The sequence below is a fragment of the Lissotriton helveticus genome, chromosome 6, assembly GCF_964261635.1.
Source record: "Lissotriton helveticus chromosome 6, aLisHel1.1, whole genome shotgun sequence".
Taxonomy (NCBI): Eukaryota; Metazoa; Chordata; class Amphibia; order Caudata; family Salamandridae; genus Lissotriton; species Lissotriton helveticus.
In genome coordinates, this window is record NC_136067.1 from 964,819,286 (window position 1) to 964,891,374 (window position 72,089).

Sequence of the window (72,089 nt, forward strand, 5' to 3'; positions counted from 1 at the left end):
GAGGGGCCTACTGCCTCTCGGTTTCCCTAATGGAGCCCCTCGTGTGACCTTCTGTTTTCGCCGGGCCCGCAGTTTGGGAACCACTGGTTTAAAGCCGCGAGAGCCTCTCTTTCACAGCCTGTGATGTCAGCAGGATATCCCCATGGAAATATCTCACTGCAGCTCATGCATTATTCTCTCTGTTCCTTGCCCGCCGCTGCTAGCACAAACCCCCACCACTGTAAATTATTGCAGAGCAAGCAAGGGAGAGAGCTTCCTTTCGAAGCTTTGTTATTATAAACACCGAGGCATAATTCATCGGGATCGTTTTTTGGTTTCACTCATTTTTCAATTATTTTTAATCTCACCCCCCTTGCTCTTTCCCTTTTTTTTTCCTGATGAGCTCGGTTGCTCTGCGCCTGAGAAAATGGCAAACTGCAAGCAGTAAGCTTGCCTTGCATCCTGTCAACCCCAGGCTCAGATTTTTATCAGAGCACGACAGAACTGAACCGTGCACTCAGCACAAAGCTCTGCAGACGAGCCGCTTCCGACGCGCTGCAACAAGAACAGCCCGAAAAAAACACTCTTGTTTCTTTATTTTTTAAGACTGCGTTTAAATGTTCCTTTACTGGCAGAGCACGCGTCGGCGCTGATTTAATTAACGGATGTCTTTACGGTTTTGTGATTCATTTAATGTGGGTGAAGGATGAGGGACTGAACAGGCTGGATTCTGAATTTCAAACATGCCACCAGAGGTCAGGCAAAAATAGGCGAGCGCAGTGTTCCAGTATATGTGCAGCCAAGAAACCTCAGCATACTGGAGACTTGGCCACGAAAAGAAGAAGGCCGAAGAGCTGCGCAGGCAGGAAACAAAATGTTACTAAAACTGTATAATCCTTCCATTCCCTTCCTTATTCTGTGACGTAATGCACAGTGATCGGGCTCCTGCGCAGAATGTGGAGAGGGGCCTGAGTCTCCCATGTCTCACCAACATTCATAGACAACGGGCTGAATGGGGGCCCTCTGGGTGGCGGGGTGAGGGTTGTGCACTGAAGGGGGCCTATGTTTTGCCCCCTCCCGTTACCAGCTCGCGTGTGCATAGCATACATTACCATATCCATTACAAATCCCATCAGGCCTACCTTGTTTATTTTAATTTTATTTTATAGTGGCTAGGAGCCCTAAGGCGGCCTAGTGCTACTAGTGTCCACTTGTGGGACACCCCCGCGCCGCACGGCCACCAGCTGCTGCGTGTGCCCCTCTGCTGTGCCCTGCCTCGCTGCCTGCCTCGCTGCCGGCTGACCCTGCTGTTTTGCCATTCATTGGTGCTTGTTTTCTGTTTTCTCAATCTTTGCCCGTGTTAGCATTTTCTGACGGTAATTTGTGCTTGTTTTCTGGTTTCTTAGTCTCTCCCCGTGTTTAGCATTTTTTTGCCTGTAATTTGTGCTTGTTTTCTGTTTCCTTAGCCTTTTCCCGTGTTTAGCGTCTTTGCCTGTAACTTGTGCTTGTTCTTAAGTCTCCGGCCGTCCTCCGGCCTGTTTCCCGCCTCCCTCGCCGCCCCCGCTTCCCGCCACCACCGCCGACCCCGCCCCTTCTTTCCTTCTGTTCCCTCCCCGCTCCCGCCTCCCAGCTGCCCCGCCCACCCGCGCACTTGGCCTTAAATGGCGACCGTGCGACACAGGTAAGTGTGACCCACTTGTGGGACACCCCCGCGCCGCACGGCCACCAGCTGCTGCGTGTGCCCCTCTGCTGTGCCCTGCCTCGCTGCCTGCCTCGCTGCCGGCTGACCCTGCTGTTTTGCCATTCATTGGTGCTTGTTTTCTGTTTTCTCAATCTTTGCCCGTGTTAGCATTTTCTGACGGTAATTTGTGCTTGTTTTCTGGTTTCTTAGTCTCTCCCCGTGTTTAGCATTTTTTTGCCTGTAATTTGTGCTTGTTTTCTGTTTCCTTAGCCTTTTCCCGTGTTTAGCGTCTTTGCCTGTAACTTGTGCTTGTTCTTAAGTCTCCGGCCGTCCTCCGGCCTGTTTCCCGCCTCCCTCGCCGCCCCCGCTTCCCGCCACCACCGCCGACCCCGCCCCTTCTTTCCTTCTGTTCCCTCCCCGCTCCCGCCTCCCAGCTGCCCCGCCCACCCGCGCACTTGGCCTTAAATGGCGACCGTGCGACACAGGTAAGTGTGACCCACTTGTGGGACACCCCCGCGCCGCACGGCCACCAGCTGCTGCGTGTGCCCCTCTGCTGTGCCCTGCCTCGCTGCCTGCCTCGCTGCCGGCTGACCCTGCTGTTTTGCCATTCATTGGTGCTTGTTTTCTGTTTTCTCAATCTTTGCCCGTGTTAGCATTTTCTGACGGTAATTTGTGCTTGTTTTCTGGTTTCTTAGTCTCTCCCCGTGTTTAGCATTTTTTTGCCTGTAATTTGTGCTTGTTTTCTGTTTCCTTAGCCTTTTCCCGTGTTTAGCGTCTTTGCCTGTAACTTGTGCTTGTTCTTAAGTCTCCGGCCGTCCTCCGGCCTGTTTCCCGCCTCCCTCGCCGCCCCCGCTTCCCGCCACCACCGCCGACCCCGCCCCTTCTTTCCTTCTGTTCCCTCCCCGCTCCCGCCTCCCAGCTGCCCCGCCCACCCGCGCACTTCGCCTTAAATGGCGACCGTGCGAACGCGCAGCGTTGACGCGCAGCGGGCGCGCCGATTGTGCGCCGAAGGCGCGCCAAAGGTAAGCCCGTCTGCGCCCGTCCGCGACCGGACCGCGACCAGCGCCAGGACCCCTGGCCCCCACCGACGGAAGCCGACCCGACGAACCTACAGCGCCGCCGATCTCATCGCACTCAACACCGGCCGCATCCCAGGATGTCACCGAGCCGCCCCGAAGCACACCCACGGACCCTTCAGCTGCCACGCCTGCAAGTTCACCTGCATCCGGACCTTCCCTGCACCCGCCAAGCCGAACACCAGCAGCAACCACCTCAAGTGCATCCTACTCAACACCCGCTCCGTCCACAGACACGCCGTCGAACTCTGGAACCTCCTCGACACCACCGCCCCCGACGTTGCCTTCCTCACCGAGACCTGGATGAACGCCTCCTCAGCCCCAGACATCGCCATCGCCATCCCAGAGGGCTACAAGATCACCCGGAGGGACCGCACCGCCAACCAGACGGGAGGAGGCATCGCCATCATCCACAAAGACACCATCCGCATCACGACCAACACCGACGACACCCTAACCACCGCTGAACACCTGCACTTCCAGATCCACACCAACCCGAACACCACCCTCAGAGGCACCCTGATCTACCGACCCCCGGGACCACGCACACGATTCAGCGAGGACATCGCCGACTTCGTCAGCCCGCACGCTCTCCCCTCCGCCGACTACATCCTCCTGGGGGACCTCAACTTCCACCTGGAGAGCAACAGCGACCGCAACACCATCAGCCTGCTCGACAACCTCGCCAACCTCGGACTCAAGCAGCTGGTGTCCACCCCCACCCACCTCGCCGGACACACACTCGACGCCGTCTTCTCATCCAGCAAAGACGTCACCTTCAGCCACGCCACTGGACTCCACTGGACGGACCACAGCTGCGTCCACTTCACCTTCAGAAGAACGACGATCCACCACCACCAGCAACAGGTTGCCCGAAGAAGCTGGAACAAGATCACAGCCGACCAGCTCACCGCTTCCCTGAGCCAGCACCCTCCCGCCAGCTCAGCGAACCCCAGCCAAGCCGCCGACAACCTCACGAAGTGGATCAACAACTGCGCGGACGAACTCGCCCCTCTGAGAACCCCACCCAGCAGACCCTGCAGCAGAAAAACACCATGGTTCACCGACGAACTCAAGAGCTCCAAGAAGAACTGTCGAGCCCTCGAGAAAGTCTGGAGAAGGGAACCAACTACGGACAACATGACCACCCTCAAGCTCGCCACCCGGAAACACCACCAACTGATCCGCGCCACCAAGAAAAATACATACAAGGATCGACTGGACAACAACGCACACAACTGCAAGGAACTCTTCAACATCGTGAAAGAGCTCTCCAACCCCAACGCCGGAAACAATGACATCACCCCGTCGCAAGACCTCTGCAACTCCCTCGCGTCCTACTTCCACAACAAGATCACGGACATACACAACAGCTTCAACAACCATCCTACGCAAGCCACAACCGCAACAACGCCACCCACCACCACCCTCCGCACCTGGACCCCGATCACCACCGAAGACACCATCCGCACCATGAACTCCATCCACTCCGGATCTCCGACTGACCCCTGCCCTCACCACGTCTTCAACAAGGCCGACGCTGTCATCGCACCCCACCTGCGGGACATCATCAACACCTCCTTCGACACCGACACCTTCCCTGAGAGCTGGAAGCACGCCGAACTCAGCGCTCTTCTCAAGAAACCCACAGCAGACCCCACCGACCTCAAGAACTACCGTCCCATCTCGCTCCTCCCGTTCCCGGCCAAAGTCATCGAGAAGACCGTCAACAAACAGCTGGCCGCCTTCCTCGAGACGAATGGATCCCTCGACCCCTCACAGTCGGGCTTCCGAGCGAACCACAGCACCGAGACCGCCCTCATCGCTGCCACCGATGACCTTCGAACTCTGATGGACAACGGAGAAACAGCGGCCCTCATCCTCCTGGACCTCTCCGCGGCTTTCGACACTGTCTGCCACCGCACCCTAATACAGCGCCTCGGCAACATCGGAATCCAGGACAAGGCACTGGAATGGATCACCTCCTTCCTCGACGGAAGAACACAGAGAGTCCGACTACCACCGTACAAGTCAGAGGCCACCAAAGTCATCTGCGGCGTCCCTCAAGGATCCTCACTGAGCCCCACCCTCTTCAACGTCTACATGAGCCCCCTCGCGGCCATCGCACGCCAACACAACCTCAACATAATCTCCTACGCCGACGACACCCAGCTGATCCTCTCCCTGACCAACGACCCCGCCACCGCCAGAGCCAACCTGCACGAAGGGATGAGAGATGTAGCCGAATGGATGACGACCAGCCGCCTGAAACTGAACTCGGACAAGACGGAGGTCCTCATCCTGGGCTCCTCGCCATCCGCCTGGGACGACTCCTGGTGGCCCCCCGCCCTGGGCACCGCACCCAAACCGACGGACCACGCACGCAACCTGGGCTTCATCCTGGACTCATCCCTCTCCATGACCAGACCAGTAAACGCCGTCTCCTCGTCTTGCTTCAACATCCTGCGCATGCTACGTAAGATCTTCCGGTGGATCCCCACCGAGACGCGGCAGACGGTCACCCAGGCCCTCGTCACCAGCCGACTGGACTACGGCAACGCCCTCTACGCCGGAACCACCGCCAAGCTCCAGAAGAGACTCCAGCGGATCCAGAACGCCTCGGCCAGACTCATCCTCGACATCCCCCGACGCAGCCACATCTCCGGACACCTGAGAAATCTGCACTGGCTCCCGGTCAACAAGAGAATCACCTTCCGTCTCCTCACCCACGCACACAAAGCCCTACACGACCAAGGCCCGAGCTACCTCAACAACCGGATCAACTTCTACACTCCCAAGCGCCTCCTCAGATCAACCAACCACGCCCTCGCCGCCGTCCCCCGCATCCGAAGAGCGACAACAGGAGGAAGGACCTTCTCCTACCTGGCCGCCAAGACCTGGAACTCACTCCCGTCCGACCTGCGCCTGACCCAAGACCACCTCTCCTTCAGGAAGAAGCTCAAGACCTGGCTGTTCGAGCAGTAACGGCACCCCCCCCACCCAGCGCCTTGAGACCCTACGGGTGAGTAGTGCGCTCTATAAATGACCTGATTGATTGATTGATTTAGTGGCGCTGTGGAAGAAGAAAGGAATCAGCACACATCAAGTTATAATATATCTATTGGTATATCAAATTGTCCATAGAACTTGAAGAGAAATGGCAGGTCCAGATTGTTCTTTGTAAATACAGTTGAATTCTTTATTATAAAAGATGCAATTAAAACCCAATGCTCACAAGATTGCTCATGTCATTTAGCCAACGCGTTTCGTCTCCAAAGAGACTTCTTCAGGGCTAAAAAAAACCATAGATGGATTTAATTTTAGAACATACATCGAAATCGCAGAAGCATAAACATTATGTAAGTAACACAGTGATGTTATAAGAGTATTGCAGAGCTGACCTCAGAGGTAGAACAAGGACTCTTGTTTAAAAGATAGGAGAGTGTGATATTGCTCTGCATTTTCCCCCAGAGGTGCACGGCATGTTTTTGGTGATGTGGAGGGGAACTTGGCTCCCCAGAACTATGGGCACCTACGTCATGAGTAGATCGCCATACGCAGGTAACCTTACATCTCTCCAGTTACATTACCTCTCTAAAGCAGAATGCAGTTTGTTAGCACCTTTCTCTCCTGTTACAGTCCTACCATGAAGACAGCATCAATGAGCAATGTGCATGGCATAGTTACCACAAGAAAAATGTGGGCCATTGTTTTGTGCATAACTGGACAACCCTTTCCCTGCCACCCAGAAGTATATGTCATTAAATTCACACAAGAATATTACACTGACATGAGCGGTTTCATAATGTTTCCATTATATTAACTGAATTTAGACATGTTCAGACAGACACATGTTAAATTAATAATTACATTTAATAAGTGTTAGATCTGGGGGTCTCTAGTTGGCAGAGGTAGGTACCACTGTCCAAATAGGGACCCTTGCTTCTAGTCAGGGCAAGGAGATAACCCTCTGAGATAACCCCTGCTCACCCTCTAGGTAGCTTGGCACGAGCAGTCTAGGCTAACCAGAGGCAATGCGTAAAGTATTTGTACCAACACTCACAGTAACACAGTGAAAACACCACAAACTGACTCCACAACAGTTTAGAAAAATAAAGGTATTTTTTAATCTAAACTACACAAGACCAAAACGACAAAAATCCAACATACACAGTTCAAGAATATGGTTTCAAAAAGAGTTCTTAAGGTTGCGTTAGAATTCTCTACGTTGCGATAGAATTCTCTACTGATGCGTAAAAAGTTCACAGTTGCGTCACGATTACTCACAGTACCTTTTAGTTGCAACAAAGTTCCAAAAGCAGAAGCTGGTGCGGTGGAAAACAAGCGATGCGTTGCTCCTGAGACCCTGGGGAGGCGATGCGACAGCCCCGCTGCAGCAGCGGGCGTGTTGCGACGAATCCGGTCTGTATGGGGAGGAAGGCCACTTGTATGGATTCCGGTGCGTAGGTTCCGTAGGAAGTCTGTTCTCGCAAAGGCACGATGCGACGATCTCGTAGGGGCTGCGACGATCTCCGGGGCGACGATGCGCGGTCCAGCGGGGATCCTCTCTCTCGCAGCTCCTCGGTGCGTTGATTCTGCGACGACACTCGCAGCGACGTGATGCGACCCGCAAGCAAGCGGTGCGGCGATCTCACCCAGCGACGACAGGCCCTGCGACGATACTCGCAGCGATGTTCAATTCTCCCGCACTGGTCTGGTGCGTCCCGCAAACGAAGGATGCGACGGCTCTGGCAGCGGCGTCAGGCGCTGCGACGATCTCGACCTCCGTAGCGGCGGGAAACTTCTCGCACTGTCGGGGATGCGCTCCGCAAGCTAGCGATGCGACACTTTTCAAGTTCAAAAGTCACTCAAGCTCAGTTTCAAGCTTCCCAGCTCAGGTACAACTTCCAGAGGCCCCACAACTGGATCAAGCACTCTAGGAAGGACAGAACTCTCTCAGCAGAGTTCAGGGAAGCTGGGGGTGAAGTCCTTTTGTTCCTGGGACTTCAAAACAGGGAGCCAGCTCTTCTCAGGCCCTTGGAGATTCCTTCAAGACAGGGGACACGGCACACAGCAAAGTCCTTCCCCTCTCCTTGGCAGCAAAGCAACAGGTCAGTCCAGCAGAGCAACAGTAGGACAATCTTCCTTTTTCAGTTTCAGCTTTCTCCTTGGCAGAGGTTCCTTCTTGATTTCCAGGATGATCTCATTTTCTGTTGTCAGGGGTCCTGTACTTATACCCCTAAAGTCTTTGTTCTCTTGGTGCATGTGGGCCCTGAGCCCGGTCTGAACCAGTTCTGGGTGGATCCTGAGCACTTTGTTTTGCTGGCTGCATCTTTCCTTTCAGAGTGAGGGGCAGGGTCCTCAGCTGCCCAGCAGGGGGGTGGAGCCAGCATTGTGGAAGGCAGGCACAGCCCTATTCAGCCCAGGTGCTAACTCCTCCCACCACTCCAGTTGCAACTGCAGTCATTCAGCCTAGTGCTGACTCATCCATCCTGCTGGGGAATTCCCCAGCCCCTGTCACTCACAAACCAGACAGTCAATACACAAACAGGCCCAGGCACACAGAAGGGTTAGACAAGAGAACAGCAACTTTCTAAAAGTGCTGTTCTCAAACCCAGGGTTTAAAAACAACCTTTCCTAAAAGGTGTGTTATTAAATTCTGAGTTCAGGGATACTAGATACTTATGCCCTATCTTGTTCCTATGGGAAGAAATGCTGTTAACCACTGTAGCCAGCATCCCCCATGTTAATCTATGGAGCAAGATAGCCTTACAATAGTGAAAAACGAAAATGGCTGTAATTCACTACCAGAACATGTTACCTGCACCAGTACATGCTCTACCTTTCACATACACTGCACCCTGCCCAGGGGGGTACCTTGGGCCTTCCATAGGGGTGGCTGATGTGCACAAAAAGGGAAGGGTTAGGCCTGGTCAGTGGGGACACTGACCAGGAGGACATGGCAGTTCTAAACTGCCCATAGGCACTGCAGTGGCAGGCCTGAGACACCATTTTAGAGCTACTCCTGTGGGTGGCACAATCCGTGCTGCAGGCCCACTAGTAGCATTTGTCATCACCAGCCCTGGCACACCCAGTGCACTTTACTAGGGACTTCACGGTGATACAAACATGCCAAACATGTATATCCAATCAGAATAACAATTTACACAGGGAGCACTTACATTCTGGCACTGATCAGCAGTGGCAGAGTGTCCAAAGCATCTAAACCAGCAAAAACGAAATCCAGCACAGCATCAAAAATACAGGAGGTAGAGGCAAAAAGATAGGGGAAACTTACGCCAAAGATGCCAGGTCTAACACGTGTCCCCTCCAGCTGAAAGTGGGGAGAACTGCCCACCCTCTTGGGAGTTCTCTTCACTAAGGCGGAAAAACCTGGACAGACCATCAGCATTGGCGTGTTCTGTGCCAGGGCGGTGTTCCACCGTGAAGTCCATTCCCTGTAGGGAGATGGACCACCTCAACAGTTTTGGGTTCTCACCCCTCATTTGCATTAACCATCTGAGGGGCCTGTGGTCGGTCTGAACACGGAAGTGAGTCCCAAACAGGTAGGGCCTCAACTTTTTCAGAGCCCAGACCACAGCAAATGCTTCTCTCTCAATCGCACTCCACCTCTGTTCCCTGGGGAGTAGTCTCCTGATAATGAAGGCTACCGGCTGGTCTCCTCCCTCCTCAGTGATTTGTGAGAGTACTGCTCCCACACCATGCTCTGAAGCGTCTGTCTGAACTATGAACTCACTGGAAAAGTCAGGTGCCTTGAGCACCGGCGCTGTGCACATAGCAGTTTTCAGGGTTTCAAAAGCAGTTTGGCAGGCGTCAGTCCAGTCAACTCTTTTGGGTAACTTCTTGGAAGTGAGTTCTGTCAAGGGGGCGACAATGGTGCCATATCCCTTGACAAACCGTCGGTAATACCCGGTGAGTCCTAAAAAGGCCCTCACCTCTGTCTGGGTCTTGGGAGGCTCCCAAGCCAGAATGGTATCAATCTTGGCCTGTAGGGGCGCCACCTGGCCGCTCCCCACCTGGTGTCGCAAATACACCACAGATCCCTGCCCTATCTGGCACTTGCTGGCCTTGATAGTGAGGCCTGCCCTTTGCAGAGCCTTCAACACTTCGCAGAGGTGTTGCAGGTGGTCCTCCCACGTGGAGCTGAACACAGCAATGTCATCCAGGTATGCGGCGCTGAATTCCTCCAGCCCGGTCAGTACCTGGTTAACCAGTCTCTGGAATGTGGCAGGGGCATTCTTCAACCCAAAGGGCATGACACGGAACTGGAAGTGCCCCTCTGGCGTTGAAAATGCAGACCTCTCTTTGGCCCCATCAGTTAAGGCAATCTGCCAGTACCCCGAAGTCAAATCAAATGTACTGAGGTACTGGGCAGCTCCCAACCGATCCACGAGCTCATCAGCTCTGGGGATGGGGTGTGCGTCAGTCTTCGTGACTGCATTGAGCCCACGGTAGTCCACGCGAAACCGGAGTTCTGGAGGGCCACCGGGGGTAGCAGCTTTCTTGGGTACCAAGACCACTGGGCTAGCCCAGGGGCTGCTGGAGGGCTCAATCACCCCTAGCGTCAACATCTTGGAAACCTCTTCCTTGATGCTGGCCCTGACCTTGTCAGCTACCCTGTAAAATTTCTGTTTCACAGGCAGGCTGTCTCCAGTGTCCACATCATGGACGCACCAGTTGGTGACTCCTGGGGTCAGGGAGAACAGGGAGGAGAACTGACCCAACACTTGGCGACAGTCACTCTGCTGTTCTGGGGTCAGGGTGGGCGAGAGGACCACACCATCCACTGACCCATCTTGCTCCTTAACTGCCAGGAGGTCAGGGAGAGGATCACTATCCTCTTCTATTCCTGCATCTGTAGCCAGGAGCATGGTTACTTCAGACCTCTTAAAGTGTGGTTTGAGGCGGTTCACATGCAAGACTCTCAGGGGCTGCCTGGGAGTCTTCAGGTTAACCAGGTAGGTTACCTCACTCTTCCTTTCCACCACCTCATATGGCCCAGTCCACTTGTCTTGGAGCGCACAAGGCTCCACTGGCGCCATCACCCACACTTCCTGCCCAGGTTGAAATTCGACCAGAGTGGTATTCTGGTCGTACCATCTTCCTGGCTTGCTTCCAGGTTCGCCTGAGCGAGCTTCCTGAAGCGTTGTGCCTGGTTGCGGATGGCCAGCACATAGCTGAACACATCCTGGGGGGTTTTCCCACGGGACTTTTCCCAACCCTCCTTCACCAGTGAGAGAGGTCCTCTAACAGGGTGGCCATACAGGAGTTCAAAGGGACTGAACCCTAAGGACTTCTGAGGCACCTCCCTGTAGGCAAACAACAGGCATGGTAACAAGACGTCCCACTTGCGTCTCATGGGCTCCGCTAGGCCCATAATCATACCTTTCAGGGTCCGGTTGAACCTTTCAACCAACCCATTTCCTTGAGGGTGGTAAGGAGTGGTGAACTTATAAGTTACCCCACACTCCTCCCACAGAGACTTCATGTACTTAGAGATGAAGTTGGTACCTCGGTCGGAGACCACCTCTCTGGGGAACCCCACACGGAAAAAGATCCCCATCAATGCACGGCCCACCACGGGTGCTGTGATTGTCCTGAGAGGGACTGCTTCCGGGTACCGGGTGGCATGGTCAACCAAGACCAGGATGAACCTGTTGCCTAAGGCTGTCTTGGGGTCCAGGGGCCCTACAATGTCTATGCCCACCCGCTCGAAAGGGGTGCTCACTACTGGGAAGGGTTGAAGGGGTGCCTTCAACTTTGTTCCAGTCTTGCCACTGGCTTGACAGGTGTGGCAAGATCTGCAAAAGGAACCAACGTGCTTTCTCATCTGGGGCCAGTGGAAGTGGGTGACAAGCCGGTTTAGGGTCTTGTCTTGCCCCAGATGTCCTGCAAGAGGCACGTCATGAGCCAGACCCATTAGGAAGTTTCTGAAGCGCTCGGGTACCACCAGCACACGGGCTGCACCGGGCTCAGCAAACTTAGGCTCGCTATATAACAAGTCATCTTCCCAGTAGATGAAGTGATCTCTGGCTGCTCCACCTGCTGCCTGATCTACAGCCTGTTGCCGCAGACCAATGAGGGAAGGGCACTCCTTCTGCGCCTTGCAGAATTCCTCCCTGGAGGGACCACCTTCCTGCTGCCAATGGGTCAGCTCAGGCAAGTCTCCCAGTTCGGCTACCTGTTCCCCTGTAGGTTCCAGGGCATCCCCCTCAGGTTCTGCTTCCTCCTAGACCGTGGGAACGGCTGGGGCTGGTTTCCCGCGCCCCCTGCCTCTTCCTCTCCTGGCAGGTCTCTGGGCCACTGTTTCAGGCTCCAGTTCTGCTGACTCCCCCCTACTGGCTGTCATAGCACATGTGGACACACAGATCCACGCAGGCAAACCCAACATCTCCAAGTGAGTTCTGTGTTCTACATCCTTCCATGGAGAACTCTCCAGGTCGTTACCTAACAGACAGTCTACAGGCAAGGCATCACTGACAACTACCTCCAAAAGACCAGAGACTCCCCCCATTCAAAGGGAACACGCGCCAGCTTGCTGAAGCGCACTGAACTGTCAGCTGCCACTACAGGGCGGAGTACACCAGGGATGATTTGCTCTTCAGACACCCACTGACACCTCACGGATGTCACGCTGGCTCCTGTGTCTCTCAGAGCCTCAATCTCCCTCCCATTGATGGTCAACTTCTGCCCATATTTCTTAGTGTTAGAGGGCAGTAAGGTTTCCTGGACCACCTCTTGGTCTCCTAGAGAGACAAGGGTCATAACTGCTAGCTCCCCCCAATCACTGGAAACCAAATCCCCTCCCAAAGCTACACTAGCTAACGCTGGGGCGGGGGCACCAGTGGGTGCTTGCTTCTTCTTGGGACATTTTGGAGCTATGTGGCCCACCTCATTGCAGTGATAGCAGGTAGGTGGGCCCCTGTTGTCTTTATTGTCCCGCCTGCCCTTAGAGGGCCATGGCTGTTTAGGTTTGGGGGGTTGGGATTCCTTTCCCTGGGAATTATTTTGGGGCCCTTCTGAGAACTCCTTTTGGTTATCCTTGTCCCCCCCACTCTTCTGCTGGGGACCCTGCCCACCTTTGGCTGTGGTACCCACAATTCCTCTGTGGACCCTGGCACTGGTCCAGCGGTCCGCCTCCTTAGCAAGCTCAATGGGGTCTGTCAGCTTGCTGTCTAACAGATGCTGGCGCAGCTCTGGAACACAAAGACTACTCAAGTGCTCCCAACTGATTAAATGCAACAACCCCTTAAAATCAGTTACTTTACTGCCCTTCATCCAACCTTCCAGCGCACGCGAGTACAAATTCACACACTCCATCCAAGTCTCAGACTCTCTCTTCTTGGAGTTTCTAAACTGCAGTCTGTACTGCTCTGGGGTAAGGCCATACCTGAGACATAAGGCCTCCTTCATATTGGGGTAGGTCATGGCACCTGCTAATTCTAAGGGCTCTAGAGCACTCCTCCCAGAAGCCTCAAAATGTTTCCACAGGCCCGCCCCCCAATGCTGATCAGGCACACCATTCATCTTCAATGCAATTTCATACGAAGTGAACCAGGCATAAATATCCTCACCCCTATGGTAATTCTGTACCAGGTCCTTGGGAATATATACTTTACCCCCATGCACTGGCTGCGCGCTGCCACCATTAGAACTGGCATCCACCTCCTTGGCTTTAAGATCCAGTTCTTTCATGCTCAACTCATGAGCCAAAAGCAATTTCTTTTCCTCTAGGGCACGAGCCTCTCTCTTGTCTTCCGCTGCCCTTTCTTTCTCCAATTCCAATTGCCTCAGTTTCATTTTCATGACTTCCAAGTCATATTCTCTCCTTCTCTGATTTTCTTGTAACTATTCTGGTGTGAGGCCCCTACCGGAGTGGTTGCTGCCAGCTCCTGAGCCTACTCTGCCCACTGGCAGATCTGTGCTTTGAAAAACATTTTCTACCTCCACATCATCTCCCTCTTGTGCCTCCCAATGGGCTTTCAAGATTCTCTGCAGCTCCTCCTTTCTGTAGGCGCTTTTTATGGGGCACTCAAACTCAAGGCAGAATTTCCTCAGTTGCTCAACTTTGTATGAACACAAATCCTCAATGCAAAACTCTAATTCTGCTTCTGCCCCCTCACTGAGTGCCTTTCCTTTCGCAGACATGATGCTTTGAAGAGTTACTCAAAAATAGAATCACAAATCAAAAACCAGTAGTATGCGGTGGCGTAGTGGTCTGCACTCACTAGTGATGTACACCAATTACTGTGGGTCAAGTACAAATACAAGTTCAAATCCCACCGCCTGACCACCAATGTTAGATCTGGGGGTCTCTAGTTGTCAGAGGTAGGTACCAGTGTCCAAATAGGGACCCTTGCTTCTAGTCAGGGCAAGGAGATAACCCTCTGAGATAACCCCTGCTCACCCTCTAGGTAGCTTGGCACGAGCAGTCTAGGCTAAGCAGAGGCAATGCGTAAAGTATTTGTACCAACACTCACAGTAACACAGTGAAAACACCACAAACTGACTCCACAACAGTTTAGAAAAATAAAGGTATTTTTAATCTAAACTACACAAGACCAAAACGACAAAAATCCAACATACACAGTTCAAGAATATGGTTTCAAAAAGAGTTCTTAAGGTTGCGTTAGAATTCTCTACGTTGCGATAGAATTCTCTACTGATGCGTAAAAAGTTCACAGTTGCGTCACGTTTACTCACAGTACCTTTTAGTTGCAACAAAGTTCAAAAAGCAGAAGCTGGTGCGGTGGAAAACAAGCGATGCGTTGCTCCTGAGACCCTGGGGAGGCGATGCGACAGCCCCGCTGCAGCAGCGGGCGTGTTGCGACGAATCCGGTCTGTATGGGGAGGAAGGCCACTTGTATGGATTCCGGTGCGTAGGTTCCGTAGGAAGTCTGTTCTCGCAAAGGCACGATGCGACGATCTCGTAAGGGCTGCGACGATCTCTGGGGGCGACGATGCGCGGTCCAGCGGGGATCCTCTCTCTCGCAGCTCCTCGGTGCGTTGATTCTGCGACGACACTCGCAGCGACGTGATGCGACCCGCAAGCAAGCGGTGCGGCGATCTCACCCAGCGACGACAGGCCCTGCGACGATACTCGCAGCGATGTTCAATTCTCCCGCACTGGTCTGGTGCGTACCACAAACGAAGGATGCGACGGCTCTGGCAGCGGCGTCAGGCGCTGCGACGATCTCGACCTCCGTAGCGGCGGGAAACTTCTCGCACTGTCGGGGATGCGCTCCGCAAGCTAGCGATGCAACACTTTTCAAGTTCAAAAGTCACTCAAGCTCAGTTTCAAGCTTCCCAGCTCAGGTACAACTTCCAGAGGCCCCACAACTGGATCAAGCACTCTAGGAAGGACAGAACTCTCTCAGCAGAGTTCAGGGAAGCTGGGGGTGAAGTCCTTTTGTTCCTGGGACTTCAAAACAGGGAGCCAGCTCTTCTGAGGCCCTTGGAGATTCCTTCAAGACAGGGGACACGGCACAGAGCAAAGTCCTTCCCCTCTCCTTGGCAGCAAAGCAACAGGTCAGTCCAGCAGAGCAACAACAGGACAATATTCCTTTTTCAGTTTCAGCTTTCTCCTTGGCAGAGGTTCCTTCTTGATTTCCAGGATGATCTCATTTTCTGTTGTCAGGGGTCCTGTACTTATACCCCTAAAGTCTTTGTTCTGTTGGTGCATGTGGGCCCTGAGCCCGGTCTGAACCAGTTCTGGGTGGATCCTGAGCACTTTGTTTTGCTGGCTGCATCTTTCCTTTCAGAGTGAGGGGCAGGGTCCTCAGCCGCCCAGCAGGGGGGTGGAGCCAGCATTGTGGAAGGCAGGCACAGCCCTATTCAGCCCAGGTGCCAACTCCTCCCACCACTCCAGTTGCAACTGCAGTCATTCAGCCTAGTGCTGACTCATCCATCCTGCTGGGGAATTCCCCAGCCCCTGTCACTCACAAACCAGACAGTCAATACACAAACAGGCCCAGGCACACAGAAGGGTTAGACAAGAGAACAGCAACTTTCTAAAAGTGCTGTTCTCAAACCCAGGGTTTAAAAACAACCTTTCCTAAAAGGTGTGTTATTAAATTCTGAGTTCAGGGATACTAGATACTTATGCCCTATCTTGTTCCTATGGGAAGAAATGCTGTTAACCACTGTAGCCAGCATCCCCCATGTTAATCTATGGAGCAAGATAGCCTTACAATAGTGAAAAACGAAAATGGCTGTAATTCACTACCAGAACATGTTACCTGCACCAGTACATGCTCTACCTTTCACATACATTGCACCCTGCCCAGGGGGGTACCTTGGGCCTTCCATAGGGGTGGCTGATGTGCACAAAAAGGGAAGGGTTAGGCCTGGTCAGTGGGGACACTGACCAGGAGGACATTGCAGTTCTAAACTGCCCATAGGCACTGCAGTGGCAGGCCTGAGACACCATTTTAGAGCTACTCCTGTGGGTGGCACAATCCGTGCTGCAGGCCCACTAGTAGCATTTGTCCTCACCAGCCCTGGCACACCCAGTGCACTTTACTAGGGACTTCACGGTGATACAAACATGCCAAACATGTATATCCAATCAGAATAACAATTTACACAGGGAGCACTTACACTCTGGCACTGATCAGCAGTGGCAGAGTGTCCAAAGCATCTAAACCAGCAAAAACGAAATCCAGCACAGCATCAAAAATACAGGAGGTAGAGGCAAAAAGATAGGGGAAACTTACGCCAAAGATGCCAGGTCTAACAATAAGTGATACAGGACATAGTTAAACATTGCACCACTGATTGTAAAGAATATATATGTTTGTACCTACTGGCAGTTGCCAGTAGGTAGTTATAGTTAGAACCATGTTTCAATAGGAAACACATTTTTTCGCTAGCCTAGATCTTTGGCCCTGTTTGACGAATCTTCACAAATTTTTCCCCAAACAGTGTGCTGATCATTCTAGTTGAGGATGGAAAGTTTCAGAGCGAACTGCAAACGGGGCCTGAGAAAAATGAGGGGGGCGGGGTTAAAAAAAAGTGTGGTTCACATGTTATTTCTCTTGGGAATTTTGAACTTGTCTACAGCCCAAACAGCTGGATGGAATGACACCAAATTAGGCAAAAAGTTAGATTTTGTTCTGCAGATCACACTTTTGTTTTTTTGGTGTAAATCTGTGCGGTGGTTTTATGATTGGTAACAAAAAAACAAATTTGGATTTCTAGAGGCACGACTCCTTTACAATTTTTTCACGAATGTTTCGCAAATTTCTGTGGCAATATGACATCTGTGATTGCCTATGCGCAACATGAGTAGAAAGTTGTGGCCGTCATTTTACACACTGGTGACCGATCCTTGGCAGCAAAATATAACATACATGTAATCTGGTGGAGGGAGCAGCGTAGAGGTACCCTGACCCCCTGAGAGGGTTATAGGGGTGTGTGAGAGACGTTTCCTGGGAAGAAAATATGAGAAATGTTTTTTTTATTCCACATGTGTATATTCGCGCCCACTCAGACTCACTTATCCACTCAGAGACTCATGCACCCACTTTCAGTCCCACTCAGATAGTTACGCTCTCACCCACAGATCCACTCAAACACTGATGCACCCACTCACATACCCACTCAGAGATGCATGCACCCACTCAGAGACTTATGCACCCACTCACTTATCCACTCAGAGACTTAGGCACCCACTCACAGTCTCTCTCAGACACTTATGCACCCATACAAACAATCACTCAGACACTGATGCATCCACTCATAGACCCACTTAGAGAGTCATGCACTCACAAAATGTCTTTGGCCCACACACACCCTCTCACAGACCCACTAAGATATTCATGTACCCACTCACAAAACCACAGAGCCACTCCCACTCAAAGATCCACTCAGACAGTCACTTACCCACTCACAGACCCACTCAGATAGTCATGCACCCACTCAGATCTTCATACACCCACTCACACACCCACTCAGATCATCACGTACCCACTCAGACCTAGTCAGAGACTTACGCACCCACTGATAGACCCACTCAGCCACTGACACGTGTACTCACACATCTGCTAAGAGACTGGTGCACTCACGCACAGATCCACTCACACACTCATGCACCAATTCACACACCCAGTCAGATCCTCACAAATTCACTCACAGACCCACTTAGATATTCATGAACCCACTCACAAAACCACTGAGGCACTCCCACTCACAGATCCACTCAGTCACTTACCCACTCACAGATCCACTCAGATATGCATGCACCCACACACACCCACTCAGATCTTCATACACCCACTCACACACCCACTAAGATCTTCACATACCCACTTAGACCTAGTCAGAGACTTACGCACCCATTGATACACCCACTGACACGTGCACTCACACATCTGCTCAGAGACTGCTGCACCCACTCAAAGACCCACTCACACACTCATGCACCCATTCACATACCCAGTCAGATCCTCAAACATTCACTCACAAACCCACTGAGACACTCATGCACCCACTCACAAACCCACTCAGAGAGTCATATACCCACTTACAGACCCACTCTGGCCTCCACATACCCACTCACAGACCCCACGGAGACAGTCACACACCCACTCACGGACCCATTCAGATATTCACGTACCCACACACAGGCCAACTCAGTCACACACCCACTGACAGACCCACACATACACTCATTCATCCAGCCACAGATCCACTGAGGCTACTAAATCTGTTGGATCATATTCGATTTATATTTTATGGATTTGAGGTTTATTTGCAAATCAAAAATGTGGTGCTGTGTATTGAATGTGTCCTTTGGCTTTAAGGACTCAAGATGCATTTGCGAGTTACGGCTGCCATTTCCCACATCTGGGAACGATGCCGGGTGCAAAAAGAAAAATTATACATTAGAGGAAGGTGGCAGGGTAGAGGTACCCTGACTCCCTGAGAGGTATAAAGGTATCTGTGAGAGACCTCTGGTGAGACGAACATGCATAGAAACAAGTTTTTTATTTCACTGGCGAATATTCATGAATCCATCGTGGCACTCAGCGCAGCCTCCTGTTTAAGTTTGAGACGGATTCGCAAATTCTATCAATAAATAAATATAACTTGGACACTTACTTAGATACAATTAGATCCACCCACAGACCCTCTCTGAGACTCTTGCACCCACTCACTCAGAGACTTACACACCCTCTGACTCAGCCACTCTGAGACTGTTGCACCCACCCACGGAACCAATCAGAAAGTCATGCGGCCACCCACAGATCCATTCAGAGACTTTTGCACCCACTCACTCATCCACTCAGAGACTCATGCATCCACTCACAGACCCACTCAGACACTCATGCAACCATCACAGACCCACTCATATTCTCATGCACCCAGTCACAGATGTACTCAGACACTCACACGCCCACTCATACACCTACTCAGAGACTCATACACCCACTCATAGACCCACTCAGACATTCACCAACCAACTCACAGGCCCATTCAGGCAGTCATGCACCCACACACAGACCCACTCAGACACTCATGCACCCACTCACAGATCTACTAAGACACTAATGAACCCACTATCTCACCCACTCAGAAACTCAAACATCCACTCAGATACATATGCACCATCTCATTGACCCACTCATAGACTCATTCACCCACTCACAGACCCACTCAGACATTCACACACCCACTCACAGACCCACTCAGGGACTCAAGCACCCACTCACAGACCCACTCAGACATTCATGCACCCACTCACAGACCCACTCAGACTCTCATGCACCTACTCACAGACCCACTCAGACATTCATTTACCCACTCAGAGACCCACTCAGACATTCATGTACCCACTCCGAGACCTCGGATTTTACTCATACCAACCTGGAGATTGATACCCGGTTGTATCTTGACATCACCCCAGCAAGTCTCCCTTTCTCCATTTCTCTATTTGACGTAGGACAACACAGCAATGTCCTATAAGCCCAAACTAAAGGTTTCTTAAATACTTACAGGTTGAGCAGTAACAGTGGAACCATTGAAGGTCCAACTCAGACGGTCACTTGACGGCCACTAATGAAGTAGATACGTTTCATGTGGCTACCCTTCTATAAAATTAATGTTCACCCTTATCGATTAGACATATACATTGAATACATTTTATTGTTTTTAGGTGCTCTCATACTTCAAATGTCCTGATGAAGACCCCAGAATGAGGTGTAGAACAACCCTTGTATCTTGCGGGGTCGAAACGTAGACTACACAACCCTCTCACAACATAGGAGCAAATCAAATTGAGTAATTCTAGCCTATGTTGGAAGAGATCTAGGGAACTATGGATCTCACTAGAATTTAAAGGTCTTTACGAATTGCGTCGTGATTGTGTTATTGTCACACCACCTTTACCCAGTCCCCCACTTACCTCATCACCCCCATCCTACCCTAATACCCTTTTCTCTTTCACTGAGAGCACGCTCAATTTTAATGTATTACAGATGACTTTGATTGATAAAAGTTATTGATGTAATTTGGTGTTTCTGAACTAAATGTTTTGAACCATACACTTGGGAACTACAAGATTTGTACTGAGTTTCCCTGAACGTTATGATGATTAAATATGAACGGTGAAATATATTGATGATGAACACTTGAGATTTTTTTTTTTTAACCTAGCATTTGCAGTTTGAAATGAGTAAACACTGACCCATACTTCACGTACCTTATTATTGACCCAGGTCAGATAGTTTTCAGGGTATACCCCGTTGAAACTCAACACACTCCGAGACCCAGTCAGACACTCACTCATCCACTCACAGACCTACTCAGAGACTCCTTGACCCACTCACAGATTCATTCAGACACTCACACACCCACTCACAGCTCTTCTCAGAGACTCATGCATCCACTCACAGACCCACTCAGACATTCAAGCACCCACTCAGAGATCCACTCAGACAGTCTATCATCCACCTGCAGATCCACTTAGACACTCATGCATCCATTCACAGATCCACTGAGAGACAAAAAAATCTGTTGGTTTGTGTTAAATGTATATTTTTACTTTATGGACTTGAAACAAATTCACGAATCAAAAATGTGGTGCTGAATATTGCATGTGTGTTTTTGTTTTGTGGACTTGAGAAACTTTTGCGAAGCTAAATAAAGATTTTTGAAATAAGGGACTTGAACTGAAAATGAACCTGTGTTTTTCAAAAAGGTGGCTCTGAGAAGATCCTTTCGTGTTTATGGTGTGTAGGTGGTAACTATGCATAAAACAGAATGCAGTCTTTGAAGTTGTTAAGGATTATCCTATTGCCTTTCTCTGAGAAATGTACTCGATCACTTCTGTATATATGCTCCATGTCAAAGCACAAGTTGTTACTGTAGATGGAGCCCATGTTATGGTCTCTCACGAGTGCAGAAAAAGTTGTATTAACATGTTTCCTGGCTTTGTCTATTTGTGTACAGAATTTGTCTGACCATTTCCATTTCTACCTTTGGCAAATTTTGGAGTACACCAAGGCAGTGCGATGTAAAAGTGCCATTAATTGGCTCCTTCATTGCTATTCCCAAACCCACCTCACAAAGAGTGCCTCGGTCATTGCCACCACAGTGCACAATTAAGAGGTCTGGTTGTTGGCAATCTGCAGTGCTCTCAACCAAAGGCAGCAATCAGTGCCACTTTAACCCTCTCTGGCCAATCCAAGTAATGTCCACATTAGGTAAACCCATGCCCCTGTCAATTCCACTCTTTCTAGCCCACTCTCTTGCCCAAAAAACATAGGGCCTCATTTATGAGACCGCTTGCCCCATCGGATCATCACTTTTTGTGATGTTCCGTGGCACAGAAGCCTGCGTGATATTTATCAGGCAGCACTAAGCCACTTTTTTTGGCTTAATGCTGCCTGATAAATATCAGTCCCTTTAATGCAGTGTTCTATGTTCAAGGGATCGTGCAATGGGTGTTGCTGGGGGCGTTCCCAGCAACATCCATGGCCTTTTAATACTACACCAGATTTATGAGAAGTAGTAAATCTGTGGCAGTGCCAAAAGCTTACGCCTCCCCAGGGGAGCCGTAAGGGAGGCGCAACGGGGAGAAATATCTTTATTTCTCCTCATTTTTACTTTTTCTATGTGTACTGCATTCTGCAGCACACATAAAAAGAGGAAAAGCCTCTTGTGATTATTGTTGTGCAGAAAGGTTTCCCTTCCTGTACAAAAATAATCATCCCCGCAACGCAGGCACCCTTGCACCATTGTGCAAAGGTGCCTGCGTTGGCGCAGGCAGCCCATTGTGCACCGGCGCAGGGGAAAAGGACAGGAATGCGCCGTATCTTATAGATACAGCGCATTCCTGCCCTTTTCTTTTGCCATAGGGAAGCGCAGCAGGAAGGCTTGCTGCGCTTCCCTACGGCAAAACCTCATAAATGAGGCCCATAGTTGTGGCCCACAATCCACACTCTAACCATTTTGGAGGAAAGCGCAGTAGTACATAGGAGAAGGCTGCAGCTGAATGTGACAGTAGGTAGAATGAAAGGGAATTAACGTGTAGGAGTGGACCTGGTTTAAGAAAAGGACATATTTGATTGGGTGGTGTAAATAATTTAGTAGCTAAAAATAGGTAGTGATTTAATCGGTAAAGTAAGTAGATATATGATTGCCTCTGGTAAATCTTAAGAAAAGTTATGCTATTGTGGATATGCTTACGTTTTCAAGGAGTCAACTGCGCCCACTACATTTGAACTTGAAGCTGGTATACTCCAGTTACAAAGTGCTGTGAACTTTTGACTTACTGGTACAGTCGGGTGTTTCATTGGAGGCTGATATGCAATTGAGATAAAGCAGTGTTGGGGAAGGGTTTGGAAATACACTGTACTTTGCAGATAGCATGTTTTGTGAAATACCAATTTCCTAACTGAGTAGTATCATAGGGACTCAAATGTACATGAAAAATGAGAGGAAATGTATTGTAAATGGTAATTCAAACTCCAGTGTGGATTCCCAACTCTGTTGCAAAGTTACACAGGGGCTGAGCTGGGCAATGAGATGGAATCGCAAATCCACTCACAGAGATTACCAGATTGGGTTTCTTATGAGGGACTAAAAAAGAGTTAGAAAACTGGCAAATGAAAACTGGACTAACAGAGAGGAAAATTAATGGAACGTTTTGAGTTGCTACCTACATCACTATCACTGGAAAAATAGAGGAAAAATTGCCATTACTGATTTCTTTACAGAAAGTGGTACTTATCATTTTCCGGCAAAAGAAATTTGAAGTGAAAGTGTCTTCAAATTTGATGATCAACAAATCAAATTGAGCGGTATGTTAATTATGGGGAGATTGTTAATGTATAAATAGACACGTATAGTGAGTTATACGTGTCTAGTAAATGTACTACATTTTGATTACTAGTTACATGTCCCATAACATACTTAAAGACTGGTGAAACGTTTGCAAATTCATGAAGTGAAGTGCGTATAGAAGTAGTCAATCATTTGATTAGTAACTGATAAATACATAAAAACAGACTGACATATAGGCTGTATAGATAATAAACCAGTCACTAAGAAATATAGTTATGTACTGAGTCATGTAGTTGGAATTACGTGAATAAAACACTTGGATAGAGGTCAACTGATGACGTTCTGTCCTACATACAATTTGTTAGGTTACCCTGAATCACTATATTCCGTTTATTTGTCAAGCTGTAGTTCAATGCTATAGGTGTTCTGGGATTTGATAATAATATACTAGTAGACATATTGTATGTCTGATTGTGTAATACAGCCAGTAATAAATTCATGCAGCTACTAAGATGCACATTTAGAGGCCCATACAGTTTGTAAGGGAGTTAGTGATATGGTGATATAGATACTTACATATCCAGTGGCACAAGCACAAAGGAAATGGTAAATACACTCAGAAATGTACTCCGAATGACTCTTTCAGACAAGTTCCCCTTCAAGTTTGTCCCAGGTGTGCCACTGTAGAGACTGTGTCTAGGTTTATTGTTAGGTTAATTTGCCATTTAAAACTCCTACTAACCTTTAAACTTTCCCTACAGCTACTTTTTACCCACTTGTAACGTAGACTGTAGTTAGGCCATAGGAGAGGGTGGTATGTGCTTTGAAGGTAAGACATGTGCTTAGAAGTTTTAGAGAGCTTCATCTGCACTAACAAACCTGTATGCCCACTTATACATACAGTCTCCAACCCACAGTGCAAGTCATAAACTTATTTGCAAAACCATAAGGCACTCACACTCCAAGCCAGAGAAACACAGAGGCACTGACACATCCAGTCACTCACCTTTATAGCAGTACAGATTGCAGCACTAAGAGAGCCACTGCTACACACAGTTACACACCTCAAGAGACAGCAATACAGCTAGTATTGAAAACATGCAGCTACTAACATGCACATTAAGAGATCTATACAGGTTGTAAGACAATAATCATATGACGACATATTTACAAATCCAGTGGAATATGGACAGAGGAAATGGTACACTCACTCAGATATGTTCTCCAATACAGACACAACCGTAAGAGCCTTTCAGACAAGTTACCCTTTAAACTTGTCAGAGGCCTGCTGTTGCAGAGCCTTTGTGCCCAGTTCTACTGCTAGGTAGAATTGTCATTTAAAACTCCTTGCCAAGCTTTAAACTTTCCTTACAACTACGTACAATACACCTGTAACGCTGGCTTTAGGTAGGCCATAGGATAGGGTGCTATGTGCTTTCAAAAGAAAGACATGTGCTTGGAAGTTTGAGAGTGCTTTTTTGCGCACTGACAAACCTGTATGCCCACTTATACAACTAGTTTCCAAACCCATAGTACAAGTCATAAACCTATTTACAACACTATAAAGGCAGGCACAATCCAAGCCAGTGAAAGACAGAGGCCCTTACACGTCTAGTCACTTACCTATACAGCAGTTATGTATGCAGCACTAAGAAAGCCACTTCTACACACAGTTACACACCTAAAAAGACAGTAATACAGCCACTATTGAATCAATGCAGCTACTAACATACACATTTAGAGATGCATACAGTTTATAAGACAGCTAGTCATTTGATGACATAGATATTTACATATCCAGTGGCACATGCACAGAGGAAATGGTACACCCGCTCAGATATGTACTCCCAGACTGACACAACCGTAGGAGCCTTTCAGGTGAGTTGTCCTCCAAACTTCTCACAGGCCTGCTACTGTAGATCCTTTGTGTCTATTTCTACTGCTAGGTCGAATTGTCATTTAAAACTCCTGCCAAGCTGTGAACTTTCCCTATAACTACAATCAAGACAAGTGTAAGGTAGGCTGTAGGTACGCCATAGAACAGGGTGCTATGTGTTTAGAAGGTAAGACATGTGGTTGAAAGTTTTAGTGAGCTTCAGGCACACTTATACATGCACTCTTTAACTCACACTCCATGTCATAAAGCTATTAACAAAACTGTAAAGGCTCTCAGGCACGCTGAAATAGAAACCGTTACACATAGACTCACTCACCAATACAGCAGTTATGTATGCAGCAAATTCTACACCAGATGTCCCTATGGTAAACAAAATGTGTATTCCTACATTATTATAAGCAGATGATGCAGTGCTGCTAGCAAGGACTGGGGTAGCATTGCAAAAACGTATTGAGGAGTATGTCCTTTTTATGGCTTCATTAGATCTCCTGATCAATGAATCGAAAACGTATATTCTGATTACAGCGAAACGGTCCAAAAAATTACCATCTTTTCATATTGCTGGACGTAGAGTAGAAATTACCTAAACTTTTTCAAACCTGGGTGTCTTATTAAATAGTATGACCTCATGGACAAATATAGTAGTTAATAGATGTAATATTTTAGAAAAAAGTATTCTGGCTATATTTTCTTTTATGAAAAAACTAGGTTCTAAGCCTTTGGAGGCCATTCAAGAAATGTATTCAGCAAAAGTAGTCTCTATAGGCACATATCGGGTGGGGATATGGGGTTTTGAAAATGTTGATGCCTTACAAAGCATGGAATTTTTTTTTTTTTTTAATCTTTTAGTTCTTTCTAATAGTTGTTCTAAGTTTAATTTACACAAAGAGCTGAATTCACCTTTTATGTCAGACTTTGTTAGTCTTGCCCCAATTTTATTATGGCACTCATTATGGAGAGGGGAAACCATGGCCCTGACACAAAACTTTATAAGGGACTATTTAACCCTTCAACAGGTACAGAAGGTTCCCTGGATTCAATATGTTAAAAACTCATTAACTGCAATCTTTGTTTATGAATCCAGTTAACTGTCAAATTACTTCTAAAGAACAAATCAAAAAACTATTTTTTAGCAAAAAGATGGAATGATAGGCATGAAAGCATCCGTAATAAACTTATGGTGATATTATATTCGAAGATTCCTTTTATATCTTTTGATGCAAGTTCCTAATTAGCATTTGTCACTAACATGCGACATCGCTTTATATTAATAACATTTCGGTTAAACCTCATTCCTTGTATGTTGGTTCACCCTGCAGGAACTTATTCACCAAATGCATTGCCATTTTGTCCGTGTGACGGAACTTCTTCACAATCGAACTTACACTTAATTTCTTTCTGTACATTTTATTTGGTGCACTGTAAAAGGTATATTTTTCCTCTCATGCGGAAATATAAATTCATACAATGCCCCCCTGCCTTATACTTTTTTTACAAATGCTGTCTGGCCACTTTGTGTGCCATTGCCTAGCATCCTACCTCTGTTTGTCAACATCGACTGGGAGATCAAATGATTTCTAATAATATTAATAATTTCTTTTATTGATTAAATATTTTATTCTATTTAGGTCTATTTAATATAGAATTATGTAGATTGCAATATGAATTTGGGTGTGTTTTGGTGGCTGTTTATGGATGGTTTTTCTCTCCTAAATTAATAGTTATGATTCTTTTTATATTTGATATTTAAGAGACAAGTTTTTTATGTAAACTGTGATCATACATATTAAGTATGATTTAAGTACATGTACTGGCATTTTGTGAGCTATGATGTAAAGTACTTTTATGATCTTTATTTTTAAGATCAAATAAAGTTATTTGATTGATTGAATGTGGCACTAACAGAGCCTATTGCACACAAAGTAACATAATCTACATTTCAAGATTCACAGTCAATAACAGAGCCACTCATATCCCCACATTGTTAGCCGGATATCCAATGATAGACGTACACAGGGAATGAGAGCGTCATTCAGATATGTACTGTAGAACTGGCACTAGCAATTTATCCAACTAAACAAATACACCTTCAAACATGTTTAAGAGATAGAGTGTCTATGCTGTTCTTATATAACTCTTTATGTTTTTAGTTAAATAGTTTAAAATGTAATTTAATAGTAGAAAAGGATCATAAATGTGCTCATTTAATTCTTTGCCTCTTTGTAGACATTTACATCTACTTACAAAAAACATCAAAAACCGAAAGAAAAAAAGAAACAGAGAAAAGGACATTATCTCCTCAAAACAGAGAAACAAAAGGGACAGAATGTGGAGAATGTGGTTGAAGAAAAAAGTGCTGCTAGTAAGAAAACTAAGCTTCCTAAAATATTATGTGACGAATTCCAAACTGAGCAAAACCAAATTAATAAAGTGAGAAGTTTAAAATAAGCTAAAAAAGGAAAAAAATGAAATGACATTAAAAGTGAGAAATCGGATGGGAAGGAGATCGTTTAACAAAGAGACAGCAGTAGTTTAAATTAATTAGAGTCAGAATGTTCTGTAGTAAAATGACTCAGAATCTCAAGCATACTATGAAACAGTATAAAAGGAGAAGAGAAGAACTCAAGCAAAAGCAACATGTCGAGGTTGTAGTTGATAAAGCATTTGTCCTGAAGAGGAAGCTATTTATTTTGATGAGAATTACTTGGAGACTCCAACTGCTACAAATACTCTTTCAATGCTGTAAAAGACAGCATTCAGTGTTCAGTCTTTTCAAACAATTTGCAAATGTTGAAAGATGAGATTGAACTGGAAGAAACCATTGCTGCTGAAGTAGCAAACAAGAGTTCGCAAAGTAGTCAAAGTTCTGCACCATTGAGTCAGGAGCCACTTGGACAGCCAATTGTTCAAAATGAAGCAGTCATAGCTATATGTGAGATGGCAAATGTAATGCAATAAGCAAGAGATTTCAAGGCACTTGGTAGCACAACTAAAAGATGAACAAAAATAAATTTATATTGAAGTAAAACATAAAATAGAGCATGGATTTGTACACGTGCAGAAAGAATGTCAATGCTCTTCATTTAAGCCAATTCTACTGTACATCAGTGTTCAAGCTGCAACTGAGAAACATTTTTTAATTAAAGTACTCAAGGCTTATCTACAGAGGACTACAGAATCAAGTTTATCATGTGTAGTAAGTAGAATGAGAACACTAGCCAAAATAGTATTGTCTTTGAGAAGAAGAAGCCAAAAGAAAAAACTTGTGATTAGAAGTAAAAGCTTTCAGATCCATGTAAAGTAAGGACATATACAAATTTAAAGGGACATTCACTAGCACATCTATCAAAAAGGGGTGCCAAAGCACCTTTCATTCCTTTAGAATGTTAGCAGTTCACCCCTCTAAAATGAAAACTGTAGTAAGGAGGCTTACCATGTCACAACTCCTGCCCTCTGTTTAGGAGAAATGAATAGAGCTATTTTGCATGGTACAATAGCAGAGGTAGAAAAAGTTTGTGAAGATGTCCAATTTTGTTTCTTTGCTCCTGAACAGGAGTCTAGGGAAAATTATGAGGTAGCGTGTACAGGTGTAGAGGAACAGAGCACAGGTATTAGTATTGAACATTTCACAAATGAGATTAGGAAGTTTAACACAGATCCTTCTGAGAAACCAACCTTTGTTTGTATATTTTGTCGATCCACTCAATTTAAAGGCCAAACTTGTAATGTTGACGTCTACTCAAAAAGTGAACAAGAGAACAATAAGTGGCAAACATGTGCTGTATATTTATTTATAGAAGAATGCTTTGATTTGTCAATACAACAAATCATGTATAAGTACTGCTATGATAAGTTAGAATATAATAAAATTCCAACTAGAGGAGTACATAACAAGTTAGAATTAGTATCTATTCCACAAGAACTATGAGATTTAGATGTTTATGAGTCCATTCTCATACAGTGTGCACGTGCATTTCAGCCAATAGTTTGTGTGGAGCGTGAAACAGGGAAGCTGCCACCAACTGACCTTCAGATAGACCTTAAAGGAAGAGTAGTGTAATTACCTTTAGATTGTAATCAGAATATTGACACTGTTGGTGTACACAGAGAGGATCATGAACCACTGGTCATTTTAGTAAATGGTCTGCCTACAAAGAATAAAAAAATCTGGCAAGATTTAGTGGATGTTATTAAACTAAAAAAAGGAACATTATGCCTGCTACAAAATAGTGTTTATTATAAAATGTTGTTGTTGTACAAGATGTGACATATGTAGCAGATGAAACATTACCATCAAATGGATAGAGTGAAAAAGTGGATCAAACCAGATCAGAAGAAATTTATGAACACTACAGCATCCATCTTCTGTATTCTAATGAAGGAATCGGTGATGCTATTGATCTCTTTCAAATGGAGCAAGCAAAAGGAGCTCCCATGATTATATGTGGGAGAAAAGTTTAGAAACTCACTGTTTTCTTCAACTGATTCCCATTGGAGAAGGTAGGTGCTTTGATGACCATCCTATACAGATACCAGCAGCTGAATACTGTTCAACAAGATTATACTCTGAAGATCCAGCATTTAAACCGTGCATTCCTTACAAATTTCATCTTCTGTTTGAGAGTGACTTGTCTGGACTTTCATATGCGGTTAACCATATACTGAAGACTGCAGTTAATCTTCAAAACTGTGTGCAAAGGAATTCATTTAGAAAATTCATGGGACGGGCGAGAACTTGGAGTACAACTTAATTATTTGATGGTGTGCCAACGTGTCACAAATGAATAATGGTAACATCATGGAGAACTGAAATTTATTTTGAGGAATCTAGGTGCACCTACTTGGTTTTCTGACACTAAGGGCCTGATTTAGTTCTTGGTAGTCCGACTGCCAGCCTGCCGCCACCACAGTCTCTGAAACACCATCAAGGTGACGGCGATCCGCTCGACTTATCCAGATGTATACATGATAGACAGAAGACCGTCACTGCGGCAGTCTTCTGTGCTGGTGAACCACCCAGCATTGCCTTCCTGATGGTGGGGTTCCGCCAAACAGATCTGGATGTTCCATTGGCCTGGAAGTGTCCTGTCGGCGGAGTACTGGCTTGGGGTGACCCTGGAGGTGGGGAAACAGGTAAGTGACTTTATTACCGTAACTCGCATACATGTTGTGTAGGTGTACATGTGTCTGTGGGATATGTGTTGTGCGCATTATGTGTACATTCTGTACTGTACCCCACCAGCATACACACACCGTGCAATGGATACCTGCACACACAACCAACACTTAGGGGCCGATTAGGATGGCGGACGGACTTGCATCCGTCCGCCACCCCAGAGGTGGAGGGACCGTCCGCAAGGGCAGCGGCGGTCCCTCCGTGCAAATTAGGATGTGACCGCCACCCTGGCGGTCACATCCTGTATGTTTTAACATTGCGGCGGGTGCTGCTTGAAGCAGCACCCGCCGCAATGTTAAAACTGCATGTGTTACATTTACATGCACAAAGCGGCAGGCACCGCGCGGTGCCTGCCGCTTTGAGCATGTACATGTTGGGGGGTACCATAGGTACCCCCATGTGCACCCCCCACCCCCCGACACCCTGGGGGCCCGCAACGGGCCCCCAAAAGCCAAAGTCTACATGCTTTTCCACGGCGGAAAAGCCGCCGCAGAAAAGCATGTGTTTGTGCAAATCCTAATTTGGCTGACGGTGTCTTGCAGACACCGTCACCAAATTGCCCTCCTCACACCGCGGATCAGCGGCGGACGGACCTGCCGTCCGCCGCTGGTCCAACCGCACTCCCACCGCCATCCTGATCTGGCGGTGGGTCTTCCATGTCACTGCGGCGGATAATCCGCATACTCCGGGCCGGCGGTGGCTTTCGCCGGCCCGGAGTATGCGGATTATCCGCAATCATAATGAGGCCCTTAGTTTCCAGTCCGTCAAAACAGGGAACCGGTCTATCACCGCCAAGGTGCAGTAGGAATTCCCTTCAAAACAAGCCAGAACCAAATACCCACAGCGATAATCCTAGTTGGAGTCCTTCTTCGTCCTCCTACAGCCCATCCTGCTGAAGGGGTGGGGAGCCAAGTCCTGGCAGAGCCAGCAGGGCCGTGGCGGTCTTCTCATTCATTGCAATGCATCATCTACATTGGTTGGTGGGAAGACCACCAAACAAGCCCACTCCATTGTGGTCCCACCAACATCTAAATCAGGCCCTCAGTTGTACTGAGTACGCCTGAGATGACCTTCTAGAATGTTTGCGAGAAGCAAACTCAAACATAAAGGACATCAAAGTGAAGACAGCAGGAGAACTTTGCTCCTTGGATCCTGAATATATTTGCAGAAAGTTTAACCACAGGTTTAGCGACATGATGTTCTTCATTTGCAACAAAACCAATCCTTCTCTTGGTGAAGTTATTTCTTTTGCCACAAAGAGTACCAAGCAAGAGGGGCTCCTCACATTTGCATGTGTTATAGGTAAACAATGCACCAACATTTAGAACAGTGATGAGTCTGTGATGTCTTTCATTCAAAATAATGTGAGGTGTGCCATCCCAAGAGACAGTGGTGATAAGGGCTTGAGACAACAAGTTCTACGGTTTCAAACTCATAGATGTGCAAAGTAATGTCATCAAAAATACAGATGCAAAGGGAAATTTTACACAAGATGTTGATTTGGATTCTAGTGACCTGTGATTTTACAATGAAGAGTGAACAGTTTTATGTCTGCAGTCAAACATATATTAACACGGAAATCATGGAAAAACACATACAGCCTAAAAAGAACAGAGGCCTCCAAATACATAAATGACAACAACCCTATGATTCTGAAGATGTGAAATGCAAATATTTATTTACAATTTGTTGCAGACTACTCCATTGCTGTTGCTCAGTACTCACTTCATACATTACAAAATCAGAGAAGAGAGAGATGAAAGAGATGTGGGAGGAGGTTTCTGCAGAAAAGACTCTATCTAAGACATTGTATATCTTCAGCTTAAAAATGCTTGCCCATAGTAAAATGTTCTTATGTAAGTGCTGTGACGATCTGAGCTCGGCTAGTTTGTGCTCAAAGTCAAGGGGAATTGTTTGGGTAAGTCTAGGACTAGCCAGTATACAGAATAGAGTGTTAAAGTATTTTCCATAAATTCAGTATCTAGTGGAGTTTCACCCGGAAAATACAGCCATTGTAATGACAAATATGTTGGATACGTACTATTCAAGAAAGAGTCCACATCTAGAAGACAGGTGCCTTTATGAAGTACTTCAACGCTACAGATACAAAAGGAATGTGACAGGAAACATGGAAGAAAAAAAATATGCTGCAGCTAGATGTGACCATTGTTTAGTGAGACATAGCAAAGTAAATATTATTAACCACAGAAAACCGAGTTGCCAAAATGCAGACACAAGAGAGTTGTTCTATTTGGCACCTCTGCAACTGTTCAAGCCTTGGGATGCTGAATGAGAACTACTTGGAGACTGCAACTGCTCCAAAGACTCTTTCAGTGCTGTAAAAGACAGCATTCAGTGTCCAGTCTTTTCAAACTATTTGCAAATGTTGGAAGATGAGCTTGAACTGGAAGAAACAATTGCTGCTAAAGTAGCTAACAAGAGTTCACAAAGCAGTCAAAGTTCTGCACCATTGAGTCAGGATCCACTTGGACAGCCAACTGTTCAAAATGAAGCAGCCATAGCTATAAGTGAGGTGGCGACTGTAATGCAATAAGCAAGAGAGGAAAGTGTTGGTTTCGAGCACTTGGTAGCATAACCAAATGACGAACAAAAAGAAATTAATATTGAAGTAAAAAATAAAATAGAGCAAGGATTACTGCATGAGAAGAAAGAACGTGAATTCTCTTAATTTAAGCCAATTCTACTTTACATCAGTGTTCAAGCTAGCACTGGGAAACATTTTTTAATTAAAGTATTCAACGCTTATCTACAGAGGACTACAGAATCAAGTTTATCATGTGTAGTAAGAGCACCAACTGTGTTAACTGCACACAACATTAAGAAATTACTTTACACCAATTACTTACGATACCTGTTGGACATGACAATATGCTGGAATACCAGAAGTTATCTGATGAAGCTTGTCATGAGGTATCAACTGTTTTGAAGAAACTGAAGCTTTTGATCCTCGATGAGGTGATCATGGTTTAACTTAATGTTTGTCTTTGTACACTTAAGAATGCAGTAGATTTTAAAAACAGAGTATGAAGTGCTGCTTGAAGGAAAGCCTTTAATTGGTTCTGACAACCTTTTCTAATTTAACCCTGTGAAAGGACGATCGCTTTTTAAGACACTTCTCCATAATGAAAGAAGAAATTTGTTGGGAAGTATTGGCAATGTAAATATTTGGTTAAACTTTGACTACAAGGAACTAGTAAAGAATTTGCATCAAGCATCAGATTTGGAATATGCAGATATACTGAAGGACATTAGATTAGGAGTTCTGACAAAGGAGGGAAAACGTATTTTGGAAATCCGATTACTCATGAAGTTATTTACACGTGCCAACAGAGCAGCACAACTACTACAATTTCATTGATAAAGAAAAATCCATTGTCTATTTAATGCCTACACTTCAAGAATGCTCCAATTTCAGTAAACAATTACTAATGCTGGAAGATATTTTTGAAATACAGCTGTTGATAAAATGTAACAGCAGGGAGTTACAATATAACTAACCAAAAAACTAAAAGCAAAACTGGATTATTTTGAGAAGCCTGTCTCTTTTTATTTTTTTATTTTAATTGATAACATGAGGTCAAAGTAACAAAACAAGAATATACAAAATAGAAAACAATTTCATAGCTAAATATATGTCCTAAGAAAAAAGGCAAGTTTAGCTACAATTTGGAATCAAAATCAAAGAAAAGAAGAGGAGAGACATGGGAACGGGAGACAAAATGAATAAAAAAGCAATTCATGAGGGTATTTGGAAGAGACAGACTTTCTCTTTACATTTACACAAATTCTCCCCAGATTTTTTCCAATTTATATAACGATCTAGCCCCCCTGATTTTAGCTAATGCAAGCTCCATGTTATATATATCTTTAACAATATCCCACCATTCCACCATCAGTGGTGGGTCCCGTACAATCCAAGCCCGAGCTATAGCTAACCTAGTGCAAGCCAGTAGGATACTTATGAGTTCTCTCTGAGTAGAGTCTCTGCGCTGAGGACCCAGTAACACGTCTGTTACCGTAAATAAAATTGGTCTTTCAAATTAATGAGGCATAGTTTTTTCCACTCCTCGCCAGAATGCTGTTAGTAACGGGCATTGGAAAAACATATGCAGCAGGTCAGCAGTGAATAAATCACATTTTGGACATCTGGTCTGATCGCTATTTGGATTGTCTAATGACTATTTCGCTATCCGTTCAGGGGTATAGTGCAATGAGTAAACAGTTCCATATGATTGTAGCCTCAAACTAGAAGAATGTACTGACTTGCAGATAGTGCCAAGTGCAAGTGATATAGTATTAGCAGGAATGATAGACCCCAATTTCTGACTCCATCGTGCAGCTAATCTCCCACAATCATCTTCTTTCTGAGAGTTAAGCCCTTTATATCCAAAACTGATCAGTCATCTACCTTTAGCTAGATAGATACAGTCCCATATGCTGGAATCTGTCAATTCAGTAAGCTTCATGCTGCGTACGAGATAATCTCGAATTTGGTAACATTTTAACCGCATGCTCTCTGTAAGACTATAAAGAAGTTGCAGTCTGTCAAACATTGAGAACCCGGTAAAATCATATAGGTCCCCTAAGCTTTGAATACCCAAATTAGCCCACTGTCTCCCCCCCCCCCCCATCATGGAAGATTCCTGGAAGAGCTGGATTATCACATAAAGGAAATTTAGGATGGTACATCAATATTTTATATTTATTGATAATAGCCCTCCATATGAATACTATGTCTCGTGCAGTCTTAAATTTGTCCCGCTTAAAATAATTCAGATCGTTGATACGATACAAAAACATTTTAGATTCTGCTCCCAACATAAATACATAATAAAAAAGAGGGTTATTGCTAGGATTTAACAAACTACAGATACATCCTAGAAAAGCCCACCAGAAATACACTTTAAAATCTGGGAAGTCAAGGCCAACTTGACCAAATGAGAGTTTCAGTGTCTCAATTGTCTCAATAAACTGCTTAATACACCATCTAGGCGTTTAAAAAAAGAATTATTAATACGTAGGGGGATAGATTGAAATAAGTAAATAAATTTAGGGAGAATTTTAATTAAATGTATCCTCTCAATTATACTAAGAGGAACATTGTGCCATTTTTTTTATGTAATAGCTGTCTCTTTTAATAATAGTTCATAGTGGAGGACTCGATCGACTTGTTGGCCGGCATCCGAATGCCTGCCCTCACGGAAACAGAGAGGGAGACTCTGGAGGCTCTGCTTTCTATTGAGGAACTCCGTAGGGCCATCTGTGACCTCCGCTCTGGAAAGGCCATGGGACCCAATGGGCTCCCGATCAAACTTTATAAGCTCAAATCTGACAGCCTCAGCCCTTATCTTAAGCGGATGTTTGAGGAAAGCAAGGAGCAGGGACTGTTACCTAGAGATCAACGGATAGCCACCATCGTCGCTATCCCAAAAGAAGGCAAACCTAAAGACTTGTGTGCCTCCTATAGGCCTATATCTCTGCTCAACGCAGAACCCAAGATCCCGGCTAAGGTTCTCGCTAACAGGCTCCGGCCGGTCCTGCCAACGCTGGTTCATCCGGACCAGTCGGGCTTTATGGCACATCGCAATACTGCTCTTAATCTCCGCCAGGTCCACGGTGTGTTGGGGCGCTGCCACACCATTCGGGAGGACGCAGTGTTGGTGTCATTAGACACCGCCATGGCATTTGATACTCTGGAATGGCCATATATGATAGCGATCCTCCGGAAAATGGGTTTTGGCCCCGAATTCATAGGATGGGTTTGTCTCCTTTACTCTGGACCTCTGGCCCAGGTTACTGTTAACAACAAGATGTCCGAGGTCTTTGCTTTGGAGATAGGGACGCGACAAATGTGTACCCTCTCGCCTCTGCTTTTTGCACTGTCCTTGGAGCCACCAGCTGCCTGGATTTGACAAGACCTTTCTATAAAAGGGCTCTGCTGGGCGGACGGTTGGGAGGACAGGATTTTGCTTTACGTGGACGACATCCTTCTGTACCTCGCTAGCCCCTGCAAGTCCCTTATGGAGGCCATGGACATCTTCACTAGTTTCGTAAGAAACTCCGGTTACAGTATTAATTGGGGCAAGTCTGTACTATATGTCCTCCACAGCGGCCCCCCGGTGGTGCCCAGAAATTGCCCGATCAAGATAGCTACAGTTGGGTTTAAATACCTAGGGGGTTTTATATCCAAGACTGCGGCCATTCGGTACGAGAGGAAACTCCTGCCGCCTTTGCAGCGATTCAAAAAGGACTCGGCCTCATGGCAAAAACTCCCGCTGTCCCTGCTGGGCAGGGTGTCGCTTTTTAAAATGATGGCGCTGCCGAGATTCTTATATGCCCTACAGAACCACCCCGATTTGGTGCCCCAGTCATATTTTGCATCACTTGAAGTCTCACTCAGGGAGCTTCTGTGGGCCGGGGCGCCCCGTATCTCCCTTCAGAAGCTGACTCCGGGCTGGTTTGATGGGGGCATTGCGCTCCCCGATATCCGCAAACACTATTGGGCTGCGCATCTCGCGGCCATCAACCAGGGCATGTACTGTGATGGTAACGACCCAGGGTACGGAATGCCCCGTTGGCTTTTGCCGGGGGGGAATTACGAGGCTGCCCTATATTCTAGGCCTGGCAGGTTCCCGCTTACCGGGCCCACCAAACACTCAGTACAAATCTGGCACATGGTGCAACGGAAATTGGGTTGGGCTGACACTCTCACCATGGCCACCCCGCTCTGGGCTTCCGAGCGTCTGGGTAACCAAAATCGCACAAAGGGGTTCCATAACTGGGACTTGATTGGGATCTTTCGCATTCAAGATCTCTGGGGCCCCGGGGGGTTGTGCTTTTCGCCTCCCTCCAGCAGACATATGAGCTTGCGCAAAAAGAATATTACCGCTACCTACAGGTCCGGCACTCCCTCCAATCCAACATCCCCCCAGGGACTCTCCCCCCAGCCTCCTCGCCCTTGGAGGACAGATTACTGGATGGCCACCTCCCCGACCACGCCATTTCACTCATGTATAAAAAAATTATTAACAATTCCCCTGACTTATTGCACACCCTTAAAAGAAAGTGGGAGACGGACGGGTTGGAAATAGACAAGGAAGAGTGGAACAGTGCGCTAGCGTCCCCTAAGGAGGTAGCCATAACAGCCAGACTTCGTCTGATTCAATTGAAAATTCTCCATCGAGTCTACATTTCGAGGAGAACATTTTGAAACTTATGGGCCGTAGTGCTGACGGGCTTTGTCGGAGGGGTTGTGGTGAGGTAGGGCCATTTTTTCACATTGTATGGGAATGTCCACTGCTACAGGTCTACTGGCAACGAATACACCAGTGCATGCGGGAGGTGTGGGAGGTGGAGCTCCGGGTGGAGGCGAAAAGGTGTCTATTGAATATATGGGAGCCTACTGATTTGTCCCTTCCGGCCCACGCTGGGTTTTATAATTGCTAAATGAAATATTGCTAGACTGTGGGGAGCTGTGGGGCCTCCAAAGATTGGTTCATGGAAAACAGATATGGACTGGTGCATGCTCCAGGAGAAGACAGTTTATGTTGCCAGGGGCTGTCCACAGAAATGGGTTGGTATTTGGTCCAGCTGGATTGAATACAGGGGTCACATTTGCGAACCCCCCACGACTGCCAGGGTAGACGAACCACTCGTAATGTTGAATGTATGATGTTGTCATGTATTTCGTAAGGCTTAAGATATACAACCTCTTGACCTTTGCCTTGACCTTCCTTCTGGTACAATTGTAAGTCCTGCACTGTATGACTGTGATGTACACCACTGCTTTCTTGCACTGTTAATAAAAAGATTTAAAAAAACAATAATAATAGTTCATAGTTAGATATGGCTATTTCTTCAGGATTGGCAGAGACTTTAATCCCCAGGTAAGTAGCAGCCTTACAGACTCCCTGTATCGAAGTCATTGGTTTATAGTTCATTACTATTTGAGTCTTGTTTGTATTAAATCTGTAAGCAGAAACTAGCCTCCGTAATAATCCCTTTCATTGCTTCCACTACGTCAGCTGAATAAACCATGATGTCATCTGCGCATACCGTTATTTTGAGGGTATCCAGACCTGATGAAAATGGTATTATATATGGCTGGTTTTGTAATGCCACTAAAAACGGTTCCATAGATAAAGCAAATAATAAAGTTGACAAAGGGCACCCTTGACGGATACCGCAAGATATAGAGAATGATACCAATTGCATCCCTGCATAGCAGACTTTAGCACAAGAGTTATCATACAGGGCGTGTATCCACTACAAGTACTGGCCTTTAATCCCAAATCTTTTCAATACAGCCCAGATATAGTCCCACCCCACTCGGTCAAATGCTTTCTCAGCATCTAATAGTATCATACCGAGTGGGGTCAATGTAATCCTGGCAACATCAAAGGCTGTGAAGGCCATGTTTATGTGAGTTGTGGTATCCCTGCCCGGGATAAACCCATGTTGTTGTGGGGATACCAAGGCAGATATTATTGGAGCGAGGCGATTTGATAATATTTTAGCAAATATTTTCGCGTCAGTGTTTATGAGAGAAATTGGTCCATATGACCCACATTCATCAGCTATCTTATTTTTCTTGAGAAAAAATATAATCTGCGTAAGATTTCATGAATCAGGGGCTTTTCCGCCAAGTCCAATATATCCGACTACCATACTAAATAGTGGGGCTAGTTCCTCCATACATTTTTTATATAACTCCAAAGGAATTGAGTCTTCCCCAGATGCTTTGCCTGATGGCAGAGCAGAGATTGCCAATCTAATTTTGGTCAATGTAACGTCATTATTCATTGTATCTAGTTGTTCATCCTCAATACAGTTCACTAAATTAGTTTGTAAATATGCATATATATCGCCTAACACCGATTGATTTTCAGGGGTATATAAATCCTTATAGTAATACGCGAATTGCTCTAGTATCTGCTGGGGGCTACTAAATGTCGCATTGTTGGGGCCTTTGATAGACTTGACTAACGTTTTGGCTTTATTCTCTGCCACCTTATTTGCTAGTACTTTTCCTATTTTTTCCCCACCCACATACTGGGACAAATGATATTTGTTCAATTTAATGAGGCTTTTTCCCTCAGTGTGTTCTTTAAAGCAAATTTAAGATCAATTAAAATATAGCCTAGTTCTTCTACTGCAGTAGAGCCTTGTAGAAGTGCTTCCGCATAAAGTATTCTAGCAATAGTTTCATCGGTGCTCTTTTTACCTTCATAATTTTGTCTAAATATATACTGTTGAGTGAAGCCCCTAATGCTAGCTTTACAGGACCATACCACAGTGTGTGAAGCTGAGCCAATATTAATTTCAAGGAATTCTTTTATATGTGCCTTAAGTTTTAATACAAATTCTGCGTTTAACAAAAGATGCCTAGGGAATGAAAAAAGGCGAGGGCTCTGCTTCCTTGTCGTAATTTTAAAAGCAAGGAGGATGGGGTGATGGTCAGAAGTGACCCTTGGGCAAATCTCCATATTACTTGTCTCCAGAATTCTATCAGACACCCAGGCCATGTCTATGCAGAGCACAGTTTGTGCGCCGCTGAATAATAAGTGTAACCAGCAACATCGCCCTATTTCTCTGATTGCGGCCCGTCTTTTGTGCATTCTCCTAAATGCTCCCCGTCTAGTAGTGTCAATATCATAATTCATTATGCAGTTAAAGTCTCCCATTACCAGACGCTTACCCTCCCAGTCAAGCAATTCCATATTAACCTTATCCATAACAGTGGGGTCCTCTATATTTGAACCATACACCACACAAAACGTGTATTTGTTGCCCTCAACAATAAATTGAGCAATAGCCCATCTACCATTTTTATCTAAGGAGGTTTTGACAATCTCGGCTTTAATATTAATAATATTAATATTTGTATTTGTATAGCACACATATCACCCCCAGGGGGGTCTCAAAGCACTGGAACGCATACCGCTGTGGAACCCATCCTGGCTTTCCCTGTGAGGTGCCCACTCCTGGGCACCCCCAAGTTGAGGCCAAGCATCCCAGCGTTGTTGGGGCCGTTGTGGAGATTAAGCAAGCTATTGCCCAGAGTTGCAGAGTGGGACCCATGATTAGAGTAGGCACCTAGGCGAGAATTATCGAGTCCGCGGACACTGAGCCCAAAACCTGCCGCGTCGGGTCTTGAACCCTGGACCCGGGCCTGACCTCTGCTTCAGGGTCTGCCGCCTCTAACCAGTGAGCCACACTTCTACGCTTTGAATTGTTTACGCTGTAAGATTGCAACCCCACGAATTGACACATTTAACTCAAAACTGATGGCTACATCATAGCCGAGTTGTTTTAGTAAATTATGATCTTTATAAGAAATATGTGTCTCCGAAAGTAAAACTATGTGTGGGTTATACATCCTTAGCTCTTCGAAGACTGACCTCCATTTATTCCTGCTATTCAACCCTGCCACATTCCAGGCTAGACACCTTATTCTATCCATACCAAAAGATTTCTCCACTTTGCCCCACCCCGCTTCTCCCTTATACATTAAGAAAAAGAAACAATTAAAAAGCCAAAAAGTCTTGCCACTTATTTTCTCACTATGCATTCCCCTATGTCATTTTTATTGATTTTTACCCCCCAAGACCCGCCTCAACCCAACCATCACCCCACACCCCCACCCCACACACCACCCCCTTCTCCATAGAGGAGGATTCCTCTGTCTAACCAGCTGCCGTTGGTTTAGGCATCCAAAAGAGACACAGCCGTGGTGACCCTTCTCCTCCAGAACCACACCAGTGCCTTAGATACCGCTATATATCGAAAATCTTAAATTGAATTCTTCATAAAGAAAAGGAAAGAGGAGAAAAAAGGAACACAGAACACAAAATCCCCCTTGAAAGATTAAGTTAGAGTACTACATATTCTTACACCATTTAACCATTAATACATTATCGATAAACAAGCACCTATTTTGTTATTCTGCAATTTTCTCTGTTGCTTCTCCGCACCATTTAATCAACATCTTTTCCGCTTCCTGATCGTCTGTGAAGAAATATGTGTGACCATTCTTAAATACCTTTAGCCGCGCTGGTTCTTGGAGGAAAACTTGACCCCCAAAAGCCTTAATTGGATCAATATACTGACACAATTTCCGGCGCTTCTCCATAGTAATTTTGCATAGGTCAGACCTGACAAAGAAAGTTATAGATTCTATTGTGACTGGATTATTAGGGCGAGCTTTCAATGATACCGACAATCTTTGCAAAAAGTTACCCATGTAAATCAAAAAACGGCCGAGGATACTGACTGCCCTTATTCCGTTGAACTAATGATAGTCTGTGGACCCTGTGCAGTTGCGAGTCCCAGTCCCAGTCAGAGAGATCCGGGAATGCTTTTTGAAAAAGTTGAACCATGTACACTCTTGGGTCTCCACCCTCAGCCCCTTCTGGGATACCAAAAACTCGGAGGTTTTGACGTCATTGTCGGTTTTCCATATCCTCTACCTTTGCTTGGAAGTTTGCAATCTGGGCCTCATGTTTATTCACACAAACCTCTGTGCGGGAGGACAATTCCTCCGTGTCTACCACCCTTTGTTGTAGTTCAGACATCTTCTGTGTAAGACCCCCTAGTTTACCTGCCAGTGCATTTAAAAACTATTGCATCTTGTCATTATCTTCACACACCTGTAAATAGTTCTGCTGTGATTCATATCTCTGCTCACTAAGAAGCTGGACTATCAGGTTGAGTGATACATCCTCATTATTGGTCCCACTCTCGAACCGCATTTGAGCGGTCAAATGACTCAACACATATTCTAACTATACATATTGTGAGCTGCACCGTTTTTTGTTTTATTAAACATTTTATTTGCGACTGCATGTTATATCACATTACACAGCGAGGTATCTCCAACAGTGTACAGACTTTTCCTCTTTATTCCCCCACCAAATAACTTCTAACTTAAAGACCAATGGCATATCATGGTACATGTAAGACATGTCTAGTATCATACGATCTTAAGCTATAGAGCAGGAAAACAATAATCACCTATGATATAGCCTTCCATACTCTTCCGTGTATTATGTCTTAGATGCGCAATAATATTCCTGGAAATCTCAGTCTTAACATTTTCCCCGTCCCACCCCGCTCCCCCCACCCCATCCTGTACGTCTCTTCGTGTACCTGGCAACCTGTCCTGGCATTAAACCAACCTCATCTCGGCTAGCGTACTCACACTCAGCTGACTGACCTGTGCGCTCTCTGGGTCTACTCTCCGCATAGCAGCTCCACCCCCAATCTCCACACATCCACATCTCAGAGCTGTCCTCCTGTGATGGCGCCCTCTCCATTTCCTCCACCTCCAGTAGCATCCGCTCCAGTTCTGCGCAATTGGGTATTTTCGTTGTCCCTTCTCTTCCTCCCTACGTAGACTAGTTCCCTCAGCTCTGCCCCATTTCAGCAGATCAGATCGCCATACTTCTAAGTCTGGAGGCCTGGAAGACTTCCACCTCATGGTTAAAACTCTAATTGCCAGCAACAAGGATAAATCAAGGAGCTTCAGCTGGGCCTAACGGTGTTTGGGGCGTTTCCGGTGACCTATCAGGCAATACAGCGCCTCCTCCAGTACCGGCAGTGCTGTGACTATACGTTGGACATGGCAAACCTCTCCCCAGTAACTGCGTAAACGTGGGCATGCCCATAACATGTGAAGAAGACCGGCTTCTCATCAGCCCTGCAACGGGGATAGCAGTAGGGAGAATCTGGAACATCCTATGGAGCCTTTGGGGGGTGAGGTATGCCCTGTGTAGTACCATAGCTTGTATTAATGTAAACTTAACATTCCGAGACACCTTTCTAGGGTGTTCCAGGATAATGTTCCAGGCACCGTCCGTCATCGCCTCACCCGTGTCCAGTGCCCAGGCGTCTCGGAGTGGATTAAGGGATATGGCGGCGTGTTCCCTGACCCCAGTGTAGAGCCATCGCACCAGGTGTCCCCCGGTACCCATGTAATATAGTAGGTGTACTAGTTCATGCCGTGCAGGTTTTACTCATTGTGGGGCCCATGTAGTTCGTACATAGTGTGACACTGTGGCGTGTAGTATGTATAGCCTCGGGGGTGCTCCAGTAAGTTGCAAAAAGGAGTCATGGTCTAGCAGTACGTCGTCCCCAAATAGATCTCCCACTGTGTCTACTCCTGCGTCTGCCCAGGGTTGAAATCTGCCTCGTGTCAGTAGTCCTTGTGGCATCGGGACCCCCAACAGAGGGATATTGTCTGCATAAGGCGTGATCTCTGACGTGTACGCTAGTGCTTTCCGCCAGCACATCAGGGTGGTGTGTAATAGAGGGGGGCAGTCTCGAGGGATCTTAGTCCTAGGCAAAAGGAGGGCATGCAATTCACCACGTGCCAGTCGCTCTGGCGTGAGGTCAATCTCGTGGAGATCTTACTCTGCTGTCCATCGCGCTAGCCACTGGAGCTGGCTCACCAAGTAGTACCCCTTTAAGTCCGGCACCCCCAGACCCCCTCCTCTGGTACTCAGTTGTAGCTTCCCGTGCCCCATATTAGAGTGATCAGGAGCGTATTCAATGTGTTAAAAATTTGCTGTGGGAGGAGAACCGGTAGGTTTACGAAATAATATAACATATGGGGGGGGAGGAGCCTAGCTCGCGACCGAGATGGCCGCGTTTTAGCTCGGCTCCGTTCAACCGCCTGCTTCTCTTCGTTTATCCTGTATTACTCCTGCCCCGGGAAGCCCTACTTGCTGTGTCTGGTATTCAAGTCGCTTCGCCGACACTTACCCGTTGCTCCGGTGATCCTGAGTGCTGTCGATCCTGTGCAGCGATCCCGCTCGGAGCCTCCGGGGCGGACTGGCCGGACCTCATTGCGGCGCCGAGACGTTACGGAGCATGATGCTCGGCCCTTGCTGGCGCTGTGGAGCTGGACGCGGGGGCTGATGTGCGAATTGGCCGGCTGTGCCCGTTGGCGACCCGACTGGCCTGGGCCCAGAGGTACGAACGCTGCCCCTCGCGGGAGAGCCTACTCAATTGTTCGGCTGGGTCCCCCTTCTGTTCCCCGGCCCGGCCATTTTGAATTTTTCCGCCCGGGCCCGGAGAACGGGGCCGGCGGCACGGGGGGACCGACGGACATCCTTCTTCTGTTGGCTCTCCTTCCTGCCTTGGGGCGCCTTGCCGCAGTTCGGCTGACCTTCCTTTGCTCTGGTCTTACCCCGGCCGGGGTCCCCGAAGACCGAGGACTTGCTGGGCTCCTAAGATGGCGGCCGGCCCTGGGAGTCTCTGCCGGGCCTGGGCGAGCACTGGGGGCCCGCCGCATGGCCCGGATGTCGGATCTTGTACAGATTTTCCTACGCTTCGAGTTGTCCTGGATGCACTGAACTCCTGGCGGAATACCGTGGCGGCGCCTGTTTCCGCTGTGAGGGCGGACCCTCCTTCTGAACTGTGCGGGCCTCCGTCATCAGGTTTGGCCTCCTCGTTGCTGGTTGCGGCTGGTGTGCTCCTGGACTCTATGCTCCCGGCGAGAACTGCATCCTTGGGTCGGAAAGTCTCCGGCGCTCCTCGTCATCCTGTTCGGTTGCCTCGGCCCCTGGTCTGCGGTCCGCTTGTCTCCTGGCCTGGCCTCGATGATCTTTCCAGTTTCTCATCGCGTCTACACCCCGGCCTGGAAGCCTGTGCCGGCCCGGCTGGGCTTGCCTCGTTCGCACTGTCCTTGGAACTCAGACTGCGATGCGACTGTTGTGCTATGCCTTTCCTGGACCTTCAGTATTTTCTTTCACGTTTCTTCTTAGGACTGCCGCGGAACTTACTCCTGTGCCCTGTGTCCCTCACTGTTTGCTCTTTGTTTGTTCGGATGGTTACAACTTTGGACAGAAGCGGACAGGGCTGAAACTATTTCTATATGCGGTAGTCTTGTTTCTTTTGATATGTGACTGACAGGTGCTGTTGTAATGTTGTGTACTTTCTTGAGCCTCCTGAAACTTATCCTAATATCATTGACTTTCCGTGGGCTCTACTCCTCCCTTGTAGCAGGTGGCGGGATGGAAGCAGATGATCCTGTTTTTTCGCCCTCCCCCCGTGTGCGCTGTTCTCTCCTTCCCCTGTCCCTTCCCTTTTGTCTTTGTTTCTAGCCTGTTTCTTTCTTCTACATTTCGGGTTCTATTTAGGGCGACAGGCACGCTGCCGGGGGGTAGGCCGTAGCCCTCTGCAGGGGTGTAGGGTGGGCTTGTGGGGTGGGTGGGAGGGTCTGTTGTTGTTTGTGGGGGGAGCTTCTGTCTCCTCCTCTTTTTCTCCCTTATTGGTTCTATGGCCCTTGTGTATCCCCTTTTTCGGGGCTTTGTCTCGCCGTCTATCCCCCTGGTGTCTTTCTGGTATATTTTTCCGGTATTGCAAAGATGGGGATTTGCTATGTCTGTTTTCCTATTTTGTGATCGATTTTGTACCGGACTTTTGTTTTTCCTGTTTTGTCACCTGGGGGCGGGTGCTTGGGTTGGGGTCCCTTCCTTTCTTTTTTCCCCTTTTCCCTTTCCCCTCCCCTTTTGTGGGGTTTTCTTCTACCTGGGGGTGCGTTTCGTATTGTTTTGGTATTTGGGTCCTTTATTGTGCTGATTGGTGGGATGGGTAGTGGCTGCGGTGGGCGGGCAGTGGACAGTGTGCGCAGTTGCCTTTCATCATGCTCGTGGTTTTGCCCGGTACTTATTGGTATACCTCTGTCGTACTTGCTTCTCCTGTGTCTTTAAGATCGCTGTGTGGCTGCCCGCCGCGACCCCGCCCCTCTGGTTTGTTTCCCGGCCCGCTATGCTCCTGACCTCTCATACCCGTTCCTTTTAAAAGAAAACTACCTTTCTATTTGTTTGCTCCTTAGACTGCTCTACGGTGCCTGTTCTTTCCCCTGACTCGTTGCCTTTGTATACTGTGACAATTGGTGTATGACTCCTGATACGTTTGCTATGTGGTGGCCAGCCCTGGTGGGTTGTAGGCCCGTATTTGTGAGCTTTCTATGTCCAATAAAGGTTTTCAAAAAAAAAAAAAAAAAAAAAAAAAAATATATAACATATGGGGGAGCATGACCATCTTAGAGACGGCAATTCTGCCCATGACGGAAAAGGGCAGGGATGTCCAGAATCCCACACTACTCCGTAAACCGTTGATGGCTTTACGTACATTGCCCTCGATCTGGTCCTCAGGCAATCTATAAACGTTAATGCCCAGATACTTGAACGTGGTGTGCGCTATTGGGATCTGGTGTCCACCAAATTGAATATGGGGAGGGTGCTGCTGCTCCCTGAAGTAGCACCCTACCCCACTGCAGGTCCAATGTAAGTGGCATATGGTCAGAGAAGGTTTTAGCCAGGTATTCCGATGAAGAACACTTAGACAGCAGAGAGCTAGTGCACAGAAATCTATCTAGCCGTGTATGAAGGTTGTGTACCGGGGAATAATAAGTGTATTCTTTGTGGGTCAGGTGTAATGCACGCCACACGTCCACCAGCCCCCATCCCTCTAGCCAAGTCTGGAATATATCCGCCATTCTATGTATCCCCGTCAGTTGCAGGGGAGGGTGCGATCTATCCAGTCCCACATCCAGCATCATATTCCAGTCCCCTCCCAGGATCCAGGGAATATCTATCCAATCAACTAAAGCCGGCCCTACCTTGGCCAGGAATGTATCTTGATCAAAGTTCGGGGCATAAATAGTACAGAGAACCAGCAGGGTAGTGAGCTGCACCCTTAGCAGGAAGCATAGCTGGGGATGGATTTTGGTCAGACAGGACTTGCTTAGGGCTGTCAGATGTCATTATATTTCTTGTCTGAGTTTCTGTAGAACCCGCATCTGTCGATTTAACAGACAAGCCGGGATCTGTTCCGCGCTGCTTCCTTCCTTCGGCCGCAAAAGCAGTCCTCACAGCCCACTGATGTTTCAGCGTTCCAATATCAACAGGTAGGAGAGCGCCTTGTTTCTTCACAAAAAGAAGTTAAAAATAGCGTTATCTTTCTTCAGCAGTTTCCCTTTTTCATGCCGGCGAGAGAGGGATCTCCACTGCTGCTCTCCGCCATCTTGCTCCTATGTTGAAGCCTATCTCAATGACTGCAGATTTTGAAAAGTGTTTATGTATGTGTAAAAACTAATGAGTTATTTTATGGTGTAATTTAAACGTTGATGAAGGGTTAGTAAATAGTGCTAGGGGTAAAGTTATTGATTTAATTTTCCAAACAGGGATCACGTTAAATTCTTAACCATGACATTTGATCAGATTGATGGCCTCAAGCAGATTGGTCGATGTATTATACATCTTTGACTTGTAAAATACTTGTATGTCTGATGACAGCAGTTCCCAGTGTCTTTAGCATATGCTGTAACTATTCACAAATCTCATGGGTTAAGTGTAGACGCAGATTTTATAAACTTTGGCAGTAGTGTGTTTAAAAAAGGTATGGCATATGTTGCATTGTCTCGAGGAAGATCATTGTCCAGTTTGTATTTGATTGAATTTGATGACAAGAAAGATAGTGCTGATGCAAGTTGTGCAGGAGAGTAAAGTTGGTTAAGTCTATATGCTCCTCATTTAGGCCAGTACTCTATTTATGAGAAACGAATAATCTGTCCAAAATGAAAATTTACCAAAGATTCAACTAATGGAAAAGAAAACGAAGGAAAACAAAATAACGTAGAATATGCTAAGAAGAAAAAAGTGGAAACTGAGGGTGATATAGTAGGGTGCCAGTTGGAAAACAGTTTAACTGCTATGCGACTGTGGTTCTCAAAGTAATGTTTCATTTACCACATCTTCTTAATCAAATTTAACAAAAATGTGATAAAAGTTCTGTTCTGCACTGTATTATTTGCACCAACGTTTAGCGAGTAACAGAACTTTAATAGAGTCTGCTTCAGGTATTCAATACCTTTTAGATTCATGTAGCAGATTAGTAATATTTGCTCTCAACAATCAGTAAGATGCAGAAGAATTTATAATGGTTATGCTTGGAGTACTAGAAGAAGAAGGCATATATATTGATGAGTTATTTGACCTAAGTTACAAATGGAAGCAAGACTGTGAAGATTGCTCATTTACATCCTATACTCAAATACATTCTGAGTGATTTCTGTACTTAACACTACCAGATTGTAAAACTGTGGCTTTTGACAGATTGATTAAAAATGTATACCAAACCATGTCTTCCCCGAATTGCAAGTCTGATGTTACGTCTACGTTGCATCTACAAAGAACTGGAAAATATCTTATATGAATGTTACAATGATGCAGAGAAGATGGATCTAGACTAGAAACCAAAATTACAAACTTCAAAGCAGGACGAATATCAATATCTGGAAGAACTTATTCTACTATAGCAATTTTTTTCACAAAGGAGTTAATATAACATGTGGACACTACACTGTTTATTTGAAGAGTTAAACTGGATGGACAAAATTCAACAATAGCAACCTTAAATTTAAAACAAAAGTGCTATTTAAAGTATGAAATTCTTTCCTCTTCTTTAACGAAAGTAATAAACAAAGTTTTTTCTTCATGAATTGTCATTGTTAGGGCATGGCCAAGATGGTGGCGAGTGCAGACGCGCTTTGCTGAGCTCCGTGTGTGGCCTGCCCATATATCCTGATATAAGCAAAACCACATTTTGTGACACCTTAAGTACCTAAAATACTGTAACCATTTTTTCATCAGTTTGAGTTACAATGTTACAATGATGCCTCTACTAGGATCTGGAGTAGAGATGCGTTTTTGTTTTTGTTTGTGTTTTGATCACAATGTGCTAACGAATGGTCAATGTTTTGCTTTCTGCCTTTTTAAGCAATACTTTCAATAAAGTTTTATTCATTGAGAATGCTAGGGAGGTTAGTGTTCTAGCCTCTTTGGCTGTTAGGCTGTTATCCGCACTTCTGCAACGTCAACTACGGAGGTGACGTGACCCTGCAAGGTCATGTGACGCGGAAATACATCCTGACGCGGGCGAGCATTTTCCAGGTCAAACACTCATTATAAAAACTCCTGCAATGGTGCCTTCGGTATCTCCAGGTCTGTTGGGACCAAGTAGGTACCACATGGCCGGTAGATTCTTGCCAAGTGAATAATCCTTTGTCTAATTGCCGGCTGACATGATATGATACTATGCATGCTGGGCGAATTTAAAATTATAACCTATTCTGTTCTCCGCTACAGATTTTGTATCAGAGTCCCACCACCCACCAGAACCTAAGGAATGGTGTTAATCGAATTTTAACGTAAACCCTGTATTCTTCATTTTTTTAAATAATTGGTAATTGCTCTAGGATACATAGTCTGCCTTATCGACCAGCATTTTAGATGTTGATGGATTAGTCATGTTCGTTAAAATAAAAAGTACTATTTGGGCTGGTTTTGCTGGTTATTATAGTTAATAGTTGCTAACCACGTATGAGGGCATGGAATAAAATATGCAGTTTTGACGCTTAATAACGGTAATCTTAATATGTATGTTACTGGACACATCTGTTTTACTATTAACAAATAGCACAGGTTGTAAATTACAGCTTTTTTCTGAAGCGCTTTTGTCTGAATAGCTCTGGCCTGAGCTTATTCACTAAAAGGTTTTTTTGAATGCATGTATGTAAGTGAAATGTAAATTTTGCAAAACTGCTTTCTGCTCTTGTGTCACAGACATTTACAGCTTTTGAGAAATACTTGAAGGCTGGCATCTAACCGTGAGTTTTTTTTCGGTTGATTCCACCACAGGTTAGGGTATGCCTTAGCGTGCATATACCGCTGTAGTGTTGGTGGTCCTGATGAATGCTTCAAGTAATACGCCCAGAAGCTGAAACATGTTGCCCAAATATTGAATTTTGTTTTAGGATGCATCTGGTCAATTAAAACCAGTTAGGGACATTCGTTTCACTTGTTTTAAATAGTGCCCTGTTTTCCGCCATTAAAAATCTTTTGGATAAAACAGCACCATTTTTTAATCACTTTTTGTACTTGTCACACTCATTGGAGGCACACAAAAACAACCTGCTCCGCTGTAATCAGGCGTCATAGCACACCAGAGAGGCAGTCGGCATCTCTGATGGGAACCCTATGATGAAGCATGTCACCAACTAGGTTGATGAGTGAGCATTCTTCTTTCTAACCAGAGTGACTATTTCCATGAACTCTTCTTCTCTTTTTGAGAAAGGACATACTCTTTTGTTGTTTGATACATAGATCCTGATAGTCATCTATATGAGCCACTTATCCGGGGTGGAATGTGCAGCAGAAGCTCCCTGCAGGCATACTGACCCCCAATTGCGGAGCGGAGGAGTGTCAAGAGCTGGAGGGAGGGTGAGGAGTGGAATGCTGATGAAGTGAGCATGAGAGACGGCGTCCCCCCAAGCCATAAATTACCATTGGAGGTGAGCGCCTTGCGTGCCCGGATTGGCCGACACTGCGACCTCTGCGACCGGCTCTCGCTCCATGCTACGGGTGTCATGGCCTGGGCCTGTACTGCACCTTTCCATCCCTCCCTCTGCCTTGATGATCAAGTAGCTGGCGGCCCTGATTGCATCGGGAATACACAAGGACTCCCCCCATCTGAGACGGGAGCCGGGGCTTGGACACACGCATGGAACTGCGCGCTGGGTGCAGGGCGGCCAGCAGCGAGAGAATGAAGGAGGCACAATACTGGAGGGCCCAACCGCTCACGCAGTAAGGCCTTGTCGGTGACAAAGCTGTGTTCCTCCCCATGTCTGTGGCGTTATCCACAATTGAAGCCTAGAGACTTGCACTGAGCTTTAGGATCATCAGCGAGATAGGAGCGCTCTATCGAAAGCATTTGCAAAACACAAAGGGAAACCATGAGGGGCCCTGGACTAACCCCGACCCTATAGACTATGCAGGGGCCATCATTGGGGTGTTCGAAGACGGTGGAAGCTGCGTCAATATGCAGGAGCTAGAAGCTCGGGCCTGTGGAGCACTGAGAACTTGCCTTGCCGTACTTGCTGAAGACATATCCTGGGCGGCCTGGCACCCCCCACAACATGAGCTCACATAAGCCTGGAACACAGTCCGGACCGGTGTGCAGGGCGAGATCCTTAGTTGCCTGCCGTGTGTCTTGAGACGCCGCACATGCTTTCTCCCCCCTCACCCTTAGAACACTAGAACATAGGGGCTGTACCACTTGGCATATCATGATTAGCAGAGCGGGGGCGACACTGCACAATACCTTGCGTGGTGTGGTTGGACAATTACTCAAAGTCCCATAAAGGCCCACCACATGGGGGAAGGCCTATACTTCTACGGTTAGAGGACCCAACCAGTGCCTATACACACAATAGGAAAGCAACGCTTGGACAAATCACAACCTCCAGCAGGCTGAAACAACGACGTGTGCAGCCGACGGAGAAATGCCGAGCAACAAGGTGCTCCCAATATAAGTGCCCCAACAGATCACTCACATCAGTTCAATGAATTAATGGCAGCAATACTGGAAATTAAGACCACATTAGGGCCCAAAATAGACCCACTATATGTTGAGATGGGATTCCCGAGAGAGGATCATAAAAAAAATGTAAAACCAGAGTGGAGGAGTCAGAATCTGTGCTGGTGGCCCTGCGCCCTACTGTGTCTATGGAAAAACCAAAGGTGGTGATGGACGGAGTGTTGACAATACAAACACTCACCCCCAGTCAACTGATCTGGGTTTAATCCATCACCGTTCTTTAGCTCACTCCGCCACCCCAGTTCCGACATGGCCATATGCAAATCAGTCTGGCCCTGTGCCTCAAGGGAACAGTCCAGCCCGAACTGCCAAGCCATGTCTTTCCTGGACCGGAATCAAGCTTCCCAGGACCGGTTTCTGGCATTACAGCCGTCTTCAGCCGGGCTTGCTTGACTCCAGTGGCAAAGTGAGCAAGGGACTCACGTCTGAGCATACCCTGCCAACTTAGGGCGAATAAGGAAAAACCACCACCCCCTTTTGTACTGCTACTGGGTCTATGGCCACAGACCAACTTAAATCCTTGCAGCAAGAAGTGGAATACTTGGCGAGTCAGGTGGAGAACCAGGAGGGTCGCTCCCACAGGAACAATATTCTCATTGTGGAGTTACCTGAACGGATAGAGGGGCCAGCCATGGACCTGTATCTAGAACCTGGGCAATGTTGTTTAACTACCGAGACAAAGACCATATCCTCCAAGTGAACAGGTTCAGGGGCCCTTGGCAGGTGGAGAACGCAACAGTTTATATTTACCCTGATTACACCCTGAGTGTCCAACGTCGTAGATCCTCCTATACAGAGGTTAAGCAATGGCTAAGGGAGCACCAGATACAATATGCGCAGCAATACCCAGCCAAACTGAACATCCGACACAAAGAATCCAATATATACTGCTCTACTCAAGATGAAGCTTGGTCTTGGATAGACCAAAATGGACTAGTACATCCCCACCCACTGCCCACTGGCAGGCTCAAGACCATCCTGGAAACTAGTAGGCACACGCAGAGGGCAAGGAAGGAGCAAGATACAATGGCCTACCAAGAAGCAAGTGGCAGCAGAGTGGGCGCAGGCCATAAAGACAGCAAAACACATTAACAACACTACAGCGCCCACCAGATCTGACTCAGACGATGGGCAGGATCGCCTGTTATCCTTAACAGGCTCACAACATGCAGCGCAGCGAGGAGGAGGTCCAGAGATGACCCTCGGGTGGGGAGTTAGGAGAATGTTCTTATTGTTTAATGCGATCTCTGTTTCCTACTGTGTTAGACATGCGAAGCAACTGAGCAATGTTGTATACAGTTGGGTGGTTGTGGGGACGGGGGGTGTGACTGTGGGCCGGGCAGCTGAGCAGAGAGGCAGCACATCGAATGGTCTTTCTACTCTTCCTTCTCTAGTGACCTAATGGCTAACAATGATTACATTTATTTGCTCTTAACCTGGAACGTGCGAGGGCTGGCACCCTGAAACGCACACATACTCCCATTACTCCTCGTTGCATGATCTTTACATGCAATTTGACGCAATATATTGTTCCATGCAAGCCTTGGCTAGGGTAACGCACATGGAATATTTAGCACAGGCGCTTTCTGATTACAACCCACTACAACTACACTTCTTGTGGGGCAATCGTAGAGCTAGATCCCGACCTGGTGTCTCTCCGTCGCTGCGCTTGGAAACACGACATTCCGCTCTGTCCTCTCACAGACGATCACCACAGACTTCCAGGAGAAAACAGGCACCGCCTCTAATAGAGGCATAGAATGGGATGCGGTTAAGTTGGTCACTCGGGGACATGCCATCAAAACAACATAAGGAAAGGCACATGATACTGACAGCAGATTCACAAAGATATGAGCTTGAACTCCAAAGATGTGAAAGCCTGATGCCCACAGACCCCCAGGTGACTCCTCTAGCCCGACAACATACAGAGGGTGATAAATCAGCCAAGATGTTAGCATGGCTCTTGAAAACTGACGCTTCCCAACCTCTCATTACAGCGATATACTATAATGAGGGTGCGATAATGAGGGTGCGCTAGTAAACACACAAGCGGCAATTAACGATTCATTTTCCAAATACTATACATCTTTGTACAGGGTGCCCGTCACTGACAACCTCCCACACATTCAATGTTTTTTAGCAATAGTGCAGCTTCTGCAGGTCACATAACCCCATCATGACTCGCTAGAGGAACCTATCACAGAGGCCGAAATAGTTGACGCCATTAAGAAGTTAGCGTTGGATAAGACTCCAGGCACCGATGATTGGCCTTTGGAGTTTTACTCTAATTATTCAGAACAACTTGTGCCCCAGCTATCTAGCGTATACAAGGACGCTTATGAGAGGGGAGAACTCCCTGCCTCCTTGCGAGAAGCACTATTAGTGGTGCTACCTAAACCGGGTAGGGATCGGCTGCAGAGGGCCTCATATCGCCCCTGTCATTATTAAATGGCGATTATAAAATATTGGGGAAAGTACTGGCCAATAGGCCAATAGAAACAGCATCTCTTCTGATACACGAGGATCAAAACGGCTTCAATCCGGGGAGAAGTACTGGTCTGAATTTGCGCCGTCTGTTCATGCTACTGGACTGGGCTTGCATGGAAAGTTATACCCCCTGGCTAGCAGCCTTGGATATTGAAAAGGTGTTTGACACCCTAGGTTGGCAGTATTTGCTGGAAGTGCTAGGTAAATTTGATATTGGACCTAAATATTTACGCTGGGTGTGCATATTATACACTAACCCACAGGGAAGAGTAAGGACAGTGAGACATCTCCCCACAGTTTGTTATAGAGTGTGGTACCAGACAGGGTTGCCCCCTATCGCCTATCTTGTTTGCATTCGCTATGGTGCCCTTGGCATGTAAATTCATGCAGATAGGCAATGGCATATAATTTCATTATATGCAGACGATGCACTGGTTTACCTTTGGGGGATAGCGATTTGCTGCAAGACCTGATGGCTCTCCAAGATACCCATGTGCAGGCATCGGGCCTTCAGGTTAACTAGCCTAAGTCCGTAGTTTTTCTCATGAGAGCGGTCCCACTAGATCAAAGACAGGGCATGCCTCAAACCCCACTGAAATGGGCATTTAACAACTTTAAGTATCTGGGGCACAGATTTATCACTCCAGTACAGATATCATAGATGGGAACCTGGGCAAGGCAGTGTCCAGAGCACGCGCAGCACTACCGTTCTTGCGTGGTCTCCCCTTCTCCCCTATGGGCAGAGTGGCCATTGCTAAAATGCAGTTACTTCTGAGGCTTCTCTATTTTTGTACCGCCCTCCCACATAGGCTGCCACAGAGTATATTTAAAGACTTGGAAGAACTCCTGGTTGCATTGATATGGGGAGGCTCAAGGTCCAGAGTGGTGCTCCGTAAATTGTACCTGCCACTTATAGACAGAGGATTGGGGGCACCAAATTACGAGCATTACTATGCTGCTGCACAGCTCCAGTGCCCAATGAGATGCCAGAGAGTGCCCATGTGGCAGAGATGTCCAGCTGGGCAATGCCGTTAAGACGTACAGCCATAATAGAATGGCTATTGGGCTCCACAACTCTGACACAGAGGAAACAGGGTACCCTGCTAATGACGTAGCTGGTAACAATAAGTGATGCCTAACATCCAAGCAACACCTTATGCACCTATGCTGCCACTCGAGATTCTACTGGGTTAATTTGCTTGCCATGACTGTCCAGAACTATAGTCCTGAGCAGCGGTGGGATTGGATACCTGGGGCGACTTATTCATAGGTACACAACTAGAGAGCCTAGAAGGGTTAATGGTGGACTTTGGTATAACACAGGGTACCTTAATGCTTTATGTGTTACTAGTGCGACAATTGTCCAAACATGGGGGAACGTTGAGAAAGAACCCGTCACGTCGAAGGTGCTGCAGACCTTACTTACACATGGTAGGGGCAGACATGCTGTGACAGCACTATACAGTTCCCTTAGGCCCGATCCAATTCCCTCACTGGCACCACTTCGTGCACACTAGAACTACGAGTTGTCAGATACCTTGAGTGATAAGCAGTGACCGCAGTGTATAGGATACCTCAAAATTATATTCACGAACGCTCGACTGAAATATACACAGTTTAATTATTTACATCACACATACTTAACGCCATACAGACTAACCGTATGTACCCCACCTCTGTCGACATATGTCCTCGCTGCTTAGGTACAGACGCAAAGTTCCTCCACATGATTTGAGCATGCCTTCGCCTTAGCACCAACTGGAACGAGATCATGGGAAGCAACTGACACCATAATACATGTGCAAGGCCTACACTTTTTACTTGGTATCACCAAGTGCACTGCAGCGCGGAAAAACCTTAATACATTTCTGGACCTAGCTTTGGCGTTAGCAAAGCGGAGAATAGCTATGTCCTGGAAATCGAGTGCAGCTCCCAACACACGCACTTGTCTGATGGATCTCCGCAAGGCACTGGTGGCGGAGCACTGAAGGCACCCTATAACCCCCTATAGACTAACCGCATGCAATGGCAAGAATACTTGTTGTTTGTGCAAGGCATATTGAACACACCCAGTTTCACCCAGGGATGAGACGGTCCCTCGATCTGGGCATTGGTAAAAAACACACAAACATATGGACACGAGCAAGTTGGATCCCTCTTCAGGCATGATTTAACCTAACTGGGCGGGAACTACAGCCTCCACGTGCACGCAGTGTTGCAATGCGTGCAGCAGTCCCCCTCCCCCCTCTCACTGCTCCCACTGTCCTTAAAAGTGCACACATAAGCAGTCACCCTAACTCATACATCATCTGAATCGAATAGTATATGTAGGTTAGATGAGATCGTATAGTTCTGTGTTTACTGCGGTTTGGTTGGTGGGAAAATATAGAGACAAAGAAAGTCTGTCGCTTTATTGATGATTAAAAAGTTGATAACATATAAAGACATATACAAAATGTTACTTGCGCTTCCTGTCACCAGCATGCCACGCAGCCTGGTTCCCCACCAAGTGTAAAGTTAGTAAATGTTACTGTAATGCTCTGTATAATACAGCTGGCAAACTGTACTATGCATAACTTGTTGAAAACCAATAAAGAATATTTATAAAAAATAAGAATTGTCATTGTTTTAGATAACAGTCCGCCTATCAGGGGTGATGTCTTTTAAGAATTATTTTATCTATTACAAAGGAGTTAAAATAACATCTGGATACTACACTGTGTAATTACAATCTGAAACTGCAGAGAGATAATAGAATCACAGCAACCTTCAATTGACTCCAAAAATGCATTTCAAAGTATGAAATTGGCACATTTTCTTCCTTCTACCCAAGTTCTATGTACCATTTATGGGAAAAAAGTATTGAATTTCTCCTAAATGAGTCATTAGCATATTACAAATCATTTGGCCTACTAGGGATCATGTTTTCAAAAGCATCTCCAAAATTCAACTGTGTTTTACATTTCTTCATAATGGTGTACCAAGTATAATGATTATTCAGAATGTTTTCAGATACATTTTTATTACAGTAGTGTAGTAAGTGTAGGTAAAACTACTGATTAGCAATTGTTGTGAATGCAATGCATAGTATCACTTTTTTACATTGATGCACTGTGCAGTTTTTGTTTTTTTTTAATAATCCATTGTTTGTTTTTTTCACCCGCTGTTCCAGGATGATGCTCCATACAGGCCCCCATTTATGGTGAAGAAGTATGAAAGCTGGAAAAAAAGGGAATATTATATTTTTACTAAATTGTGATACAATGTTGCAGTATAATCAATGTGTACTGTTGTGTTCATATAATTTTACCATACTCACACATCCACTCACTCAGCTACTAAGACAGCGACTAACTCATCCATACAGAAACTCACACCCCACTTGCTCACTCATACAGCCACTGATGCACTGAGTCTCTCAACTATACAGTCACTCCAATACCACTGAAACATCCATGCAGCTACTCATCTACTCACCCCCTCAACTATAGTCACCCACTGTCAGAACTATAAAGATAATCTTGGCTTACCAATTCTTGCACAGGAACAGAGATGCTAGTACCCTACTCCCTCTCAGCAATGCTAGCAGGTCATGATACTGAACCTGCCATCATTACCTTAAGGGAAGGGGGAATTGGATAAAATAATAAACAGAGAAGAGAATGGTCCTGCGCTGGTTCCCTCAGGCCGCTACCTTCTGGTGGGTCATTCGTTGGAACCTAAAAGCAACAACACAACAATACATTCCTGCCTTCCTACAACCTATGGAAGTCTACTCTACTTTCACTATGATCTCCTCTCACCCACCCTAGTGCTGCTGGACCTTGCTTCTCTTCTTAGTGAATTGAATAAACGCTCTGCTCCTCTATTAGTTGTCACTATTGTAAAGAAATAGCAAAATAGATTAATTCCTTCTCTGGTTATTTCTAACGCTAATTTATTTGTTGTTGGGGGGAGTGCACATACTTCACTAATGGTGGAGCTTCCTTTTTATAGGGGGCTCTGTTATTAAACCTTTCTTCTTTTTATAACTGGAATTTTCTGATGTCTAACTCTAGCTTATCTTTTTCTTGCAGGTAGCTGAGTCCTACACCTTCCTTTAACAGTTTTTTGGTAAGTATTTACATGTATATACATAGTTCTCATATTCCTTTGGCATGTTGAAGACCTTTTACAATATTATCTTTATCTCTTCAACTGTGAGATGATACTTGTCTTTTCTCTCAAAATTAACTGCAACTCGTATTATCACAAACTTTCATTCAACGAATGTTCACTTAGCTTTTGGCTTCTGTGGTTGATTCTGAGGAATGCTTCTTACTCCGACATGTCACCCAGGAACCAGGAACTGTTTTTCCCCGACGCTCCTTAGCGGCTCTCGCTAAGCCTCTATGCCCAATTTTAGCTCTCCACAACTCTCCTCAAAAGTCCTTTATAATTCATTAACGGAACTCGCGCTTGACTTCACGCGCCGAGTCCGAGTCAAAAAACGCTCTTAAAGAGAGGCGTTTAACTGGTTCTCCGCTCCAAGTACAAGGAAATACTTTAATGAAAAAATAGCGTCTCTCTGAAAACCGAACCACTTCAGTCAGGTTCGTAGGTGAAGTGCGTATTTTCCAAGACGCTCGCGCTCCACATAGAATCCTCAGCAGCTGTGATCAAAGAGACTAGAACGCCTACTGCTCTCTGTCCTGGTAACAACGGCGGCCATCTTAAGTCTCCAAGATCGTACTCTTTAAACCCAAGTGTTTGCAGGGTTATTAGCTTCAGTTAACAGCGTGGTTGGGTAAGTAAGAATGGAACCTACAGTTCGGGTTCTGACAGTACCCCCCAACAAGGCAGGTCCCTTCCTTTTCGGCTTGGTAGGAAATCGCTGATGAAAGGATTTAATTAATCTTGGTGCATGAACATCCTCCTCCTGTTCCCAAGATCGCTCTTCTGGGCCATAACCTTTCCAGTCTATCAAATAGTACAATTTCCCTCTGGATCTTTTTGAATCCAATATTCCCTTTACTACGTACTCAGTTCCAGTGTCCAACTTAATTGGCTTCCGAGGTGATTGGTTTCTCAGAGTTGCAGAAGCCTTCTTTAACAGTGATAAATGGAAGACTGGGTGTATCTTTAACTTGGGTGGCAGTTTCAGTCGATAAGTAACCTGATTGATTTGTTTCTCAATAGGATAAGGACCGATAAATCGGGGTTGAAACTTCCTGTTTCCTTTTAGCCTTAAATTCTTGGTACTTAACCAGACCTGATCTCCATTAGTCAAGGATGGCCCTACTCTTCTCTTCCGATCGGCGTATTCCTTGTACTTTTCCTTGGCTGAACGTAGATTGTCTATGGCCTTTTGTTGAATTTGAAGCAGATGCGACATGACTTCTTTAACTGCCGGAACTGCCGTTTCCATCTGCCGAATGGTAGCATTCGGATGTCTGCCATAGTTCACAAAGAATGGAGAAAACCCTGTTGAAGTGTTCATTGCATTGTTATGAGCAAATTCTGTTGTCCACAAATAGTCCGACCAATTTCCTTCTTCTTTTAAAAGGAACAGTCGCAAATATTGTTCCAATTCTTGGTTTACCCTTTCCGTCTGCCCATCAGTCTCGGGGTGGTAACTAGTGGAGAATCTGACTTCTGTACCCAACCCTTCCATAGAAGCCTTCCAAAACCGGGACACAAATTGGGAACCCCTATCAGAAATGACAATTTTAGGAATTCCATGGATTTTGACAATCTGGGAGCTGAAGTGGGCAGCTAACTGCTTGGCTGAAGGTACCCCTTTTAAGGCTGTAAAGTGGGCCATTTTTGAAAAGGCATCCACCACCACCAGAATGGTATTGTATCCTTGTCTAACAGGTAGATCTGTAATAAGGTCTAATGTAACAGTGTGCCATGGATGGGGAGGTGTGGGTAGGGGTTGCAATAACCCTCTTGGAGCCTGCCGTTCTGACTTCCCCTGCGCGCAAATCTCACAAGACTTAACATACTTCTCAATATCTGACGCCATTTTAGGCCACCAATAATGTCTCTTGATTATTTCCTCAGTCTTGGCTTCTCCTTTGTGGCCAGCCAATTTGTCATCATGACACTCTTGCATTACTTGCTGTTGTAACTCGGTTGTCGGTAGATACAAGGCATGCCGATGATAGGGCATCTGTTGAATTATTTTCCTGTCGGCGTCCTCCTCCGTCCACCTCTGCATGGCCTCTGAACTCATGACATCTGCAATCGACTCTTGTAGTTGAATGGCGGTTATGGCCCCTATGATTTTATCACTGGGAATGATTGGCTGAATGTCTGTAGAGGTCTTCTGAAACTCAGTACCTATCCTGGATAATGCATCTGCCTTTCCATTTTGAGTTCCAGGACGAAATGTGATTACGAAATCATAGTCTGCAAAATACAGAGACCACCTCAATTGTCGTGGAGTAAGTGTTCTGGCAGTTTTCAAGAATTTTAAATTGCGATGATCCGTGAACACCGTTACTTGATGTCGGGCTCCCATCAAATAGTGTTGCCACTCCTTAAAGGCGTCCTTAATGGCCAACAGCTCTTTCTCCGTGATTGTATAGTTTACTTCAGCTTGAGATAACTTTCTGGAACGGTAAGCGACCGGATGCAGTTGGCCTGTGACCTTGTGTCGCTGTGATAACACTCCTCCCACGGCTTGGTCTGACGCATCGGTTTCTACGTAAAAAGGCTCTGTGGGATCAGCATGTAACAGGACTGGTGCTGGGGTGAAATCTTCCTTTAAAGATTGAAAGGCCTCCTCCGCTTCTTTCGACCACTCGAACTTGGTCTCTTTTCTCAGTAATTTAGTAAGAGGGAGGATCTTTCTGGAGAACTCACTGATAAACCTCCGATAGAAGTTAGCGAACCCTATGAAGCTTTGAACTTCCTTCACGCTTCTCGGAGATTCCCAGTTTGTCACTGCTTCCACCTTGCGTTGATCCATCAGAATTCCGGAAGGTGATAGTACGAAGCCCAAGAATTCCACTTGCGAAACATCAAAAGCGCATTTTTCTAGTTTCACAAACAATTTGTTCTCCTGTAATTTCTGCAACACTCCCTTCACTTGCTCGTGATGTCTTGCCACATCTGGTGACTAAATTAGAATGTCGTCAATGTACAAAATTGCACACTGATCAATAAATTCCTTCAGGACGTCGTTAATAAAGTGTTGAAAGGCTGCCGGGGCATTGCACAGTCCATAGGGCATCATTTGATATTCGAAAAGCCTGAATCTAGTCCGAAATGCCGTCTTCCACTCATCTCCTTCTCGCATTCGAACTAGATGATAGGCCCCTCTCAAGTCGAGTTTTGTATAGATTTGAGCTCCCTTCACTTGGTCTAAAAGCACTGAGATCAATGGTAAGGGGTATCGGTTTTTCTTGGTTATCTTATTGATGGCTCTGTAGTCGATGCACGTCCGCAAATTCCCTTCCTTCTTTGGCACGAAAAATAAGGGAGATGAAACGGGCGATTGAGACGGCCGGATGAAGCCATTGGCTAGATATTTGTCCAAGTACTCCTTTAGATGTTGGTGCTCCTTCTCGGTCAAGGCGTAGACACGACTGCATGGCAAATTTGATCAGGGCTCTAATTTCGATCTTGCAGTCGTAAACTCGATGTGGCGGTAAAAGTTCTGCTTCCACTTCATTGAACACATCCGTAAAATCCTTATATTCTTCGGGGATTTCCTGAACGTTTATCATGCACATGGAATGCCCAGTGGTACACAAGGACAACGCTGGGTTGTTCCTTACTAGTCGATTTTCTGAATTAAAACAGTTTTCATAACAATAACTCGAATCCATCACAATCGTTCTGGAGCTCCAGTTAATCGTAGGATTGTGCTCTGAAAGCCATGGAAGGCCAAGAATCAGTTGGAACTGGGGGGCATCAATCAAGTTAAACTGAATTTTCTCCAGATGCCCCTCCCTGGTCGTCAATTGGATCATCTCCGTGTGCGTCACGATTGGTCCCGAGGAAAGATTTGTCCCATCAACAGCACGCACTGGTTCACTCTTAGCCTTTCGGATTGCCTGGATTCCAACCTTAGTGGCAAATCTTAAATCGCAGAAGTTCCCTGTGGCGCCCGAATCAATCATCACTGATACTTCCGTTAAAGTAGTCTGTCCGAATTTCACGTCCATAGTTAAAACTAAATGCGGAGCTGCTGACTGTAGCATGTTTGCCACTTGATGTTCGTGTGGAGTTATTTCTTGAGTCGCACTCACCTGCTCAACTCCTCCCACAGGTGGTGCCATTCGTTTTCCTTCAAAAAACCAAAACGAGCACCAATATTGCCAACTACTTCTCACTGGGGCATCAGGTAGCCACACGACCTACCGAACTAAACAGTAAGTCTCAGGACACTTTTTAGTCCAGAATGAATCAATTATTTTAATGTCAAATTTTCAGCAGCATATATTTACAAAAGATATCACAAAATTTCAAAACATTACTTATCTCACTCCACACTTACTTGTGACCACAATTCTATCATACCAAAACATTCATTCACTCAGCCATACCATCATTATTAACACAACAAAAAACTGTACATCAGTTAACACAACAATAATTTACAATTCAAAATAGTACAATGAGACAGCATAGGACAAAAGTTCAGTTTTTTTGCCACGTTTTGTATTTATGCATAACACTCCTAATGCTGTATAAGGAAGGTCTACGCATTTCGATAACCCTCGATTTAAGGGAAATCTCGTCAGGACCACGTAGCTGTAAATGGAAAGAACAGGCATAAGTCACTCTACTGGAAGACCCGCCCTCTGACACTTCTGGAACAAAAGAAAGGGAACCTAATCATACCTCAAAGGTGCTCGGTTTCTTTGAGTTCTGTAAACAAAACATAAACTCCACTTAGTGTCAGTAGACATTTCGTCTCATTGTAATTACATCCCAAGTATTCCAAACCAAAAAACAAACTCGGTTATACTCACACGCTGTGCTTTCACCACAGCCTATGGCTCAAAGGGAGTGAAATCTGTGTAATGAAAATTTATGTGTCAGGTGGCCAAGATGGCGGCGGAGTGAGACGCTCTTTCGAGTCCCTCCGGCGCCAAGCCCGGCTAAGCTTCGTTCCAGCATCAGAGGCGGCCTGCTTTTCGCCCGCTTGGGACCTGCAGTGACCCCTGGAGTTGAGGGGTCCGGCCCGGAGTCTCAGGTGTGACCGCGGAGACCCGAGGGTGGAAATTACCGCGGCGGCGGTCTGCGGCCTTGCAATCCCCGGCCTGGCATGGGGGAGGCACCGGACTTCCGGTCCGCAGCTGAGCGGAGCAAGCACTGCCGGAGACGGGACGGGGACGGGGCGGCCGGCCCTCGCCACGCAGCACAACACCCCTGCGGCCCACCGGAGGCGGCAACCGGCAGGGGGCGCTGACGAGGAGGATCGGCGGGACCTGGTGAGTGCGGCGGCCTCACTGCTTCCCCTCCCCCCAACCCCGCTTCGGCAAACCTGGCGGTGCGGCCCGGCCGCGATCTCCCCGCCTGCATCTACTCCTGAGGCGCACCCTGCAGTGGCGTGGTGGATGCCGGGGGACCGCGCTAGAGTGGAAGAGGCCTGGAGGAGGGCTCCGGAACCCTTGCAGCGCGAGTCTCGTGATCCCAGGACCTGGGAGCTTGGCGGGCTCGGGCTCCGGGCACCGCAAGTGGAGGACGGGGACGTAGAGGTGGAACTGCGGCAGAGGGGACTCCAGACCTTTGGGCTAGCGCCTACCCCCTGCAGCTCTGGGGAGCTGCTCCAAGCAGAGGGTGGATGTGGAGACCGTGGAGGAGGACCAGCAGCCAATAGGGGCCCCAGCAACAGCGCTACCTTTCCCCCACCACGTCCCTGAAGTGCCCAGGAGGTTGGGAAGGCCCTGCTGAAGAGCAGCCCCCTGAGACTCGAGCACCTGGGGGGACCTCCGGAAGGTACCCAGCGCCCCCCTGCTTGCGCCACATCTGTACCCCTGCTGTGCTGGTCCATCACGGAGGTGACCTTCATTGGGGGCCCAGCTGGAGAGCATTGCAACTCGAGTAGTGAGTAGTGTGCGCTGTGCGGCGACGGCTGGTCGCGGCAGGGCCGGACATATGCCGGGACCGTGAGCCCGGGGGGTCCCATGCCCTTGAGACACTAGCAGTGGAATCGGCGGCGGAGTACCAGAGGCGGACACCTGAGATACGGACTGGGACCTGCCTTTTGGAGAACCCCGGCCGGGAGGGGACCGGTAAAAGATCTGCTTTCCCAGCACTGGTGCTGAGGAGACCTTGTGAATACCGGAGAGGTGACCGCTAACCTTCCCGGAGGCGTCGCGATGTCCTCCATGCTGCGCAAGGGGAAGCCTGGGAAAGATGGCGCAGCAAAGAATTCTCAACAACCGCCGTCCCCCGGACCCAGCGTATCGCCCAAGAATTCGGACGATGAGGCCCCTGCAACCAAGGCCTTTATGACGGAACTCTTTGCCTCTATCAAGGAGGACATCTCTGAACTTCGTGCCCAACTAGCGTCGGACCTCCGTGAAGTGCGGAGGGACGTGGACGGCCTCGGAGAGAGAGTGGCCACGTTGGAGGACTACGACCTGAACGTGGCGAACGATGTCCATCAGCTGCAGCAAGATATAATTAGGCTCACGGAGCAGAACTTGGATCTTCAGGCCCATACGGAGGATCAGGAAAACCGTTCCCGCCGGAACAACATCCGTATTCGGGCAGTACCCTGGGACAGAGAAGCAGGCGATCTGCGAGGTTATGTCCAAGCTCTTTTCTTGCAAGTCCTGGACGACGCAGATGTTCAGGAAATCAGAATGGACAGAGTGCACAGGGTCGGTCTCCCTAGAAGGGGGGGGGGGCGCCTCCGTACATCCTAGCCTGTGTGCACGATTTCCAGCTCAAAGAGCGGATCTTACGGAAGGCGCGAACTATCCCTTCCTTGCAATTCAGAGAACATCGCCCGCAGCTGTACCAGGACTTAGCGGCATCGACCCTCCAGAAGCGGCGGGAGTTCCGCCCGGTGACCACCTTCCTCCGGGAACGCAACATCACCTACTCGTGGGGTCATCCCTTCCGCATCATCTTCCGGTGGGAGAACAGACTTGCGCAGATTCGATCTCTCCAAGTGGCAAAAGAACTGTTGGGGCTGAATGATGAGACTCCCTCACAGGAGTCTAGCAGATCGCCGCCGCCGCGACGCAGGCGTTCTTCCTCATGGCAGAGAGTAGGCCCGGCCATGGATCGTGAGCGGCCTGATCGTGCGGCTAGCTTACAAGAGAGAGGGAATGCAGTGGCATCGGTGGCCTCGGCGACTTTGGCGTCGTCCCAGCAAAGCTCCGGTGCCGCTTGATCCTTGAGCCGCCAGCTGGTTGGTGCCGGAGAGGCACGTGACGCCAGGTACCATGGGTTTCAGTGTACTTTTGGAGAAGACACCTCGTACCGTGGCCTGTGGGGTCCCACCTTGGATACCACATCCCCAGCCCAAGAGGACCACTCCGAAATGTTCCCTGATGGGACTGCTAAGTACACTGTTCTTATGTTTGAATTGGGGTTGGGATGGGGGGGATGGGAGAGACTTAGACGGTCTGTTGGAATCTGGGATTGTTTATCCGCTTTTGAGGGTTGTTGGGGTTTCGAAGAGTTGAATGCGGGAGGGGTTGTTGAGGGGAAGGTGGGGTTGGGGGTTGGGGTGGTCGGGTGAGTTGTTAGAAGGGGTGGTGATGACAGGAATGCGTGGATTGTTGTGCGTGCTGACTCTGCTGGGGAGCCCTTCCCTGGTTCCGAGAAGTTGAGGTACTGCAGAGGTTGTACATCGTCTCTTGATTCTGCTGACCCCGACGGTGGGAGGCTCTCGGGGAGCCCCGGGAGGGATGGGGAGGAGAGAAACTGGAGGCTGCACGAGGGGGTAATGGGGCATGTCGGTGAGAGGGACGCTGAGTACTGGAGAGACTGGGGGACTTGGGCTGGTATGCTGGCTGGTTCAGGGAGGCGGGTAGTTGTGATGACTGCAGTGCGGGTGAACCTACTTTATCTCTATGCCACTTAATATTGCTACTTGGAATGTGAAGGGCTTGAACTCTCCACAAAAGCGCCAAAACATGTAGAAATACCTGACGGATCATCAGCTGGATGTGGTGGGCCTACAGGAAACCCACTTGGCGCGTAAGGATGAGCTCCGTCTCAGGCATAGGCACTTTCCGCTTATTTATAGGTCCTCGGCTTCCACTAAACATAGAGGGGTGGCCCTTCTGTTTCGAGCGGCCCTTCATTTTCAACCAATGGGGATGCAGAGTGACAAGGAGGGCTGTTGGTTGATGGTCAAAGGATTGCTGCACGAAAGGATTTGTACGTTTGTGGTGGTGTATGCTCCTAATTCAGGGCAGAATAGTTTTCTCCAGGATCTGCTGCGTAAAATTGAGAACTTTGCTGAGGGTCATTTGGTTCTTCTCGGAGATTTTAACTTAGTGTGGGACAAAACCCTGGATAGTTCAGGCACTCTTAGAGCCGATGCCGGCTCGTTCTCTACAGCCACGCAGCGTAGGATGGGTGAAATGGGCCTGATTGATAGTTGGCACGCGCTGCACCCCCACTCCCGAGACTACACTTTCTTCTCTGCTGTCCACCGCTCCTATTCCCGGCTAGACCATATTTTTCTAAGCCTGGCCCTTCGGGGCGATGTCCGCGACTCCAGCATCTTTCCACTCTCTGTCTCAGATCACAGCCTGCTGGTCCTTGGGTTGCGCTGGTCGGCGAGGGGAGACGGATTACGCAAATGGTATTTCCCTGCTGGCTTAATCCGAGATGACACTTCTTGTAAAGCACTGCGGACGGCCATCCGAGATTTCTGGGCCCTAAACCCGGTCTCGGACACCTCTATCTTCACTACTTGGGATGCCTGCAAGGCTTCCTTGAGGGGCACGTGCCTCGCCCTAAACGCTAATCTTAACAAATTGCGGAGGGCGGAACGGGAGAGGCTGGAGGCTGAGTTGGCCTCCCTGGAATCGGCGCATAAATTGAACCCCTCCCGACTCACCCTTCGCCCCCTTACGGCGGTACGGGGGAAGCTGAGGGCCCACTACAACAACAGGGCGGAATTTACTCTACTACGGCTGCGCCACACTTCGTACGCGCAGGGAGACAAGGTAGGGAGACATTTAGCCCGACAGCTTCGAGACAAACGAGAAAGAGAATACATTGGGAGCATGCGGGACGGAGCGGGGGACCCACTCCACCGAGACGAGGAAAAGGCGGACTTGTTTGGCCGCTTTTACGCTGACCTCTATAGAAGCGACGATCACGATCCTGAAGCGCAAAGGCGTTATCTGGCAGACTTATCACTACCTCAAGTCTCTGCTGACCGGAACGAACTCTTAACGGCCCCCTTCTCCCAGGAAGAAATTCTATACGCCATCAAAGCCCTGAAGCCTCACAAGGCGCCGGGGCCAGATGGATACACCGCCCTTTTTATCAGACCTTCTCCACCGAGATCTGTGACTACCTAGTTGATCTCTTCAACGCGATGGCCGGGACTGCATCTCTGGCTCTATGGCCGAGGCGGTGATCTCGGTCATTCCTAAACCCGGGAAGGATCCCGCTAGTTGCTCCTCCTACCGACCGATTGCCCTTTTAAATATCGATTCGAAACTGTACATGTCCTACTCGGGCTTCGGGACCCGGATCTTGAACATCAGACGAGGGCCGACAAGCAGATTCTTTGGCTCTGCCTTGGAGCGGCTAAACTCACCCTTGCGGCAGCATGGAAGACGCCAGCTGCTCCAGCAATCTCCCTCTGGCACGCGAGACTGTGGAGACTTCTGAGTGTGGAGCGAGTGGCGGACATCTTTCTGGGAAACTTTAAGAACTTCATCTTCCGCTGGGGCCCTCTAGTCCGATTCCTTTCACGTGGATTGCCCTCAGCAGTCTGCCCTTCCTCAGTGCGCGCGCTCCGCCTATTTCAACTTTAATTGTGAGAAGTATGCCTGTATGTATGAATGGTTGTCATCACCACGGGGGGTGGGATGGGAGGGAAGGGGGGGGTTTCTTTGTGGGTTTATCCTGATATGTGACATCCATTGCACCTTTAGAAGGGTTCAGCGAATTGTGCACGAGACAGCTTGCTTCAGCTCCGGCTGCCCTCCTTGGCTGGACTTCAGACTTTGACTTTGAATTATCTATGCACGCTGCCGTTGAGACCCTTCCTACTAAAGTGCTCTGCCCTTATGTAGTCTGTATTTCAGAAGTGTCGCTGGTTGTACTGTTTTATTTTGTGTTCTGCAAACTGAAATTAAAAATTTTACAAACAAAAATGTATGTGTCATGGTGGGTGTTGTCCTTCAATTGTATCAGACAATCGATCTCATGCCTCAAAAAGGGTAATAGTCTTACTTATGGTCTGGCGGGTTTCATATCCCAGCGTGTGGAAATGAAGAGGCGGGCAGGATGTCGCGCCTGTTAAAGCCAAAAAGTACTGGTATTAATATTCCATTCTCGCAAAAAATGGTTCCAGCGCTAAGCGCTTGTTGTTCTTACGCCATACTCGCAATTACCTTAGTTGCTCAATTGATGTAGCCAAACAGGTTTCCACGCCATTAGTCTCTGTTTCCTTCTTCCCGAGACTGCCGTTGTTTGGATCGTACTGCTGTTTTCACGTTGTGCACGTTACTTTACTTCCTGGTTGGAGGGATTCTGGGAATTGTAGTATCGAGCGGGACTCTTTTGTGTTTAGACCTCGTATATTACATTCAAGTGTATGAGTCTAAATATGATTGCCAGGTAAAGGATTTAAGCTCCATCGGTCCAGCCGCAGCCACAGTTGCCCCATCAATGGTGTTTTTTTTGGACAAATTCAAGGGGGTCAGAGCTCTGGTTGTTCTGAAGGTTGTGTTTATAACATTAAGTTATAGTCGATAAATTTCTGAAATTTCATTCAGGCCATCGATGGCTGTGTTAAATTTCACTATTAACATCGCCTCATGACGTGACAGTTTAGCCTCAATATCCCCACCTCGAGGATCCTTCTCGATTTTCGCCATCACTGTCGATCGTAGCTCGTCCACAGTATGGTTGTGGGTCCGCCAATGGTTTACCAGAGGTGCAGTGATCACATTGTTCTTGATCCGTGATTTGTGCTGGCTGATTCTGCACCTGACCTCTTGGTTCGTTTCACCGATATATAATTTGTCACATGGACATTTTATGCCATAAATAACATATCTTGATTTACAATTAGAAAATTTATTGTGTTTCCAAAAATTCTGTTTGTGTTGGAAGAGGGTACCTTCTTCTGTACTTGAGCAGCAAGTGCATGTGCCGCATTTGTGGTGTCCTTGTATAGGGGGCAACCCGAACCGTGCGCCCACTGTTAGCTGTTTTTTCTTTATTGCTGCTCGCACTAAGTGATTTGCCACACTTTGATCTTTTTTAAACGCGAACAATGGCTTTTCTTTGAGTGATTCGTCAATATTTTCGACTATGTGCCAATTCTGTAGAATGGTTTTCTTTAGTTGATTCGAATTTGGGCAGAAGGTTGAAACGCATACCATTCTTTTGAGGGCAGGTTTTTCTCTCTTCTCTAAGAGAGTGTCTCTGGGTACCCACCAGGCTCTCTTCATTGTTCTTCTCAGAAGTTTTTTGGGGTAACCCCTGGCCGCTAGGTTCTCCGTGAGGTTGTTCGCATGGAACAGATACTTCTCTTTGAAGTGGCAGTTTCTTTTTAGCCGAAGGTATTGTCCGAATGGCAAATTTTCTCTTAAATTGCGCGGATGATTACTTTGAAAATGTAAAGCCTTGTTCCGGTCCGTTTTCTTCTTGAATAAGGTAGTTACTAAGCCCTCTTCCGTTGGATAAACTTCTACGCCCAGAAATGCCATTTTGGCTTTCGAGTAGTTGAGGCTGAATTTAATTTCTTGTGTCCTTGAGTTAAGCCATTCATGAAATTTGTTGAGGTCTTCTTCATTCCCTGTCCATGTCATAAAGACGTCGTCGATATATTGACTCCAACTTGAAATTTGCTCTCTGAAAGGGTTGTTCTGATAGATATATCTCTCCTCATAGAGTGCCATTAACAGAACTGCCAGTTCTGGAGCGAAAGGGCAGCAGCCCATGGCTACGCCACTCGTTTGAAAGAAAAACTCACCATTAAAATTGAAATAGTTTTTCTTTAATGCAAATGATGCTAGCTGCATTATAAATTCAGTTGGAACTCTGGTCGGGTTTTCTCTCTCTTCAAGGAATTGTTGAATGGCATCTAGTCCATCACTTTGGGGAATTTGAGTGTATAATGAAGACACATCTAATGTGACTAATAGATCTTGATTTTCTTCAAAAGGAATTGTTGGAAGTTTATTGATAAAGTCCGATGTATCTCTTAGGAATGATTTTACTTTTGGGAGAAACGGTTTCAAAAAGAAATCTACAAATTTTGATACTGGTTCAAGTAATGATTCACACCCAGAGACTATCGGTCTTCTGGGAGGTGTATTTTCATCCTTATGGATTTTTGGCAGGACGTAGAATAGCGGAGTCCGCGGGTTTTTGCATCTGAGGTATTCATATTCCTTTTTTCCAATGATCCCATCCACCAACCCTTTCTCAAGGATCGGGTTAAGTTGATTTTGTAACTCTGTTGTTGGATCTTTTGGAATTTTTCTGTAGCACCTAGGGTTGTTCAACTGGCTCATAACTTCTGATATATATTTTTCTGTGTCCCAAATAACTATCGATCCCCCTTTGTCAGGTTGTTTTATTGTTACTGATGAGTCTTTTTTAAGATTATCAAGGGCACTTCTTTCTGCTTGTGAGATGGTAAATTTCGTCCATTTCTTTCCTTGTTCCATCTTGGTGATGGCAGATAAGATTGTTTTTTCAAAAGTAACGATTTCTTTTGCCACTTTGTTTGCTGGTGGGCAAAAAGATGACTTATTCTTCAAACCTGTCACCTCAATTGGTGGGTTGAAGACATTTTGGGAGAAGAACGATTTTAGTTTTAGTTTTCTACAGAATTCTAGTGCCTCTGTTTTAAGTTTGACAAAATTGGTGTGTCTTACTGGGACGAAGGAGAGTCCTTTCTCTAAGATACTTGTTTCCGCAGGAGTAAGAATTTTATTTGATAGATTGAAGATTGGTGATTGATTTGAAACTGGTACTATTACCAATTCTTGTAATTCTGTCTCCGCGTCGACATTTCCCATGGCCGATTGTATCTGGGGCGTTCGCGGTTTTGTTGCTGGCCTCTTCCTAAAAAAGGCGCTGATGACGGACCCGGTTGTTGTTGGAAGGAACCTCCTTTATTCGTATTCCTTTTCTGGTTTCCTCCGTCACTTTCACTGCCACTCGAAGACGATGAAGTGTCGGAGAATGTAATGAATTTGCTGTTAGATCTCCCTTGGTATTCCCCTAAGTATTTTCTTGAATCTGGTCTTGAGTAGAACTCTGGTTGCAAATATGGGTAGATTTTCTCTAGATTGAAGTTTTTTTTGTCTTTTTGGAACTGATTTTCCTTCTGGTTGATGGTGAAATCTTTAAATTCCAAGATATCCTTCTCCACTTTATCCAATAGTGTTTTGGCGTCTGTGATCAACTGATTTTGTTGTATTTCCGCTTCCAAGGTTTTGATTTCCTCTAGTTGTTGTATAGAAATCCTTTGGGCTGTTTCTACCGTAAGGACCATGAGGTCACGGCTGCATTTGGTCTCGATGTAACTATATCCTTTTTTATAGATGGGATCTTCCGTAAATATAACTGGGATATTTTTGATCTGTAATCCTCCCGGTATTGTACCGGCTCTTAAATGTTGGAGCAAGAAATGTCCATGTAAATCCGTGCGGATTTGTTTCTTTTTTAATCTTAAGAGTTTGTCTGTTTCATTTTGATTTCTTGCAGATGTACTCAAAGTAACAGAAGTGAACAAAGGTGGTTTTTCCAGCAGCTTTTTTATGTGTTCTTCACTATCAGCAAAAGTTTGATTCTCTGACATACTGTGTATGAATCAACACTCAACAAACAATCTAGTCTCTTTCACAAAAACAA